This window comes from Mesoplodon densirostris, chromosome 16, assembly GCF_025265405.1.
Source record: "Mesoplodon densirostris isolate mMesDen1 chromosome 16, mMesDen1 primary haplotype, whole genome shotgun sequence".
In the NCBI taxonomy this organism is placed as follows: Eukaryota; Metazoa; Chordata; class Mammalia; order Artiodactyla; family Ziphiidae; genus Mesoplodon; species Mesoplodon densirostris.
Genome location: NC_082676.1, coordinates 28,529,463 through 28,600,119, shown reverse-complemented (window position 1 = coordinate 28,600,119; position 70,657 = coordinate 28,529,463). Strand labels below are relative to the sequence as shown.

At 50.4% G+C, this 70,657-nt stretch overlaps 2 protein-coding genes across 2 annotated transcripts; one reads left to right on the top strand and one right to left on the bottom strand.

Annotated features, from left to right (window-relative positions):
- Positions 1-11,734: 11,734 nt before the first annotated feature.
- On the top strand, positions 11,735-21,338 carry SDCBP2 (syndecan binding protein 2). The gene is made up of 8 exons (XM_060079184.1): positions 11,735-11,803; positions 12,471-12,537; positions 13,168-13,268; positions 17,688-17,846; positions 18,503-18,678; positions 18,758-18,929; positions 20,935-21,026; positions 21,284-21,338. The coding sequence occupies exons 1-8, from the start codon at positions 11,750-11,752 to the stop codon at positions 21,336-21,338; spliced, it is 876 nt and encodes a 291-aa protein (XP_059935167.1). The 5' UTR covers positions 11,735-11,749.
- Positions 21,339-25,578: 4,240 nt separating this feature from the next.
- On the bottom strand, positions 25,579-63,703 carry SNPH (syntaphilin). Its single transcript, XM_060079170.1, has 6 exons — positions 63,649-63,703; positions 63,298-63,404; positions 35,147-35,243; positions 34,352-34,459; positions 29,891-30,040; positions 25,579-26,767 (listed from the first exon to the last, which is right to left on the bottom strand). Exons 3-6 carry the CDS (start codon positions 35,194-35,196, stop codon positions 25,579-25,581), a joined length of 1,497 nt encoding a protein of 498 aa, XP_059935153.1. The 5' UTR covers positions 35,197-35,243; positions 63,298-63,404; positions 63,649-63,703.
- Between the last annotated feature and the right edge of the window lie 6,954 nt (positions 63,704-70,657).

Here is a 70,657-nt window from a genome sequence, read left to right as displayed (position 1 = left end):
AGGCGGGACAGGCCACGTGGATGGGGGTGACAGGGAGACTTCCCGGAAGACGAGCTCAGTGGATTTGGCTAGGTGGAATGGGGGCGGGGGAAGGCATTCCGGGAGAAGCAGCAGCACAGGCAAAGGTATGGAAGTGTGAGGTGGGAGTGGAGAGGATTGTGGCTTGGCTGGGGTAGAAGCACTGGGGGAACAAGGCTGAAATGGTAATGCTGGGGCTGGACCGTGAGTGTCAATGTCAGGCCCGGGAATTTAGTCCTGATCCTCACCCTCCCTCCTTCCCCCTTTAGTAGGAAGCCACTGAAGACTTTGAGCAAGGGCATGCCAACAAAAAGTACTTCTTGGGGCTTCCCTGGTGGCGCAGTGGTTGGGGGTCCGCCTGCCGATGCAGGGGACACGGGTTCGTGCCCCGGTCCGGGAGGATCCCACATGCCGCGGAGCGGCTGGGCCCGTGAGCCATGGCCGCTGAGCCTGTGCATCCGGAGCCTGTGCTCCGCAACGGGAGAGACCACAAGAATGAGAGGCCCGTGTACCACACACACACACACAAAAAGTACTTCTTGTTGGCTGGAACAGGGGAGAAGTCAGAGGTGGAGGTGGCTGTAACACCAGGGCATGGAGTGAGTGCCCCTGCACGTAGGTGGAGGTGAGGGGATGTGGGTTCTAGTCCCAGATCTGTGCCAATGTGCTGTGTGACTGCAGGCAAGTTCCATACCCTTCTGGAAAAGGCCCCTTTTAGACCTTGGCTGAGTGAACTGAGGTATGTATGGGGGAAGGGGGTGTCACTTGGTTCAGTTAGGGTCTCTATTTTCTACTTTTCTTTGGTCTTGGAGACCTGACCTAAGGTGGGTCCATCACTCATGGTTTACTACATGCTTCAGGACCATATGGCTCAGCCCTTGGGTGTGTCCACACCTCAGCTTCAAGTGCATTTGTCTCACAGAAGAGAAAACAGAACCTTGGAGGCACTCTGCAGCGGTGTTACTTGAGAGAGGGACTTTGCCTCTCACCTGCTTCACAGGGATGGCAGGAGCCGCTGACATAATGACTGTGAAGCCCCTGGGGCAGGCTCTCGTACTCAGCAGGCCATGAGGGCTCCATCATTGGCCACTGCCTTTCTTGCTATTGTTCCTGTTTCTTGCTGTTGCCTCCAGCGTGGGGCCTCTTGGCTGTAAGCCCCTGAGGCTGGCAGTGTCTCCTGCGTGGGCTGAACACCAGCTGGGCCCCGGTCGGGATCTGACGCCCAAGGCTAGTGCCCCTCTGCCCAGGATCATCCCGGGGACTGTGACGTGGGCCCGCCTGGCCTGCCGAGCAGCCCCGATGCTCACCCCACCCTGGGCGGCTGCCCTGCGTCATTCCTCCCGGGACCACCCAGCACAGGGGGTGCGGCCCTCCCCAGGCACCAGGTGTGACAGGCATCTCTATACAACCAGACCCACCAGGACCTCAACTAAATTCCTCCCCCTTTTCTGTTTAATTTTATATGATTATTTGGGGGGATAATCAAAAGTAAATTTTTTTCAAAAATTAAAAGGCACCAAAAAGTGCGCTATTCAAAAATCCCCTCCCACCTCAGCACACAGCCCCCTAGTTCTCCTTCCTGGAGACAATGCATCTAAATTCCTTTTTAAAACAATTAACCTGGGCTTCCCTGGTGGCGCAGTGGTTGAGAGTTCGCCTGCCGATGCAGGGCACACGGGTTTGTGCCCCGGTCCTGGAAAATCCCACATGCCGCGGAGCGGCTGGGCCCGTGAGCCATGGCGGCTGAGCCTGCGCGTCCCGAGCCTGTGCGTCCCGAGCCTGTGCTCCGCAACGGGAGAGGCCACAACAGGGAGAGGCCCGCGTACGGCAAAAAAAAAAAAAAAAACCCAAAAACCAAAACAATTAACCTTAATTTGATCCCCCCGATTACAAAAATCATAAACATTCAAAGCAAAAACTAACTTCAAAAGAAAACAAAACAAACCCCCACCACCTTGAAACAGACACAAAAGTACAAACCAAAACCCCACCCACAATCCCACCATCCGGATTTCCAGCGTTTTAGGATATGCCCTCCTAGACTGTTTTCAGTGCATATTCACTTTTCAAAAAATGAAGACAAAACACAAGATGGTTATCACAATATTGATTTTTCAATATCTTGCCGGAATATTTCCTCATGGCTTCTTCCTTAAATGACGTTGATAGCTTTGTGATCTTCCACAGATGCTGCCTTATTTAACTGACCCTAGCGATGGGCATTTGGGGATTTCTAGATTTCTCTATTATAAGAAACATGGTGATGGGCCCTGAGACCTCACTGCCTACTTGTTTATTTGCTTGTAACAAATTCCTAGAAGAGGAAACGCTGGGTCACAAGGTACGGCCATTTTTGTTGTTGTTGTTGTTGCGGTACGCGGGCCTCTCACTGTTGTGGCCCCTCCCACCAAGGAGCACAGGCTCCGGACGCGCAGGCTCAGCGGCCGTGGCTCATGGGCCCAGCCGCTCCGCGGCATGTGGGATCTTCCCGGACAGGGGCACGAGCCCGTGTCCCCTGCATCGGCAGGCGGACTCTCAACCACTGCGCCACCAGGGAAGCCCAGGTACGGCCATTTTTTAAGACCCATCAAACTGCCCTCAATGAGTTCAGCAGGACTGGTTGTCCAATCCAAATCCGATTTCCTCAAGGCCAAGAAGTCTTGGTTCATAGCCCTCTCAACAGGAGCTGTGAGCCCCTAACCCCACGTCCACATCCAGACTAAGGCCAAAGCCCTCCTCTGAGCCCAGTGACCTAGGGGCAGGCTGACTCAGCCGCAGGTCCTTACCTGGGCCCATCCCAGTCCTGGGTGAGTCAGCTGACCAGGGAGCAGGAACCCAGCTGGGACAAGGGCCACCACCTTCCAGGGAGGGGACCAGACTCCGTCAGCAGTGGCTAGAGGACGGGCAGCAGCACCTGGCCTGCAGGTAAGAGCGGGGCAAGGGGCCCCTAGAGGTGGGGACAGGGATAAGGGAGACCTGCTCTCACCTGTCTTCTTCCCTCCCTGTCCTGACCCTTCTGGGACTTCCAGGCCTTTTTCTCTCAAGGTGCTTTTCTCTGGCAGTGCAATGTGAACTGGGGTTTCCTCTTCCGAGCCCAGCCCTGGGCCAGGTTCGAGGGCTGGGTGATATTTATCCAGATATCACTAGGGCTCCAGGCTCCTCCTCACTGCCTGGGTCAGTTCTCACGGAGATGGGACCCACACTTTGCTCCTTGAAATGGGCCCCTGGAAAGCCAAAGAGCAACTCCTACAAGGAACTGAGTGCAGGCCTCAGTTTCTGTCACTTACTTCTCTGCCTGAAGCTGTTTCCATTAACAAGCTCCCTCCCACGGGCAAGGAGAACCTGCTGGGGGAACTCAGCCAGTGGCCTGATCTGAACACTGGTTTCCTCCTGTGGGGACTCCCATGCAGTCAGGGGAACTGAATGAGGTAATGGATATAAGGGGCTGGAACATGCCCTCCACACAACAAGCCTCAGAAAAGGGTGCTTAAGATGGGGCTGCTGTGTGCTGGGCCAGCACTGCACTGGCTGCTGTGCATACGGTGGCCCCAGCTACTAACAACTGCACCACCATCACTTCTCGCCTGGGCTCCCTGTCCACCCGTGCCCCCTAATCTATCCTCCGAATGAAAGTCAGACCATGTCCCTCTGCTGCTCAGAATTCTCCAGGGGCTCCCATCTCATCAGAGGAAATGCCAAGCCCTCAGCATGACCCACAGGCCCTACAGGATCTAGTCCCTCTCGCTACCTCTCCAATCATCTCCTCTCCTGCTACTTCCCTTTTAACAACTGGCTTCAGTCTCACTGGTCAGATGTTCCCTAAACAGAGGGCAGTGGCTTGTCCTCAGCCTCAATGCTTCTCCCTCCCCACTTAGGCTTTTACTCAAAAGCCACCTGTCACCCCCCCCACCCACCCCCTGGCAGTGAGGCTCTTCCAGACCTCCAGGCTCTACCCTCCACTCTGCTTTATCTTTCTCCCCATCACTTCCCACCACCTAACATGGCATAAGCACTTATTTAATCCAGCTAGAAAGTGACACTCAAGGACAGATTTTTCTTTTGTTCCCTGCCTTATTACTGGTACTTAGAACAGTACTGGGACTTAGGTGCCCAGTAAATGTACTGAATGAACAATAGCTAACAAGTATTGCATGCCCCTTATGTACTAGTGCTTTCTGTACATATCTCTTTTATTTAAGAATCTTTTAATTAATCTCCACAATAACTCTGTGATGCAAGTATTGTTACCCATCTTACAAAGGAATAAATGACATGCCAAAGGGACTTGTCCATGCTTGGGCTCCTGAGTCAGAGGCAGCAGCCTGAACCCATCCTGCCTGCCTCCAAGGTCCTCGGCTCCCACTCTGCCTCTCCTGGGCCTGAGTTCAGGAGTGTCTGCACTCCTTGAAGAAGTCCACAGCTTTTCTCCAGCAGGTAGTACAGCCTGAGAGAAGGAGGGGAGTATATGCTGGTGGCTTAGCAACAGCCTCTTCCTTTCCTACTCACCACATCCCTGGGCTAATTTGGCCTTCCAGGAGCTATTCCTCTGACACTCTAACCCACGCTTCCCTCCCGCACACTGTCTTCTGAAGGATGGATGAGCTGTCCACAGGAACAAGTGGGCGTCCCGTAGTTTCAGCTCTTTGGAACAAAGTGTTCCAAAGGAGTGTTCTCATTCCGAAGTCCAAAGATGGGGGCTGGCGACCCCTTTTCAATCCTGCTGGTCCAGCCCTGCTGGACCTGATTGCTGCTTTGTTGTGGGAGTTGTTATTGCTCAGAACATTACAAAGTACATCAGCTCAGGGATGGAAATCCTGGAAAATGCAGTGGGAGAGGAAAATTTCTCTGGGTGAGATAGGTTAGATGGGTTCCTTTCTTTTCAGAGGAGCCAGTTAATTTCGGGAAGTCATCAGCACCGAACTGAGCAAACTCTTCCATTGTCAGACTGCAGGAGCCAGCCTTTCAATCTGCCTCATCAGGGCACTGTTTTTACTCCCCTTCTAGGCCAGGGTTTTTCTTCAAAGGACTTTTTGGGGCTTTCTCTTCCCCTTGGGTCTGCTTTTCTACTTCTTTAAGGAACAATAACTGGATGCCTGCTGTGTAGCAGGCAGTGGGCACAGCACTGGGGCTTCAGAAATGAGTGACATTCCTGACCAAAGAGGGAGACAGGCAAACAAATACAGCTCAGTGGAAATCCAACCCAGGAAATGCAGAAGACCTTGCTCACAGTGGGTGCTTAATAAACAGTAGTGGGATGAATGATGAATACGCGAATATGAGATTCTGTGGTCTACAGAAGGGAGGCTTGCCTAACTCTGTGTTTGGTTTTGGGGATTTGGGGGGGAAAAGAAGAGGAGTTCACCAGATGAACAAGGTGGTGGTGGCTGGGGGGAGGTGTGAATGGCATTCAAGACAGAGGGAACAGCACCTGTAAAAGCACAGAGGCATGAACTAGCAGGGTGAGTTTTAGGATCAGCAAGCAGTCTGGAATTAATGAAATGCAGGGTGAGTGTGCAAGAGTGAGGAGGTCACCAGGAGTCAGTGGAGAAGGTACCAGGAGTCACGTCATAGAGATTGGAATGTCAAGTTGAAGTCCCATCATATTTTCTCCTGAGGGCAAGAGCTGGGTATGGCTGGAGAGCAGGAGCTAAGGACAACTCCCAGATTTCTGGCTCAGACCATGAGGTGCATTTGGTGGTGTCACTGTAGAGGGGCAGCAAAGCTGGGGAAAAATGAATGCAGTTTGAATAAACTGCAGGAGGTAGTAAAGATCTGGAAGGCAGCTGGACTCTTGGGCCTGGGCCTCCCTACCCCTGGAGTAACATACTCCACTCTCACCCTGCTGAACCGCCATCCTTCACGGTCCACTCGGCGTCTCCTACCTTCCTCCAGGCCTTCCCCGTTGCCCTAGACTTTTATCCTGCACCCCGCAAACCCAACGGCCTGAATCTCTAAAAATGTGCAGTGGGTCCATTGTTGCTGTGGAAAGTGATCTGCCTGGCCGAGCCCAAGACCTCTACCCTGGGGGTCAGGCAGTCATTCCTGGGTGGGATCCCAGAGTAAATCTTCGTGGAGTGGGGCGGGGCACGTGCAGCTCAGCACTAGGACTGGAAGTCAGGGCCGGGCAAGAAACCTGGGACGGTGGGAAGGACGGTGACGTCACAACGGTAGGGCATACTCGGGATCCAAGGAGCTGCCTCTTCATTATGAGCAACAGGCAGCCCGCAGCGCAGGCGTGTCAACTTTGCCCTCCTCCCTCCCACAGCTGCCTTAGAATGGAATCTTATCAGCCAGCAGGGGGCAGCTCAACCGCACCCTCGCCCCTTCGGGAAGCCGTTAATGCACCAGGGGTCGGGGGCGTGGGGAGGCGAAGGGACACTTGCCCCTTTAAAGCGCGATTTGATCCGCGTAGACTGCAGGCGCGTAAAGAGCGGACGCGGACCCTGACCGAGACTTCCCATCTCTTACTCTGCTGCTTTACCTGATTTTGTGTGTGTGTGTGTGTGTGCGCGCGCGCGCGTGTGGGCGCCAGCCACGAGCGCCTGGAAAAAGCAAGAGGCCGGTGAGTTTAGCCGGCCAGCAACCCGCGGGGCACGGAGACCGCCATTTGCCATCCCGCAATCGCGGGATACTCTGGGAAACGCCGGTAGCCACGCGCAGCCCTGTGTGGGTGACACGCATGCGCCCTAGCGGCCGCAGCGCGTTCTAGCGGCTTGGCGGGGTTTCTGCGCAGGCGCCGTAACCCATAGCAACCAGGGGACGTCGCCTCAAGCGGACTGTGGAGCTACCGGAGCGTCAGGGTAGGGAGTCGTTTGGAGAGCTTTGATCCAAGATCGTTGGACAGATTGGGAAACTGAGGCCTGGGGTGAAGAACAGGCCCTAGGAACCGTTGGGGCTTTCTCCGGTGCCCGAGTGCTCGGAGTTTTGTGCCTGGCTGCATCAAAAAGCGGGAAATTGAGGCTGAGGGAGGGGGCGGGTTCGTCTTGAGTGGTGGTTCAGTGTGCCCCCCACCCCGGGTTAAAAAAAATCAACGTGATGCCCTCTCTGTACTATAAAGGAGAAATGAGAGCAATGAAAGTAATTTATAATAAATGAATATGCCCTACACTATGTAAAAGCTCAGACTGGATGACACCCGGTCACGTCTGTACCTAACTTAAAATGAGAAAGTTTGGATTTAATAGATAGTATTCAACTAAATTTTGCCAAAGTTTACATTCGGCATCTTTTTTGTTTGTTTGTTTGGCTGCGTGGGGTATTAGTTCCCCGACCAGGGATGGAACCTTCCTCCCCTGCGTTGGAAGGCGGATTCTTTACCACTGGACCACCAGGGAAGTCCCTATATGTGGCATCTTGAGTCAAAGGTTAAATATATTTGTATACAGGCGTGCCGTCACTGTGACAGCTACAAACGCAGACACACATGGGTGCGTTCTGGTGACTCACCTGTTCTCAGAAGGATTGACAGTGATTTTCCACAATGGTGAACAAAACAAAGAATAACTTCCTCGGTTAAGCTGGTGTATACATTTCTGGATAATATATTGTATATTAAAACCAGGGAAAGTTTCATTGTATTTGTATATAAAACAGGTTATAAACAGGTTTTTTGCCTCCATGAAGGTTTGGCAGGGTATTGGAAAGTTGTGCAGGACAGCTTTGTCGTGTGACACCCAAAAATGCCCCCATATATTTCCAATCTGTTCCTTGGAAAACCACTGATTTATTCAGTCGAATCCCAATTTTTGCCGGCATCCATGTGCTGGGTGCTGTTTTGGTGGGGAGGCACAGGGTGGTGAACGGGACACAGTCCCCACCCTTCTGAGTTGGGGCCCAGTATGAGGAAATACCCAGATAATAATCATACAATATGATAAATAACTTGACAATAGGGGCAGTACAAGTCAGTTTGGGAACACGTGAAGACCCGGCCAACAAGCAGGGGGTCCCATGGTCTGAAAAAGCCAACCAGAGAAGAAACTTTTGAGCTGAGCCTTGAAAGAGCACCACGCAGAGAAGGGTGGTGTGCCAAGCAGAGGGATTAGCATGACTGAAACAGATCCAGTGTTGCTAGCACGCAGTGGACACCTAAATGTTGTCAATGAGTAGATGCATGACTGAATGAGACACGCATACTTGCTGGCAGGGAGCCATTCCCCACTATATCATGAACCGCTAAATGGCAGGGGAATACCTGCCTCTTGATTCCAACCCAGAGCCCAAACCTTAGTTGAGACCCAGAGTAGGTGGCAATGGTGAAAGGGTCCCAGACACAGAGGAAGGGTTGTGTGGTCTTAGCCTGGGAGTGATTTCCAGGAAGTAGATCTCTGATTCTGCTCTCCCAGAGGGCAGCTGCTAAAGCTATAACCGGCTCTGCTGCTTCAGTGTTTGAAAAAGCAGGGCAGGGGTGCCTCTTATTTTCACACCTGTCGTTCATGTGTGATCCTGGTAGCAGGGCATGTTTTTGGCACATGGTACCTCCTGAGGACTGTCCCGAGATAAAAGTCTCCCAGAGTGTGTGCACAGTGGGGAAGACCACAGACAAAGTGGTCTCTTCCCCCAGCTGATTTAAAGGAGGTCAGGGCCAGTCTCTCTCTCCCCCTAGGACAGTCCCTGTCCTCTTGAGATGATCATTCCTGCCCCAAAGGCTAAGGCAAAGATCTGCAGCTGCCTGCCTGCAGGAGCCAAGCAGGCAGCGTAAGTCAGCTGGATGGGCACTTCGGGAAACAAGGAGGTGCGTGCAGCCCCATGTTATGGCAGGCTGCGACTTGGGCCTGGCTGACTGTTGCCGTGTATGATTCCTGCTCTTGCATTGCCGAATAGTGTGATTTTTCTTTTCTGTACAAGTTAGAAGTGAAGAATTTTATATTTCCAGATTTTAAAATGTTGGCACTAATTCAAATGAAAACAAAAAACAAGCCTGTGAGAGGCGAACAAAACCTGTTTGGGACCTCTCATCCCTGTTTCCATCCTAGGAAGGTGCATGTCCATAGGACGTCAGAGCTTTACTTTACAAGGAGAAAAGTGGGAGCCCGGGCAGAATGCATTGCTTCTGGAAATATTATTGCGTTGGTGTCCATGCTAGGGGCTAGGAGTTCCATAGCAAATTAGAAGGTCCAGTTCCTGCCCTTCTGGAACTCCCAATAGGTAGACAAAGAGGCAACTACAGGAGTAGTGAATGATCAACAGAGTAAGGACATGAGTTGGGTGAGGAGGGGGGTTTGGGGGCGGGGGGAGCACAAATCAAGGCAAGCTTCCTAAAAGAAGAGCCCTCTGGTCTGGGACTTGAAAATAATTGGGAGTTAGCTAGGTAGGGAGTGGAGGGGGTAGAAAGGTATTCCAAATAGAGGGAATAATAATACGTGCAAAGGCCTGGGGACATGAGAAAATTCGATTAATTCAAGGATCTGAAAGCAGCTCATTATGGCTGAAGCTGAGGGTGGGGGTTGGGAAAAGGACGTGTGGAAAGAAAGAAAGCAGGAGAATTAGGCAGGGGGGTGCAAGCAAATGTCTGTAGGGTCTCAGAGCCAGCGAGTAAAGCGCTCTTGATGTAAGAGACAGCAGAGGCTGGTGGGGTCTGGGGCGCCCGGGAGTCAGCTGCGACTCAGCTGTAGCCACTCAGCAGCGGTCCAGGGTTGCCAGAGTGTCCTGTTTTTCAGGAGCAATGTGAAGTTAGGTTATTAAAAGCAGCATCTTGGACTTCCCTGGTGGAGCAGTGGTTGGGAATCTGCCTGCCAATTCAGGGGACATGGGTTCGAGCCCTGGTCCAGGAAGATCCCACAGGCCTCGGAGCAACTAAGCCCGTGCGCCACAACTACTGAGCCTGCGCTCTAGAGCCCCTGAGCCACAACTACAGAGCCCGCGTGCCTAGAGCCCGTGCTCTGCAACAAGAGAAGCCACCGCAATGAGAAGCCTGCGCACCACGATGAAAAGTAGCCCCCACTCGCCTCAACTAGAGAAAGCCCGCGTTTAGCAATGAAGACCCAACACAGCCAAAAATAAAATTAATTAATTAATTAATTAATTTTAAAAAAGCGTCTTGAGTTCTGCATTTGGGGGCTACTTTGAATGTATAAAGCACTTGGCAACAGATTTTTTTTTAACATCTTTATTGGGGTATAACTGCTTTACAATGTTTGCATCTGGCCTTTGAGCCACCAGTTCCAGTCTTTGGAGGAATCGTGAAGGGAACGTGGGCTCGATTCTGAGAGCGTGGAGCCACTGGGGGCTTTCAGCAGGGCGTGACATTCCAGACTGATGCAGAAAGGGCCTGTTGGCTGGAGAACAACAATAGAGAAGCTAGGACTCACTGGAGATGTTGTGGTACCTGCAGAAGGGCGGGGAGATGGTGGAGGTCTGCAGACAGCATGGGGATTAGGGATGGGGTGTGGGAGAGATGGGATTTGACGGCAGATTAGGAGGGATGGGGGAGGTCGTTGGGGAGTGTTAAGGTTGATACAAGGGTCAAGGCAGCAGGTACAGAGGAAGGACGAGAAACAGTGATGGATGAAGATGACCTCAGCCCCTGTGGGTCACTCAGGGGAGATGCCCAGAGGATCTGGACCTGGTCCAGAGAATGTGGGCCCAGTGGGGTGAATAGGACACTCCTTGACCCCAAGGAACTGCAGTTCAGGTGGGAAGACAGACTGAGGACGACTGAAGAGTCCAGGGCCGGAGGCCGGCCCAGAGTCTCTTCTGAGGGCAGGGCCCTTGGGAGCAGCAGTGACCTTATTGTCTGAGGAGCCAGGGTGGGAGGGCAGGGCAGAGACATCCAGCTAGTGACGACTGGCCCAACGAAGGCCCAGAGATGTGACAGAGACAATGTGTTAGTGTGTAAACGGAAAAGAATCCAGAAAGACAAACTGTTCCTTCCTCACATTTCAACTAGGTAGGAAATAAAGCATTTCTGTGAGGTAATTTCTTTGAATTTCTTTTGGTACCTTGCTCCGAGGTCCTACTGGTTCTCCTCTGGACAGGTAGAAGGCATTCAGTAAATGTTTATTGTGCTTCCCCCCATTTCCTTCTCCCTCTGCAGCAATACTCTGCTGAGTGTATAAATTCTGCTAGTTTGTGTGCATGTTTTTAAGAGTTTCCTTTGGTCTTACCTCACTGTGGTCAAGATCAAGAGTCACCAGCAAGACTGGAAATGGCTGGTATGCAGTAGGAGCTCAAATGCCCAGAGATGGAGAGGTGTGTGGGGGGCTGGAGAGGACTTCTAAAGTGCCTGCTGCCTTTCTGTTGTAATATTAAGTCCCCGCCCACTTGACAGTGGGCTGAATCCTGCGTAGTTGTGGGATGATGCTGTGCAAACCCCTCACGGTGGCCGGGTATACAGCAGGTGCTCACTACCCACCAGCTGGACTGGATTTAGGTCTTGAGTGATCAGACCTCATAAGCCTGTCTGACCTTTGAAACAGGACAGGGAAGGATGTGGCCCCCAATCCTGCTTTGCCTGGTCAGCATGTGCTAGGTGACCCCGGGTCTCAGGTTCTAAAGCCCAGAGCCAGCTGAACATGGTGGGATGGGATTTTTGCGGGGTTCAGAGCATGGGCTTGGGAACCAAACAGACTTTGGGTCAAATCCCAGCTCCCCCATCTCTAAAATGGGGATAATAATACCTTTGTGACATCTTTCTCGTCCTGAGAGTGCTGAGTGGCACACGTCCATGCCTCCTCTCAGCCCTCAGCCCTCCTCACCCTCTGTGCCCTGCAGGGTGTTCCAAAGAGCAGCCATGTCCACCCTGTACCCATCTCTGGAGGACCTGAAGGTGGACCAAGCCATGCAGGTAAACTGCCAGGCTGTCAGCCTGGGGTCCCCTGACGGGGCCTTCTGGATTACGCCAGGGTAGCTAAAGGAGGCTTGTTTTGGGTCAAGTGTTGGGGACCCCTAGGAGTTCCTGACTGGCCCCAGGGCATGCAGGTCCCCACTGCAGGGCCTGCTGGACAGAGCAGGTGTCCAGAGGCCAAGGCAATGGAATTACAGCAGGTGGAGAAAACCAAGCAGCTGCAGACCGGCCCGTCTGGTGCCTGCTCTATCCCAGTGCTTCCTCCATCCGGGTTCATGTAGAACCCATGCTCTAGGACAAGCTTCCAGAGTAAACCCCATGGCCATGGCGTTTGGCCTACTCAGCCCCCAGAAGCCCTTTTCTCCGTCCATCCCGCATGAGGTCCTAGTGGGTTTGGAGAATTGGGGGCATTTTGACTGAAAATTTGCCTTAGCTGCCTCAGGTAGTAAACGAGTTGTGACATTTGGTGGGTCGCTGGCCCCTGGGAGAACCTCCCTCCAGAAGCGTGGACATCTGCAGAGGCCACATTTACTCCAAGGGTCATGAACACCCCCCCTCAGGCCGCCAGCATACCTAATGCCCTGAGCCCCAGCCTCAGGGAGCCCCAGGCCTCAAGGGCTCTGGGGCTCATGGCCACAGCTGACCGGCACTCCCCATCCATCCCCAGGCCGAGGCCAGAGCCGTACCCAGGAAGCCCGCCCTGCCGGGACAGGGAACAGACTCCCAGCCTTCAGGTGAGTGAATGGACTGCGGTTCTCCTGGCTAAGAGTGACCTCTGCTGGACATTTCCAAGAGCCTGCCTCCTTCCTGCCTCTGAGCTGGGGGCACTATGCAGGCTGACCCTCCCTAGAACTCTTTGAGGGGGGACACTGAGAAAGCTGCAGCTTTGTGAGGGCACTGACTGCCCTGACTTGGGGCCACCAAGGAAGGCTGCATGTGGAGACCAGGATGTGTGTGGTGGCCCTGGAGCTGCTCGTGGCCCTCTTGATTCAGGCCCTGTGGTAGCAAACTTGAACTCAGGCCCAGCTCTTCTCCTCACCGTGCAGTTCCCCAGAGCTGCCCTCGGGTCTGGCCGATGCCAAATAAAGTCAGTTAAATTGAACACCAAAGTGATACACGAGGTACTCGGTGTCCCAGGCTGCTCCTGGAGAAAGCAGACCGTCTGAGGGGAGGACCCACAGTGCCAGCGAGCTTTCCTGGGAGTGCAGAGCCATCTCAGGGGTATACTACATTCTCGGGAGTAAACAGCATCCCCAGGCCCTGTTTCTTAATAAAAATGAGTGACCACCTGGGAGCCAGGCAGGTGTGGCTAATCTCAGGCCCGGAGTAACACCTTTCTTCTTCCTTCCTTCCCTTCCCATCAGTTTTGTACCCAAACCTGGCGGAATTGGAAGGTTATATGGGTCTTTCGTTCTCCAGCCACGAAGTCCAGCAGAACCTGCCTCAGATTCCAGAAGGTGCCAGTGTAGGTATTTGTCTCTTGCCTGATGTGGGCCCTCCTTCTTGGTCTTACCATTTAAACAGACTTGAATCTCCTCTTTCCCCAGCGTTGCTGCGCCTCTGTTTTTTGATGGCACTTTGTATTTTCAGCCTTCATTAAAAGTGCTGTGAGGGGCTTCCCTGGTGGCGCAGTGGTTGAGAGTCCGCCTGCCGATGCAGGGGACTCGGGTTCATGCCCCGGTCCGGGAAGATCCCACATGCCGCAGAGCGGCTGGGCCCATGAGCCATGGCTGCTGAGCCTGCGCGTCCAGAGCCTGTGCTCCGCAACGGGAGAGGCCACAGCAGTGAGAGGCCCGCGTATCGCAAAAAAAAAAAATGCTGTGGGGTTTCGTGGTTTCCCGCGGGCCTTGGGGCTGAAGGGCCACTGCCTGCCCTCTGACCTCTGACCTGCTGGCCTGAGCCTGCTGGATGAGAATGAAGGACATTAAACCCGGCCTGAGCCTGGGCGCTTCTAATGAAGGGCTGCCTGTGACTTGACAGCAGCTGCATGGTTAGGCAGAGCTCAGTGGGGAGGAGCTTGTCATCCAGCCCCACTCCCCAAATTAAACAGTAATGCTTGATTCCTGCTCCCTGCTGCTCCCCATGGCTTCAGAGAGCAAAGGAAATCATAACAGAGAAATATTCACTCCTGAAAATGTATTCACCTATAGAATCAGTCCCAAACCCTCTCCCAATCAGCTCCAGCCTCCCCGCGGGCCATCTGTCAGTTGTCCTTGTCTGCCAGCCCCTCCCTGGTCCAGTGCAAATCGATTGCAGAGTGCAAATGCAAATCTTACTAAGGCTGCAGGATTTCATGAAATTGATGGAAATGAGGGTGAGAACTGCCACACTGACAAATGAGGATTTCATAGGAAAAATCAGAAAGGATGAGGACATGTGGGACCCTGAGAAAAACTGGGGACACCCTGGGGTGTTTCTCCAAAATGACCCTCTTGACAGTCATGTAGGGAAGTACACACATGAAGCAAAGTAGGTCATGTTGTAGATAGTCCAATTTTAATCTATCGACTTAATCCCTCTTTGGTCCAATAATTAGGACAACCTAAATTTTGATAAAAAATGACAGATAATGCATTTTTTTTTTTTTTTTTTTTTTGCGGTATGCGGGCCTCTCACTGTTGTGGCCTCCCCCGTTGCGGAGCACAGGCTCCGGACGCGCAGGCTCCGGACGCGCAGGCTCAGCGGCCATGGCTCACGGGCCCAGCCGCTCCGCGGCATATGGGATCCTCCCAGACCGGGGCACGAACCCGTATCCCCTGCATCGGCAGGCGGACTCTCAACCACTTGCGCCACCAGGGAGGCCCAATGCATTTTTATAATGAAAAGTTTTAAATTATTTTTCTTTCATTTAAACTTTTTATTTTTAAGTAATCATAAATTCATAGGAAGTTGTGAAGATAGAGAAGTCCTTTGTACTCTTCACTCAGTTTTCCCAGTGGTTCCATTTTATGTAACTACACTATAACGTCAAAACCAGGCATTTTACATTGGTACAATGTGTGTCTGTGGTTCAATGTCATTTTATCACCTGCAACCACCAGCGCAATCAAGATAGAGAACTATGTCATCACCACAAAGGTATCTCTAGTGTTGCTCCTTCATAATCGTTCCCAGCCTCCCCCTCACCATCCGCAGCCCCTTGGCAACCACTAGCGTGTTTTTGTCCCTATAATTTTGCCATTTCAGAAGGTTATGTAAGTGGAATCACACGGTGTGTGACTTTTTCAGGTGGACTCTTTACACTCAGCATCATGCCCTGGAGATCCTTCGAGGCTGTTGCCTGTATCAACAGTTCATTCCTTTTTATCGCTGGGTTGTGTTCCATGGTGTGTCTGTACCCCCAGTTTGTTTAACCTCTTGAAGGACATTTTAGTTGTTTCCAGTTTTTGTCTATTATAAACTAAGCTATTATGGATGTTTGTGTACAGATTTTTGTACGGATATAAGTTTTTGTTTCTCTGGGATAAACGCCCAGGAGTGCAATTCCTAGGTAGTGTTATAAATGTATGGTTAATTTTTTTTTTTTTTTGGCGGTACGCGGGCCTCTCACTGTTGTGGCCTCTCCCGTTGCGGAGCACGGGCTCTGGACGCACAGGCTCAGCGGCCATGGCTCACGGGCCCAGCCGCTCCGCAGCATGTGGGATCTTCCCGGACCGGGGCACAAACCCGTGTCCCCTGCATCGGCAGGGGGACTCTCAACCACTGCCCCACCAGGGAAGCCGCATGTATGGTTAATTTTTTAAAAAAGAAACTGCCAAACTATTTCCAGAATGGCTGTACTATTTTATTTTCCTGCCAGCAATGCATGAGTGTTTTCAGTTTCTTCACATCCTTGCCAGCATTTGGTATTATCACTATTTTAAATTTTAATCATTATGGTAGGTGTGTAGCAATGCTTTATCATTGTCTTAATTTGCATTTCCCTAATGCTAGTGATGCTGAACATCTTTTCATGTGCTCATTTACCAGCTGTATATTCTTTTTGGTAAAATGTTCCTTCATATCTTTTGCTCATTTTCTAAATGGATTGTTTTTTTAAGTCAACTTTTGAGACTTTATTCTAGAGTCCTTTGTCAGGTATTTGGTTTGTAAATATTTTCTCCCACCGTGTAGCTTCTCCTTTCATCATATTAAAAGGGTTTCTTGCAGAGCAAAAAGTTTTTAATTTTGATGAGGTCCAATTTATTGATTTTTTTCTTTTGTGGATTATGCTTTGGTGTCCTAAGAAATTTCACTGAGCCCTGGTTCCTAAAGATTTTCCCTTTTACTTTCTTCTAAAACTGCTATAGTTTTGTGTTTAAATTTATGATTGAATTTGAGTTAATTTTTTGTATAAGGTGTGAAGTCAGTGCTCATACTTTGCCCACGGATGTTCAATTGCTCCCACACCATTTGTTGAAAAAACTCTTCTTTCTCCAATGAATTGCTCTTGCACCTCTGTTAAGAAGCAGTTGCCCCTCCTTGTGTGAGGCTATTTCTGGATTCTCTCTTCTGCTCCATGATCCATGTGTCTGTCGCTCCCCAATACCACACTGTCTTAATTACTGTAGCTATATAATAAATCTGGAAATTTGGTAGAGTTATTTCTCCTGTTTTATTCTTTTTATCAGAATAGTTTTAGCTATTCTAGTTCCTTTGTCTTTTCATATAAAGTTTAGATTAACCTTGCATGTATCTACAAAACATCTTGTAGAGATTGTGAAAGGAATTGTATTAAATCTGTATATCAATCTGGGGACAGTTGACAGCTTTACTATGTTTTCCCAATCCATGAATACAGAATATCTCTCTATTTATTTAGATCTTCTTTGATATCTTTTATTAGTGGTTTTTCATTTCCAGCATACAATTCCTGAATATGTTTGATTAGATTTACACCTAAGTATTTCTTTTTTTTTTTTTGAGTGATTGTAAGTGGTATTGTATTTTTAATTTTAGCTTCCACATGTTCATTGTTAGTACTTAGAAGTACAATTGGGGCTTCCCTGGTGGCGCAGTGGTTGAGAGTCTGCCTGCCAATGCAGGGGACACGGGTTCGTACCCCGGTCCGGGAAGATCCCACATGCCGTGGAGCGGCTAGGCCCGTGAGCCATGGCTGCTGAGCCTGCACGTCCGGAGCCTGTGCTCCACAACGGGAGAGGCCAAAACAGTGAGAGGCCCGCGTACTGCAAAAAAAAAAAAAAAAAAGTACAATTGATTTTTTTGTATATGTTGGTCTTGTATCCTGTGACCTTGTTGAACTCACTTATGAGTTCTAGGAGTTTACTTGTAGATTCCTTGGAATTTTCTAGTGAAGTATCATCTCATCTGCAAATAGAGACCATTTTATGTCTTCTTTTCCAATCTATATGCCTTTTATTTCCTTTTCTTGCCTTATTGCTCTGGCTAGTTCTTCCATTACTGTATTTAATAGTAGTGGTACGAGTGGACATCCTGTCCTTGTTCCAGATCTTAGCGGGGAAAGCACTCGCTCATTTTGGTACTTTTACCTTATTTTTTTTCAAGGCAGAGATCAAATTGAGCCCATTTCCCCCCCATCGTTCACTATTTTCTGTGGAACTTTTATTTTTAAGTGGATTTGAAAGGGCTCTTCTCCTGACACCAGTTTGCCTTGGGAAACGAGCACCCCTTTCCTATTTACCTGTCCTCTCTTCTCGCCCTACTTTCCTGGCTGTTTTTCAGGGGTGTGGACTTTGACGCCCCCTAGTGGCATCATTGAGCCATGTTCCCTCTCGTCCGCATGCGGAAAAGTGTGTGGGCTGGGGTGGACTGCGGCCCAGGGTCCACTCCATTCTCCTTACCCCCTCCCTGCTCCCACCCCGGGGACTCTTGTGGCACGAGGTCCCAGGCGCTGGCTGACCGCCTGCTCTCCTGATGTCCGCAGGCAGCGGTCTCGGGCCCCTCACCGGACCAGGTGGTGGCGCTGGTGTCCGGGAACAGCTTGGGCGTGCTGCCTGGGGAGGTGAAGCCCGGGGTGCGCGAGATCCACCTGTGCAAGGACGAGCGCGGCAAGACGGGGCTGCGGCTGCGGGCCATCGACAAGGTGGGGCCGGGGGTCGGGGGGGAGAGGAGGGGCCCCGCGGAGGAGGGCGAGCCCGCGTGCTGGACAGCGCCCGCCCGCAGCCCGAGCTGTCCGCCCTCCTCCGCGCGCCTCTGGGGTTCTGGCCGCCTCGTCCACCAGCGGGAGAGGAGGCAGCGCGGGGAGCCCCATCCACAGTAAGGAAGGGGCTGCGCGGGCTGGGAGCCGAGGCCCACCTGACCCCTAGGCCAGGCTCTTCTTCTCAATCCCCTCCTACAAGGCCCTAGGGCTGGCTCTGGGTTGCGCCAGGGATCCTCTACCTGCCCCTCCGTGGGCTCCTTGCCTCCTTGCCCCCCAGTCAAAGGGATCTGGCTTCTGGGCAGCTGTCTGCAGACTGTGGAAGCCGGGGGCCCTGGATGCCAGTGTGAGAGGCCTTGTAGTCCAGTGGTTGGGGGTGCAGCCTCCAGCTGGGGTTGAATTCCTGACTCCGTTGCTTCCTAGCTGTGTGGCCTGGGGTGTTTTCTCTCCAGGAAAATGGGATTGCCTGTGTATGCTGCACAGAGCTGCAGTCCCAGTGCCCTGCAGGCTCCGGGAGGATCCGGAGGCAAACAGCAGCTTGGAGGAGGGACCTGGGCTCATGGTGGGCGGGGAGAGCTGACTGTGGGGACTGCCTCCCCCAGGGGCTCTTTGTGCAGCTGGTCCAGGCCAACACCCCCGCGTCCCTGGTGGGGCTGCGCTTTGGGGACCAGATCCTGCAGATTGACGGGCGCAACTGTGTCGGGTGGAGCACAGACAAAGCCCACCAGGTGGTGAAGAAGGCGTCAGCTGAGAAGATTGTCATGGTTATTCGGGACAGGTGAGTAGCTGGGTCCCAGGAGCCTCTCTCTCCACCCCCAGCCACGCCCCAGGCCCAGCTCACTGTCCCTCCCTGCCAGGCCATTCCAGCGGACTGTCACCATGCACAAGGACAGCACAGGCCACGTCGGCTTCGTCATCAGGAAGGGGAAGATCATCTCTTTGGTCAAAGGGAGTTCTGCGGCCCGCAACGGCCTCCTCATCAACCACTACGTGTGTGAGGTGAACGGGCAGAACGTCGTTGGGCTGAAGGTAAGCAGCGGCTCTGTCCCGGGACATCAGGGGCTGGGACACGCCAGGTGGTGGGCAGGTTCGTGTCTGCGAGTGGGCTGCTGCCCCCACCCCAGCCTCAGTTCCTCATCCTAAGGCTGCTACAGGGATTCAAAGTGACAAGGTACACAGAGCTTCGAGCGCAGTGCAGGCACAAAGTAAGTGCTCAGTAAACATAAGCTATTGTTACTTACACATGGAGGCCAGAGGTGTGACAGGGAGCCGGGGTGTGTGTGTGTTGGGGGCGGGGTTGATGACCTGTGTAAGGACGTAGGTGCCCAGGTGGCTCCTGGCTGCATGGACACCTCCTTACTCTGTGTGGCACTTCTGTTTGTATCCCGGATCTTGTTCAGTAATAGGAATATTTTAGAAAATTGCTCTTCAGAAGTCCATTTCTTACCAATTTTTTTTGCCCTCCCAAGGGGGTCTGCGTGGCGAGTTTTATCTTTAAATACAAGAAGGAGCAAGTGGTCTAGGCCCAGTGCTGTGACCTGGACTCGGGGGTGGGTGCTTTTGGGGAATGGACCCCGGAGGAGGATGAGTCACGCCGCTTCTGGTCCCTGGATAAGCGAGAGTGGTTTATCCCGACTTGATGCCACGAGGACCGAGAGTGCTTCTCAATCCCAGCTGTGATCTAGAGTGAGGGTCCCTGCCCTCCTGCAGCCAGGGCTTCGGGGCTCACAGGTAGGGCTCCCCGGGTAGAGGTGGCTTGGGCGGTGGCATCTCACTCCACAGGTGGCACCGTCTTTTAAGCCGGTTCTCCTCCCCTTCACAAGGGCCACCACCATCGCCATCCCTGTCGCACATCGTCCTCTCTGTGCCTCACGGTCTCCCCACCTTCCCTGGAGGCTTATTCTGCTTCCTCATGAGCACTGTGATCAGCAAGTTCTCCCTAATGTCTGTCTGACGTCCCTCCTGCTGCATCTCTCCCCTTCCTTGGGGATCAGGCATGACAATCCAAAGGGAATCCATTGTAGCTAAAAAGCTGAGTACAGTAATACCAGTTCTGAGTGGCTGGCTCTACTGGGTGTCAGGGAACTCACTCCTTCCAAAGCATGACCGTTGCTTGATCTTAACTGTTCTGGAGAGCAGTCATTCTAAACTGTGCTGCAGATTCTCTCGTCCTCACCGGTGGCTCAGGGCTTCACTATGAACCTATCAGTTATCCTACCAAACAATGGCATAAGGCTCTAGGGACTGGGCCTGTCCCTTTGCTGAATGGCCCCAGATAGCTATGCTTCTTGAGCTCGTTTATCTTCTCAAAGGTCTGTCTATTTCTACTCCGTGGCCATCACTACTCCCACCTCGCACATCTTCTCCCATTTATCCTGGAACAGCTAAGAAAACACATACCTGGGTTAGACATCTGTGTAAAGTAAAGGTCATGGTGTCTGAGTAAGGGCCAGAGGCTCTTCTAATGGCCATAGCGTTTGTCTTTGGACTGTTTGGTGCACTTTGTGTGGATGCCTTTTGTTTCTTGTTCTCCCCGTGATCTGAATGGCTTCTGCGGGCCTCTCTTTTCACTAGTCGACAAGATGTAAGAGGAAGAAGTACCATACGGGCTCGGCTCAGGCTGACAGGCGCCCAGTGAAGGGGGTGGGGGGGAGCCCCTGCTGTCCCCCCACCGCACGGTTATTCTCTTTGTGCTTTGGGTCCAGAACCCGAGTGTGACGGGGTCCTGGGAAACGGCATACATGTGTGCTTGGTGAGATTCCCAGGGCTCTTTGGGGGAAGTCACGTTTGTGAGGCCCTGTTAGGTGTCAAGCCCAGACAGGCCCTCGAGCTGAGGGTGGGAGGGGCACGCTCATTTTACTGACAGGGCCTCAGGTGGGAGGCCCACGTTCTTGCTCACCTGAGGGGCAGCCCTGTCCCTGACGTCAGAATGTCAGTGGCATCCTTCAGCGGGGGCCGTGCTGACCTCTCCACAGAGATGCCTTCAGAGTTGCCCCTGGCCCCCGGGTTGACCGCTCACTCACCCCTTCTCCAGGACAAAGAAGTCACGGAGATTCTGGCCACAGCCGGGAACGTCATCAACCTGGCCATCATCCCCACTGTGATCTATGAGCAGATGGTCAGAAAGTAAGGCTGGTCCCCTCCTGCCTCCCCCTTCACCTCCCCACCTCCCGTCCACCCCGGCTTCCTCAAGGCTCTTGCAGAGCCCAGACCAGCCTGCCCTCTGCTCTCCTGCCCTTGCCTCCCTTCACGCTAGCCAGTGGCTTCTGGTGATTTGAAAGTCTTAGACTCGGAAGTGAGGGCCTACAAGGCATGCACAGGCTTTGCGGGGAGGGGGAGAACGTGCTGCCAGTGTTGACGACTGTCCTTGTTGCTGTATCTAGGTTGTCCCCAGCCCTGCTCCACCACACCACGGACCACTCCATTCCTGACACCTGAAGCCACGGGAGAGCAGCTCAGCCCTCTCATCCTTCAGCAGGAAAGGGAGAGTCCTCAGGGGACAGGCTGTGGAGGCCTCTGCCTGGGGGCAGGGCTGTCTCTCGAGGTGGGCGTGTTCTGGGTGGGGCAACATTGGATCACATGGGCCTGTCATTTATACACACTGGCCTCCTTGGAGCCTCAGCCTCTTAACTGGGCTAAGGCAGGGGCAGGGCCCACAGGCAGTGATTCTCTGAGCCGATTTAAATGCTGGGCACGTAGGCAGGCCGACTAAACACTTCCTAAAGTTGCAGCTGGGTCCCTTTCAAACTTTTGCCTCTACCAGTAAAACATTTCCACGGTTTGAGAGAACAAATACATTTTTTGGGGAGAACTGTTTCTTTTTCCTTTACTTGTTCTTTGTCACAAACTGTATTTAGTTATAACCCATCACTGTCTTTTGAATAAAGATTTGGTTTTACATAAAATCCCTTCCTCGAAAGTAACTGAAATTCCAGAATCTTCTGTCTCATGACATGCCAGAGCTGGTTTTCTTTTAAGCAGTGGTGAGACCAGGGCCTTTGCTATGTATTGCCTCTGAGAGCAATGACTGTGCTTTGCCACCGTCACATGCCGCCGGTCTGGGACATGGATGACTAGAGGGGGACGGTGTGGGGCCCTGGAAGGGGGCCCTCGCTTTCACGCACCCCCTGCTCAGCGACTGCAGCTGGCTTCCGCATGTGCAGAACGGGCGTGAGGACCACTTCAAGGGTGCTGGAGAGGATGGAACACGTGCACTTACAGGGCCCCGCGGGTCTGACGGGAGGGCGTGGGGTGCGCCAAGTGACCCCCTGGAGGGGAGTCAGAAGCACGGCAGAGCTGAGCCAGCACGCAGCTCTCTGGTTCCCTCAACCTCAGGAAAGATCTCTGTCTGCTCAGCTTTTCCCAGGATGCGTATTATGATGCCCGTGCAGGTGGGGACAGGTGTGAGCCCCCTTTATCCCCCTCGCCCCCACCCCCAAAAGACACAGTATAAAGAAAACAGGCCAAGGATCTTGTGTTTTCATGCTTTAATTCAGAGCTGTCTGCTGTAGGTACAACTCTGTCTGACCAAAAGGACAAAGAAGACAAAAGTGAAGACCCCTCCCCACCTCCCCCCTTCCTGTATCCCCTGAATTCTCTGTCAAGGGCATGGCTGAATGTGGCAGTGCACCGTGACTTGTGTGCACTGATTCCTAGGTCAGAGGGGGTCATGATTTCCCTGGGCAGAGGCCCCTCTGTAGGCCTTTACCCCAGAACCTTGTCATCTGCCCCCACCCCACCCCCCAAGGTGCTGCCAGATACCCCTGTGCTAGTGGCGACTGGGAAGGGTATTCAGTGAAAAGCTAAGTTATCCCCTTGGGAGATATTGGGGATAAACTCCATTTGAGGCCGGCTCTCTGAGCAGAGTCCCGGCCCCAGACTGATTTCTGCTTTGAGCCTGGACAAGAGGAGAAGCAAAGCAGCTCTGGCCTGGACCCTATAACTTAGAAGAAGCCACTTCTGGAGGTGGGACCCCAAGGGACCAGCAGTTCCAGAAGGTGGTTCCTGAGAACACGGTCCCTTAGGATCTAATCAGCTCTGGCCAGAGGCTGGGGAGAGGGGAGACCCCAAAGATTTCTGCTGCAGAAGCAGAGGGCAGGAGGGAAAGGTCACAGCCCAGCAGGAGGTGGTATTAAGCAGGAAGGAAAAGGGGAGCCTTGGAGGATGAGCACTCAGCGGGAGGCCCCCGGGCCCTGGCCTTGCTTCATGGTCCCACATCCTGTGTCCTGCAGTCAGGGCTTGGAGCCTGAGCCCGTGGGCCGCCGCGCCTCCGCCTCCGCCCTGGGAGCTGCCCCTTTTGCATAGATGCAGGATACCGAGCACACGCACGCACACACACACAAGCCGGGGCCTGGCCGACACGGTCCCAGCGTCTGTCCCAGGCCTGGGCCAGAGAGCTGCCTCCTCCACCGACAAGAGGCAAAGCCCGTCAAGGTCCCACAAGACCCCCCAAAAGAGAGGCACCCCCAACACTGTGGGCTGGAGCCCCTCTGACCAGACAGGCAGGTCTTGAGCCACAGCAGGAGCAGAGGGCGGCGCCAGCTCCGCTCAGCTTGTCCACAGTCCTCGGTCCACGCTCTTCACGAGTGGCTCCTGCAGCATCAGGGACAGAACAGACCACAGCCCCGGCCCTGACCACGTCCATCAAAACACAAGACACAGTAGGAAGGCCACAGACAGCAAGACACAGACCGGAGCACAGGGGCTACGCAGCTCGACTAGATTCCAGTGGAGAAAAATATATAGATTTTATGTTGTCAAATATAATAGTCATTTATTTTCTCAGCAAAGCTTTTGACTATTTCTAAGGAGACACCACGCAGCTCCGTGAGTACGCGGCACGGGAGGCGGGGTCCGCAGCCAGTCCTGGCTTGGCTTTGGATTGGGTTTGTCCACTGCCCCTCCACGTCAGGACCCCCCAGGTCCTGTGGGGCAGCCCAGCCCGGCCCCCAGAGTTTGGGTTTGGTTCGACTGGGGTGGAGGGGTGCTCCACAAAGGATGGCAGGTGTGAGGCCCAGAGCGAGGAAGGGGAGCTTTGGAGGCACAAAGCGCGTGGCAGAGGGGCTCTCCCCACGACGGCTGGGCCGGCTGCCCACCCCCAGTGCATGCAGGCATCCCCCTCCAGCAGGGGGCACAGCATCAGGCAACAGCTGTCGGAGCAGCGGGGGTGGGCAAGCAAACTTGCCAGAACCAGAGTGGCCCCTAGGCCCGAGGGGTGAGTGAGACACAGGGTCCCACCAACACCCCCCTCCCCCACTGCAATGTAGGGCCTAACTCTGAAGAGTGGGTGGGATGACGGGATAGGTATAAGCCCTGCAGAGGAAGAGGAATGGGTTTACTCTGTAAAATAATAATGCAAATAAAATGTCAGCAGCTTTGCAGGGGGACCTAGATGTGGTCCCGGGGAAGGAGGGGGGCCAGTGAATCTTCCCAGGCTGACTGGGCTTGGGCTGGGAGCCCCACTCCACCCCCTACCTGGGAAACATCCCAGGACACCCTGCTTAGGCCTGGACGGACATCATGGCTTCAAAACCTCATCTTGCCATTCATCCTGCTGGAATTCCCCTCAGAGGCAGAAAGGTGTAAGGTCTAGGAATCCTCATCCTAGAAAGCAAGCAGCCACCTCACAGGAGACCCTGGGATGCGTGAGAAGCAAGCCCCAAAGTGAACATAGTGCAAAGCAGAAGTTGGTCCTAAGGTCCCCGGGAAAACGAGGGCAAGCTCCAGGGCAGTCAAACCTGGAGCGGTCGCTGGCGGTTGCTGAGTCCAGCCCTGCCTCCCAGGCTGCAGGGCCCTGTCTCAGAAGGCCGGAGGTGCCCCCTTAAGCTGCCAGCCCCCGCCGCCTCCTTTCCTGCTGGCAGCGTCTCCAGACAGGAGCTGGGCTCAGGCCAGCGTTCACACCCCGGCACTCGCCTGTCTGGCTCTCACAAAATTATCTGACACACTCAGAAGCGCCAGGAGGAAAACAGATGTGGGGAAGCTCTGGGATGAACAGACAGACACAGAACCCACACTGCCCTCTGCCCATCACCATCTTTCCTCCAGCCCATGGCCTTGACTGTGCTCCCGAATCCCAAAGTGGGGAGCAGCCTGAAGGGGATGGAACTCAGCCCAGGCCAAGTGGTTCCAGACCCACTCGGAGGCCCGGTCAGTTGCCGGTACTTTGGGTCGCAGCTGCCTCCACATGAGGAGGTAATACCGGCCCAGAAGCCTGGGCTGAGGGCAAGGGGTGGCTGGGGAGAGAAGGCTTGGGGTGAACAGGGAACGGGACAGGACATGGGGGTGGGGGACGGGGGAGGCTTGGCAGACAAGTCAAGCCCGGCCTCCCCAGATCAGCACACCAGAGACTTCCTGAGCAGGGGCTGCCCTGTGTGAGAGGCCAGGTGGGCCGGGGTGGGGGCCAGGTTGGGGGCCTCACCACCTTCTTTCTCTGCAGTGTGTCCCATGCCTGTGCCGCCCTGCCCTGGGTCTCTCTTCCCTTCTCTCCTGTTGAAGTTTTGGGACACCTTCCCCCAACCCCCACTCCCAGCCCCTGACACTGTTACCATTCTGAAAACACCACCTCCAAACCCAAAACCAAATAAATAAGATGATGCCCCACGGGAAGGTGCGAGAGGGAGGACGGCACCCCTACAATCGGTAGTCAGGCCGCCGGAGCCCGGGCCGGGATGGGGCCTCCTCAGAGCTGGGAGCTGCCGCCTGCAGCAGTGCTGGCGCTTGGGCCCTGCTGGCTCAGCGAGCGACAGCTGATCCTGCGGATGGAGTGCAAGGCCACGGTGCAGCAGCCCCGCAGCAGGGAGCTGATGTTGTAGATGGGCTGGCCCTGGCGCCGCTGGGAGCGGCAGAGCCAGGCCACCGTGGGCACGGCCGGCACCACCACCGCCAGCAGATCCACGATGTAGTGGCGGCTCCAGTAGCTCTTGGGCTCCTTCTCGGCTGCGGCCGCCTCCTCCTCCTCTTCCACGGGGCACGCCATGCTCACCGACGGGCTGGGGTTGGGGTTGGCACCAGGGTGGTGTGGGGTGGGCCCCCGCGTGATGGGCTCTGGGGCCTCAAGCTCGTCACCCACCATCACCACCACTGCAGAGTTGGGGTCTCTGGGCCCCAGGGGGTGGGGATCCGACTCCGGGCACCTGTCCCCTGACTTGGGGACTGTCCCGCAGACCTGGGCCTTGGTCACTTTCTCCAGGATGGTGTCCAGGTCCGGCTGGTACTGCACGAAGTCCGTCTGGATGGCGCGCTCCTGCATGCAGCTGGCCTGCACGCCGGCCTCCGTGCCGCTCAGCAGCTTCTCGTAGGTGTTGCTGGCGGGGAAGCGGGGGCCCAGGCTGAAGGAGCCGAGCAGCGAGGAGCCCTCCTCGGGGCCACAGTCCACCCCCGAAGACAGCAGGCTGCTGGCCTCCAGTGCATCCGTCCGGCTCAGAGTGTCATCGGTCACCACGAAGCCACTGTCAGCCCCGTCCTCCACAGAGGTGCCTGGGTGGTCACCTGGCAGGCGGTCGCCGCAGACAGCGGGGTCACTCAGCTTTGTGTAGGTGGAGCTACGGGTAAGGGAGCGGGCGGGGGACCCGCCGGCCGACTCAGCGGCGCCGTCCTCCTTGGCGAAGCCATTCTGGGCCACCTCCATGCTGTGCAGCAGCGTCTCCAGCTTCTTGTTCTGGATGTTGATGTCCACAAAGTACTTCTGCAGCCCCTTGTCCTTGTCAATCAGGTTGTTCTTGACGGTGTCGATGACCTGCTTGAGCTGCTTGATCTCCTTGCGGGCCTCCTTCAGGGCCAGCTGGGCCTCCACGCGGTGGCACTCCTCCTCGATCCAGTCCTCCTGCATGCGCGACAGCTGCATCTTCAGGTCATCGATCTCCGTGTCCCTGTGAGCAGATGAGACACACACGCTCACCGCCTGGCCTGTCACTGCCACCAAGGACAGACAAGGAGGGGCTGTGCCCAAGGACACAGGGCCTGCACTGCTGCCCCTCAGAGCTGAAAACAAAGGAAAGACTCAGAGCTCCTTCCTCACCCTCCTTATTCCATCGGGGAAGCAGTGGGGACGGGAGAGGGGCCAGGGCTCAGGACACGAGAGGCCTCCTCTTCAGGGACAAGAATGAGCCACCACCTCATTCCCACCCCCTAGAGCCAAGATGTAGACGACTGTCCACATTGACATCCACTACCCAGAGAAGACAGCAGACGATAAAGATTCTCAGTTTAAAGATGCTACCGCTATAAAAACTTAATACAACCATTTAAAAATCTTAACATAAAACAACAAAAACTAAACCTAAAATCTCTACTCTGCAGAAAGGGATGTGGCCTCCTACAAAAGCAGGTGGTGGAAATTTTCAGTGGAGGGCTATTTGGCCAGAGACCAGGGGGAGAGGGTGATGAGCCACTTTGTTTTTATGAGAGAAATTACTGCCTTTAATGTAGCTGATAATTTTACATCTTCCCTCAAGTGGAGGGATGAGAAGTGGTGGATGAATCAGAGGAGAATGATGAGAACAGAGTGGCTGTCTTTTATCCATGCTAGATGTTTCCTCTCTGTATCTACTGTAGAGAGGGAAGACCCAGAAGATTGCCGAAAAAGGCACAGAGCTATTCCCGAAAGAAGAGGCAAGAGCAGGCAAACTAGACGGTCAGAGGACGCTTGTCCAGAAACTCTCAGGCTTTCAAAATCCCTGAGGCATAGATGAATCCGGGGGGTGCAGGGGAAGGAGGTGAAGTAGAAAATGATGCCATCGAGTCCAGAGGTAAAGCCAGGGTGAGACTGAACAGGATGGACCAAAAGCAGTTAGAAAGGAGGAGACTCATTCATGGGACTGAACTCCCACCCTGGGTGTTCCTCCTTCAGCAAACGTCTTAGTGATCCGGCCCACACGCAGCCACTCAGCCCAAACCCTACATTCACGTAAATAAAATCCAAAATGGCACGACCATCACTTTGGATTTTATGAGTCCAGCAGAGCGACCGACCCAGATCAAGCACCATGCACTTTTCAAAGTCAAATTAGAAATTCAGGAAATGGGCCCAGGAATCTCACTCCACAAAACACTGAAGGGACTGGGCCTGCGGGGCTGCAGTGGCCACAAGGTCAGCAATGGCATCAACTGGAAGGGGAAGGAGGGGAAGGGCTGCCCAACAGGATACAGCTTGGTGACGGACGTGGGATGGCAGCAGGGACCTGGAGCTGCTCAAGAGCCACGATAACAGACATCCCCACAGGTGTGGGGATAATGTTCATTCCTCCTGCCTCAGGGTGGGGGGCTCACTCTAGGATAACCCTCCTCACTGACTCTGAGCCCTGGCAGGAAGACTGAGTTTGAAAGGAGGGACTGGGCATGCTCAGCTCAGCTGGGCCCCACTCCTCCTGGGAGCCAGCAGGACCCCAGAGCTATGGCTTCCCAGCCCTGCCTAGGTCTCAGGGGGCTGCAGGATGTTACATTTGAACTGGGTCTTATAGGATGAGTTTTCCAAGGAAGCAAGACGAGAGAAAGGGTATCTTAGAAGTGGGGACACAATATATGAAAGCACAGAGTGTAAAAGCAGAGCTCCTTCTTTGAGGAGGAAGTAGGCTACTGCGGGAATGAGAGGTATCAGACTGAATGTTCAGAACCTGTGAGGAGGTTGACAATACAGCAAGTACAGAACGGCCACAGGTACTGCAAGAGTATCAGGCGGAGAGGCCGGGGAGCTGAGGTGCAGGCGTGTCCACTACAGGGCATCCTGCCTAAACCACACAGGGCAGACTGTCTGCTCTGAGCCACAGGGCGGCCCTAGAAAGGAAGCAGGGAGATGGGCTGTCTGCTTCCTGAGGACATCAGTGTAAATGGCCAAGCAGACGCAGGGCATCAGTGAGAAGACAGTGGGAAATATAAATAGAAATCCTAGCTCTACAGACAAGGAGGTCCACAGAATGCCACCTCTACCCTCCCCAAGTTCAAAAGCACAACAGATACAAACTGGACCAGCTACCTGGCAGAGTTCTGGTCAAGAAAGACACAGTCACGCTCACTGTGTGCTCCAATTTACATGGAATATAATAGACAAATCCACAGAGGCAGAAAGATTAGTGGTTGCCAGGGACGGGGTGGCTGGGGAGAGATGGAGCGTGATTGTTACTGGGAACAGGGTTTCTTTCTGGAGTGATGGAACTGTTCTAGGTTGTACCGTTCTTTGAATAGACTAAAAATCACTGAATTGTTTACTTTAGATAGGTGAATTGTATGGTATGTGAATTATATCTCAATAAAGCAATTATATTACAAAGAAAGAAAGAAACGATGAAGGAAGGCGTGGTAGCGGTGGGCTCCCCGCCTGCCCTCCAGCGCCCTGCACGGCACCCTGTCCAGCTCACAGTCGGCTGCGTATCCGAATTGACAGAGTCTGGAGAAGACGGGTAGGTGATGAAGAGATCAGAGGGCAGCCCTGAAGCTTCGACCATAAAGATGAAGCCACCAGCCTGGAAGAGGGGAGGCCGGGAGGATCAGGTCTGGAGAATGAGCTCAGACGGGCCCACGGGGGCTCCTGGGAGACCCCTGGGCTGGGTGGGAGCTCAGAGGAAGGCTTCTCACGATCTTACATCATCTATACGTGGATGAGGAGGAAGGCTTCTGGGGCCTGAACTGGTGGGTCACGAGCCCCTGGTGACCCCCTGGGAGGAAACAAAGGAGGGCTAAGGGGTTGTTTCTCCCCCACAGAGACAGGTCAGCCAGGAAGAATGCCCTGTGCTGCTCTTCCCCAGGTAGAAAGGAGCCAGGGCATGAGAAGTGGCCAAAAGGGGCTGCCAGGCTACAACTGGGAGAGCACTGCCGCGGGTGGGAGGCCCGATAGACCTTCACAGGGGAAACTGCTCCCAGCCTGGCCCCAAGCAGCTACCTGATGCTGCGAGGAGCAGCTGAGGGGAGGGCAGGGGCAGGTGAGGCTTTGCTGACAGAGGAGCCCCCAGCCACGCCTTCCTCCCAGAGACACTGCAGGGCCCTGGCCACCCGCTTACCGGTCCTGGAGCCGGTCCTGCGTGTCCTTCAGCCGGGCCTTCAGATGCCGGATGCACACCTCCTTCTGCTGCAGGGGGGTCAGGTACTGCTCCGGGGTGGGGGGCTTGATACCATGGTTATCACTGCACAGTGTGTACTTCGTGGCGCGCCTGCCGGGGACGCTCGTCAGCAGGGAGGGAGGAAGGGGCCTGGCGAGGCGCTGTGCCTCCAGGAGCTAGGGGCCCGCCTACCCATCCTGGTCCCCTGGCCACTGGAGCGCTGCAGGCCGGGCCTCCCCCACGGGGCCCCTGTGGGCACGAGAACACGCAGCCCCTTTGGGAGGTGGGTTTTATTAAGGCTCTTTCGAGCACAGCGTCAGGGTGGGGAGCTCAGGGCTCCTCTAGCTCGGGCTGGGGAGACACGTCACAGAGCGCGTGCACCAGCCTGGCGCCATCCGGGGCGGTGCCCCCTCCGCCAGCGCAGTCCCGGCGCCGCAGCCCAGAGCTCAGGTGTCCACTCCCCCAACCCAGAGGCCAAGGCTGAGGGTGGGAGAGGTCTCCCCCTCCGTGTAATTATCCTGGGGCCTGCATGGTGGGCCAGGATTTATCTGCTGTGTATGTGTATGAGTGATTGTGTGTGAAAACCTAGTAACTGCATGGCAGCAACCGTCTGAGCCTTTTCTGTGTTGCCACCATCATCAGCATTCATCGTGTAGAACACTGTGTGCGAGACTGGTCCTAAAGCGGCAGCCTGTCCTTACACTGGCATGAGGTGGGTGATAGTTGATATAAAGTTAATAATGCGTTCGTTTTCCTAGTGTTCTACAACTTTGCTTTCAAAGAATCACATTACCCTATAGTATGCCTTTCTCTCCCAATTGGAGAAAATGCCTATCAGCCTATCGTCACAGGTAAGAGGTTTTTAGAAAAATGTAACAATGTTTCTAATACCATATTTTGAATATGACTGTAATACTGTATGCCATAAAAATTTTATAATGATTCATTCATTAGATAAGCTAGGCAACCATTGCTAGCTTCTCTGTTACCAATGCATGCACACTATACCTGTAAATAAATACAAATTCCTTTTTCACATGATCTTTTCATTTTTTGATGTCTAGTCTTAGTAATACATGTAACAGCTACAGTGTTTTGTATCTTGTAAGACAATATTGATGTACCGATAGATGATTCATTTTAAAAACAATGTAAACTTACAGTATCAATAAATACAGTATATTGCTGTAAATGTATTTTCTCTTCCTTATAATTTTCTGAACATTTTCTTTTCTCTAGTTTACTTTATTGTAAGAATACAGTAAGTCCCCTACATATGAACCTTCAAGTTGCAAACTTTCAAAGATGAACGTGTGTTCCCATGTCCAATCACATAAGTTGGTTCACATGGCTGGTATACTTTTCCAGGTACTATACTGTAAGATTAAAAATGTTTTCTTTATTTTTTGTGTTTGTTTGTTTTTATGTATTATTTGTGTGAAAAGTGTTATAAACCTATTACAGTACAGTACTATATAGCCAATTGTGTTAGTTGGGTACCTAGGCTAACTTTGTGGGACTTATGAACAAATTGGACTTAACGAATGTGCTCTTGGAACATAACTCGTTTTTATGTAGGGGGCTTACTGTATAGTTTATAATACATATAACACACCAAATACATGTCAGTCCACTAATTACGTAATCAGGAAGGCTTCTGGCCAACAGTAGGATATTGGCAGTTACGTTTTGCAGGAGTAAAAAGTTATACGCGGATTTTCAACTGCATGAGGGATCAGTACCCCAACCCCCTTGTTGGTTCAGGGTCAACTGCTCTAGGACACCAGCCCATGAACACGCTCACACAAACGCAGGCAGACCCTTTCCATCTGCATGTGCACGCTCTGGGGGCACACGTGAGCACACATGGGAACACTGGCTGTCTCTGGCATCGCCCTGTTCACAGCTGTACCCTGCAGCCACAAACACCCTAGCACAGGGTGGTGCAGGTGTGTGTGTGTGTGTGTGTGTGTGTGTGTGTGTGTGTAGTGAGCACGCCCTGGTCCCACCAGGGCCGAGGAGGAGGAATTCCCACCCAGTGGAGGAGGGAGGGCCGAGGCTTTCACCCAGGGAAGGGAGCACCCCAATGCCATCAGCAGACCATGGCCAGGCCACCTCAACTCACGGCTTCCTGCCGGCTGTTCTGTTTGGGGAGAAACCTCCTTGGATTTTGGCTTAAACACCTGGGCGTGTTCTCACACAATTTGGCAGAGGCCTTGCTGCCATCCAACTTTGTTCCTTTAGGGGACGGGGAGTCCCAGGTCTAGCAAGAGGCAATCACATTTTATGGTTGTAGATAAGACAGGCCCTGGTGGGGCCCATTTGCTGAAGGAGCCAAGTTGGAGGCAGTTTAAAAAGTTTTGGGGAAACTGTCTAACGTTTACCGAGGAAAAAGTATTTGTAAATCGCAAACTGTTGAAGAGAACGTGTGGACAGAAGTGGAGGGAAAGAGAAACGATTCTATCCTCCTCACTCAGCTCCTGGCCTCTAAGTTTAACTCAAGTCAAGTCACACACTGGCTTGTTTTCTGCGTAGCAAGGGGCAGAGAGGTGCGGTGTCGGGTGGGACCTTGGGGTCTCCTCTGATGGGCTCTAAGAAATTTCCTTCCAAAAGAGAGGAAGCCAGCAAGGGCCCTGAGCCCCACGTGTTAGGCCAGTAGACATCCTGGTGCCCTGCAAAGGCTCTGGCGAGAGGGACCCAGACCTGTGGTGAGAAAAAGAGGCCTTTTCCCTGTGCCGGGGTGCAGGAACCAGGATTACTTAAACTAGTAAGAGCTGAGGATTATAAAGGAAGTAACTATTTTAACTTTTTTCCATACGCTTTCACGAGTTTTCCTTCTTAATATAACATTTAACACTCATATATTTTTAGTCACTAGCTCTTTGTGGGAAAAATATTTTTTAATATAGTATATATTTACATATATACTATACGTACCTGAGAAGAGAAGTATAATACAATTCATGTCCCTCAGCTATTCACACCTTGGAACACGTGGCTACTTATAGTGAGGCCAGAGCCGAGGCACTGCTCACCAGCAACTCTGATGGTGGCAAGGAGACCCTTGCATGGAAGCAGCTCTCAGCCTCAGGGTTGGGACTGCCCCCATGGGCTGCAGTTATGACATGTGTGGCAAAAATCTGCTACCAATAAAAAAGTATTAAAGTTGCCAATTATACACTTTTCAAAAGGTAAATTAACGCATCATCGATCTCACTCACACACCACCCCACCCCCCATTCTGGGGGCAGTTACAGACAGGATGCTGGGGCATGGGTCCAGCACATGTGTGTCACCCATCATGCGTGTCACGGTGGAAAACTCAGAACTAATGCCTCCGTGTGATCTGGTCACACAAATGACACTCACTCAAGACAAGCCTTCCCAGGAGGAGCTCTGGCCATGGGAGCTGCAGGCCAGAGTCTCCTGGCCTTCTCTGGCCTACGATTCTCAAGTTGAACCAAAGTCCTAATGAGAGCGGTTACGCGTTACGGGCCAGCAGCAGTGTGTGGTGGGTGCAGATATCAACTCCCTGAAGCCTCCGGGTTGTAAGCTCCACTTTACAGATGAGGGAGTGGAGACTCAGACTGAACCACACCCTAAGCCCGTGCCCCCCCCTCGCGCTCCTTGTATTTCAACGCAGGGAAGCAGGATGGGCGCTGCCATCACATCCTGAACATCCTGGTCTCTGAGGACCCACTGTTCTCCTTACCCGTCGCCCCAGCCCGATCCTGCCTTTCCTCTTTGCTGAGAGCCCAAAGCACATGCTGCACTTGTGACGCACTTCACATTCTAAACCAACTCCACTCTGCCACCCTCACGGTGTACCACCTAGAAGAGCAGGCTGGCGGACGCCATGAGTTGCCTCCCAATATCCATTCTTGCCTTTTCTCCAACAGAACTCCCAGTTTGCTTGGGTGGCCCTCCACTGGGAACCACTAACTCTCCCTGTAGCCAGTCATACCTGGCACCAGCCAGCACAGTATAGACAGAATTTCCCGGGCAGTGTGTCCTGTCTGAAAAACACGAGTCTCTGGGGGTTCAGGGGCTTTGGCCTTTCTACCTTCTTCCTTCCGGGATGCTGACCTGATGCCTGGAGGTGTAGGAGCCAGCTGTACACCAAGGATGGTGGAGATGGGGTCCCTGACACTTCGGGGAGCTGCCCGCCTCTGGCCCCTTGTTCTGAAAGCATCATCCCCAGTTTGTCTCAACTACTGACTTTGGTTACGTGCAGCTGGGTATGATCATACCCATCTTACAGATGGGAACTGAGGCTTAGAGAGAAGTGACCTGCTCAAGGTCACACAGCAGGGAAGTGTGCTAGAGTTGGGGATGGTTAGAACGCCCACCTCCCCCGACCCCCAGGGCACTCAGGGTCCCAGCCAGCTTGGCCGGGCCGGGTGGGAGGGAGTGGCTGGTTACCTGGGCGTGGGGCTGCTGTCACTGCCCTTGCAGGAGCCCGAGTTACTGCTGCTGCTGAGGGAAGAGGTGCCGTGGGCATCCCGCACGCTCACGGGGGGAGAGGTGCGCCTGGAGGCAGGAAGAAGAGGCAGGTGCTCGTTCTGGCTGGTGGGCAGCTGCGGACACTGGGCGAACACTGCCAGGCCGCTGCGGCCCAAAGGGCCCCCACTTCAGGGTCACCGCCGGGGAGAGAAGCGTGGCAGGGGGATGCACAGACAGGGGTGACAGAACAGACAGTGCAAATCAAGGTGGAAAACCAGAAGGAGGCCGGACCTCGGGACTCCCCAGAAGGCTGAGCAGGGCTGCGGGCCAAGGGTGGGGTCCCATCTACCCCTACCAAGGGTCCTCAACTTCCAGGGTCCCCCAAGCCCCAGAGGGAAAGGTCCCTGCACGGACTGAAACAGAGGTGGAGAGGAATGGGGCAGGCAGGAGGAGGGACAGGAGGAGGGGCACACGGGGAGGCCAGGGGAGCCTGGGTGGAAGGCTGCATGCCGTCCCTACAGTAACTGTGAAGATCGAACAACAGTACTGGTGACGGTAGGGATCCAGTGGTTTAAGTCTTCAGAGAACTTTTATACCCACTGTGTCATTTGAGCCCATAAATAGTTCCTGAGGCCAGTGTCAGCAAGCCCATTTTTAAGATGGCAAAACTGGGGCAATGACTTGCTCAAAAACAAGCCGGTGGTGGACTGGAGACAGAGACCCTCCCTGCCCCCACCTTCAGAGGCCAAGGCTCCGGGCATTGGGGAGACTCACCTGCGGGATCCAGCAGAGGCCCGTCTACTGCCTGGCAGGGACATGGCCATGAGGCTGTGGGTCCGGGTGAGGGGCGGGATGGGCGGTGTCCCCGGGGCTGAGGAGAGAGGGCGGGTTGGGGGGGCCGCGGGGGGGGCCGGGCCCGGCCACGTCATCCTCTCGCTGGGGTCGCTGCCCGGCATGGCTTCTCCTCTCACCCTTCAGCAGGACACCCAGGACCAAGTGGGGGGCTGGCAGGCCAGGCTCTGGCCACAGCTGCCTCCACCGACAAATTTAGCAGCTCTCACCCCACCACCCAACTTAAAACCATGAGCATCAGAGCCTCAGGGCGGGCAGAAATCATCAGTCCAACCCCGTGTCCTCCACATGAGTGAATGTGCCCCAGAGAGAACAAAGGCCTCGCCCAAGGTCGCTGACACTGGGGCAGGGCCTCCTAATTGGCTCGGCCCAGCACTGAGTCCTCTATGCTATAAGCCAGGCCCCCAGACGCCTGACTCTCGGACCCCCACCCCCACGCTGGTCAATCCTCCCTCGGTGGGGGCTGCAGACTGGAGGACTCCCGGAGCAGGACCAGGAACCCCAGATTAGGTTGCGCTAGTCTCGATGTCACCTTCCCAGAGTGCCTGCTGGCGCGTGGCTCGGGGCTTCCCGCCTACAGGGGAGACAAGACAGACCAACACACCACACACGTGTAGAAAGACATATGGATACACGCGAATATGAAAAGGTACCACGTCCCCTCCATTCCAAGGCATGCCACACATGGCCCATGCTCAGGGGGCCTGCCCACAATGCAGGACATGCAGCCCTCACCTGCCCCGCCCCCCCACTGCCCACATGCTGCACACAGGCATGCCCGCACCCATCCATGCAAATGCTCGTGCTCATTTTGGGGTGCACCAGGAACTCAGGGCACAGGCTCAAAGCAAATGAGGAAGGAGACAGATGGGAGATGAAGACTCCTCCCTGCTCCCAGGGGGTGTCTCTGTAGGCCGGACCCAGTAGGAAGTGACCATGCCTGCAGAGATCCATCCTTGGCCCTCTTGACAAATCAGTAGAGAGACTCAGACCTGGCCTCCTGCCCAGGAATCCCAAGGCCCCTTTCCTGGGTAGAGGTTTGGACTCCAAGGGCAGCCAGCCCTTCAGAAGTTTAAGGAGGGGAGAGGCCCCATCCTGGGCTGGTGTTGGCTGCTGTGGAAGGGAGGCCTGCACTGGGCATTAGCCCAGAGCTCCTGGAGTCCGAGGTGGAGAGGCCTGGGCTCTTTGCAGCCAACATGCTAGTGCTGTGCCAGCTCCAGAGACCCTAGTCCCCTCCTTCCACGGTCAGAGCAAGAACTAAGGACAGTAGCCTGGGTTACAGGAGACTCAGCCAAGGACACAGTGCGCTGGACTTCCCCCATGCTGGCAGAGAAGCAGTGACCAAGCCCTGCGCCACACCAGACCCCGTGCCAACCACATTACGTACATTACGCCATCGACTCCTCCCAACAACCCTATGAGGAAGCGCTGTGATTAGTCCCTTTACAGATGAGGAACCCGAGAGGGAATGGACTGCCCAAGTCCCAGCCCCAGTGTGGCAGGGCCAACACCTGAACCAGGCCAACACCACATGCTGAGGGGCTGGGTCTCAAACCCCAGAGCCCCTGCCCAGGGCACCACCCCTTCCCACGTCAGGGCCTCTGGGGATCCCGGTCACCCCAGCCAGCGGCGGGGCTGCGTCCTGAGTGGACAACGGTGCTACTCAGGTGGCCTGTTTCCTGGCTGTGACACAGACGTGGCGTGTTCCCTGGAGGGCTTGGACATTGCCAGCATTGTCTGCCCAGAGGTGTCAGGTGCCAGGCACAGGAGCCGCCGACACCCCACCTGTCACCTGAGCTGCTCGCCCCAGCTCGGCGATGCATCCCACCCACCATGCCCCAACCACCCAGGCCTCCTGGAACTGCAGGGTCGGCTTCCGGAGGAGGAACAGTGAGACAGGGGCTGAGGGGACAACAGTGCTACTCCACACTTGCCAGGAAGGCCACCAATGGCTCACCACCTCCTGGGCACAGGAGGGCCTCAGCTAGGAGCAGCTTGGGAGGGGCTGATAGTCCTCGCTCGTGGGTTGACGAGGGCTTCAAGGATCACCTGTCACTGATTGAACACTTCTGCGGCCAGATGACCATGCTGAGTGCTTTTATGTGCCTTGGCCCATTACTTCAAATAAAAATCCTTCAAGGCAGGATTTTTTTTTTATCACATTTGGGTCCAAGGTCACACAGCTGCACGTCCAACAGACCCTGGCTTCTAGCCCCAGTCAGCCTGGCTTCACTGGCCATCCTCCCATCACCACTTCTGGCTTTTGGGAGGATGCTGTGCTTTCAGGAGGACTTCTCAGCAGAGGCAGGACTCAGAGCGGAGGCAGGGCCTCGCTCTTCCAAGCCAGCCCTGGTGAGCATTGCTAAGGAGCTCAGAAAGTCCGGGTGGAGCTCTAGGCCCAGGTCCTGGGAGGCGGGCACGATGCCTGCTTTGCCTTGGACTGCGTGTGGCCTTGGTACAATGAGGGCTTTGTTGTCGCTGTCCCTGCTCCTACCTTGCTTGGCAACCCCACGCCTCCCTCCTCTCTTGCTCCCTCTTCCTTCCTCTCTGGCCAGGGGGGTGGGGGTGGGAAGGGGATGGCATTTGTACCTGGATGGAGCCGACGGTCTCCTGGGAGGCCAAAGCCAGCCATTCATCTGGGACAGAGGTGGAAGTGGCATTTCCCCTGCTGGGACGGGACCTTGCAGGCTGGGGTCCCTCTGGGAGGGCAGAAGACACCCAGGCCCAAAGGGAGTTGCCTCCCCAGGATCTAGCCCAGAAGTGTCAGTGAGCACCCTGGGCTCTCTCAGGTCCTCCCTCCCCTCTGGGCCCCAGAGAGGAGGCAGATTGCCATGGCGTTTGTCTCCATGCCACCTGCTCGGCCTGGAGTCCCGCAGGCCTGTCCCCAGGTAGCCGCTTGGAATGGAAGGTGGAAAGGAAAGCCCTAGCCGTGGGGAGCTGGGCTGACAGTTGCTTATCACCAGGGTAAGCCCAGCCCCATTTCCCCATCCTGCCCGCACCATGGCAACCATGCCGCCGCTCTACCCCTTTGATTAGTGACTCACACACCGAACAGTGGGGGTTCAGGAGATAGAGCAGGATCCAGGGAACAGGAGATGGAAGGAGTCAGAAATAGTCAAAGATATCTGGGCTCAAAGCCCAGTTCTGTCACCCTCCAGCTGCATGCAGTGGGCGAGTCACACCACTTCTCTGAGCCTTAGCTTCCTCATCTGTAAGTGGGGCTGTAACAGAATGCACCTCATGTGGTTATGGTGAGAATAACACAGGATCATGCATGCACAGGGCTTAGCCCAGTGCCCACCACGCAATAAACACTCGAAGATGGGAACTCCCAGGATTTTGGCACTAGATAATTGCATTGCAATGTGAGCTTCAAAACAGAAAGACTCAAGGCATAATAGTGGCTTCAGGAGGGTCAGGGAAAGCGTCTCCAAAAGGAAATTTACACTGGGTCTTAAAGGGTGAATAAGAGCTCACCAGGCAGAGAAAGTGAATGGGAGGGATGGAGAGGTGTGGGCAAAAGCCGTGAGTAATTCAATAGCATGGCTGCTCAGGAAACTAGGGGGCCTAGTGGAGGCAGAGGCACAGTGGGCCTGAGGCTGTAAAGGAAGGTGAGGCCAGGCCACACTGAGCCACAAAAGCCAGGATCTTGTCCTGTGAGCAACAGGGAGCCATGGAAGGGCCTTAAAAGGGGGACGGACACAATCAGACTTGCGTTTTAGAAAGCCCCTGTGTAGGGGGCCTTTGTGGACTATAGCTGGAAAGGGACAAGAATAGAGGCAGAGAGACCAGTTAGGAGGTTATCAAGAAATTAGAAGGGCCTGGGTCAGGGCAGCAGCAGGAGCAATGGAGAAAAGGGCCTGGAGCCTTCTCAAAATTCATCAGAGGCCCCCGATTAAGTAAAAATTAGGGCAAAACTCTTGATCCTGGCATTCAAGGCCCTCTTGTCTATACCCTTTCCAACCTGCTCTCAGCTGCTTGCTGACCCCAGGGGAAAGCCCCATTTGTTGCTCCCACATCTTTGCAAAGGCTGTTTGCCCAGCCCACAGCACCTGCCCTGCCCTGCCCTGCCCTGCCCTCATGAACACATCACACTTTCTGTAAGGCTCCGCCCTACGGGACTTTCCTCTTGGGACTTCACCCGTCACTTTCTCTCTTGACCACTCAGCATACCATGCCTTAGGCTGAAACTCAGGGAACACCCCCCTCTGGGGAATTTCATAAAAATAAACACAATCAACACACAGCCATTAGAAACGCAATGAGTTAAACAGGCACATTTGATAGACCAAGGGGTTGGATTAGATGGTCTCAAAGACACCTCTGGATCCAACATTCTCTGATTCTAGGGCTGTAAGTGCAATAGAGTTCTAATTGATGCTTTCTTCCCTTTCAATTACTAGGACTCCTGGATTTCAGTTTCTACATCTGTAAAACTAGGAAGCTGCATTCTTCAAAGAGACGCTATGGCATTTTGCTCAATCAGCAAGTCATGGGGGAGAAACTAGGCACTAGTTTAATCTAATATTCTAGCTAAGTGAAAGTCCCTGTATGCACTATAAATTATCTTTTTTTTTTCTGGCAAAGAATTAGCCATCAATAAGAGAAGAAAGCTATCCTAAAACCCAAAGGAACAGAACAATCTGTGTCTGATGACTCAAGCCTCTCACAATTGTGGAAAGCAGAGCAATGCAACCAATAGAACAGAACTTGGGAGGAATCTTCTCTCTGCCAAGGCAACACCAGAATGCAGAACATTCCACCCGTCAAACAGCAGAATGCCTGGTGCTCCTAGAATGCTAATGCAGAGGGAAGTGGGAGACGGAAGACGGGCCTGGGAGTGCTCCAGCCAACCTCTCTGGACCTCAGAGGATTAGTGCTATGAGGACTACTCATGGCTGAGGAGTTTGGTAAACCTTCCATTGGTTTCACGACCTCATCAGCCACTATGCTTCTCCGCACTATCAGCAAAACCAGGACCTTTCTTCCTAGACTTGGGCAGGGAGGCAGTGGTGGCATTTCTCCAGTTCGCTTCCTGTTTCCTACACAAGCTGTCCTCAGAGCGGGAACCATAGATGGAGCCACTGGACTCCTCCTCACTGTGGCAACCCCAGTACAGTGCAGGGCAAACCCACAGCTTGGCCAAATGTTGCAAGGGCTCCCAAGGCAACCAGGATGGGTGTGAGGGTTGAGGCGTCTGCTATGCAGGTAGTCTCTGGTGGTTCGACTCAGATTCCAGAGCCTGGAGGGCACCAAGAGCCAGTGGTCTTCAAACCACCTAGAGAACTTGCCTCTGGGACTATGAGGGGGTGGGCTTAGGCCTCCTTCCCCATTTCACCTCGAGAGAATCCTCTTGTACCTGTTCTACATATGGAGGGTCTGAAGTAAGACTACGTTTAAAAAAAGGTTTTGCAGGTTAAAAATCTATGTAATATATATTTTCCACAATGAGATAATATTTCACATCCACTAGGACGGCTATAATCAAAAAGACAGACAATAACAAGTATAGGCGAGAATGCAGAGAAATTGAAATCCTTGTGTACTGCTGGTGGGAATGTAAAATGGTACAGCCACTGTGGAAAACAGTCTGGCAGTTCCTCAAAAAGTAAAACTGAATTACCAAATGATCTAGCAATTCCACTAGTGGGTATACACCCCAAAGAATAGAAAATAGGTGTTCAAACAAAAACTTGTACAGGAATGTCCATAGCAGCGCTATTCACAACAGCCCAAAGGGGGAAATGACCCAAATGTCCATCAACGGATGAATGGACAAACAAAATGTGGCCTATACATATGATGGAATATCATTTAGACATAAAAAGGAATAAAGTACCGATACACGCTACAACATGGATGAACCTTGACAATATTATGCTAAATGAAAGAAGCCAGACACAAAAGGCCACATATTGTGATTCCATTTATATGAAGTGGCCAGAACAGGCAAATCCGTAGAGACAGAAAGCAGATTAGCGGTTGCCAAGGGCTGGGGGAAGGAGGAAGAGGGAATGACTGTTAATGGGATTGATGAAAACGTTTTAGAATTAGATAGTGGTGACAGATACACAACTTTGTGAATATACTAAAACCCTTTGTATTGTACATCTTAAAAGGGTGGATTTTATAGTATGTGGCTATATATCAATAAAAACCAAAAATAATCTATATAATATATATTTTAAATGAACCATTGTAAAAGGACAGGCATGGTCCAGGAAGGGGAAGGGAATGGCCCAGGATGGCTTAGCAAGTAGTGACAGGACAGGAACTAGAAGCAGCCCTCCTGCCTCTACCTGACTTCAGGCAGCTGGGCCCAGGGCAGGCACTGCCCTGGTCCTCCTGACTCTGGGTCAGCCTGGAGGAGACAGGCGACTAAGACTGACCCTTTGAAGGTCTGGCATATCCCCAACCTCATCTGATCCTCACAAATTCCCTGTGGAGGGAGGTCAGGTGGAGACTGATCCATAGGCCACATGGGAAACCTGAAGCTGCGGAGCTTTCGAGATCACTCAAGGTCACACCTGGACGTCTAGGTCATGAGTGCCTGCATTTCTACTGCATCATGACTGTCTCATAGTACAAGAGAACTGGGACACATACCGCTATGCTGCATGAAAAAGCAAAAATCTACTTTCCCAGGAGATTCTAAAATACCAGGGTGGAGATGCGGGGGTTACATCCCCGCATCCTGGGCTCCTCATCCTTCCATAAAAGCAGAACATCGCATGTGGATAAAAGGGAACCCTTGTATACTGTTGATGGGAATGTAAAATGGTGCAGCCTCTGAGGAAAACAGTGTGGAGGTTCCTTAATATACCGAAAATAGAACTACCGTATGATCTAGCAATTTCACTCCTAGGTATATATCCAGAAAAAACACTAACTTGAAAAAGTACATGCACCCCAATGTTCAACAGCAGCACTATTTACAATAGCCGAGACATGGAAACAACGCAAGTCCCATAAACAGATGATTGGATTAAGAAGGAATGGTATATATACATACACACACACACACACACACACACACTATTATTCAGCCATAAAAAAGAATGAAATATTGCCATTTGCAACAATGTGGATGGACCTAGAGAATATTATGCTTAGTGAAATAAGTCAGAGAAGGACAAATATATGATATCACTGATATGTGGAATCTAAAAAATAATATAAATGAATCTATATAGAAAACAGAAATAGACTCACGGATATAGAAAACAAACATGTGGTTACCAAAGGGGAGAGGGAAGGGGGAGGGACAAATTAGAGGTATGGGATTAACAGCTACAAACTACTATATATAAAATTGATAAGCAACAAGGATATACTGTAAAGCACAGGGAATTATACCCATTCTCTTGTAATAACCTAAAGGAATATAATCTGAAAAAATACTGAATCACTAAGCTGTACACCTGAAACTAACCCAATATTGTAAATCAACTATACTTCAATAAAAAGACAATAAATAAAATAATATATTCCTGAAAAAAAGAAAGTGGACATCACAGAAACAGGAGGTTAGCGGAGCAAGGAAGATTGTTGAAAAAGAAATTCTTCACGTGTCTTCTCCCTAAACAGTGTAAGTCTCTCCATGTCCCTCCAAGAATCAGCCATGCGGGCAAAGGAGGAGCCCTCACCATGAGGACTGCCGTGTTCAACTCTTCCAACAGCTGCTGCATCCTGCTCACCAGCGCAGGTGCTGTGCGAGCCCAGCACTGAGAGACCCTCAGCTCCTCAGGCCACATCACATGGTCCCTGTCGGTGACCTTGACCTGAGTCTCAGCTGCCTCATGCGTTCAGTGGGAACCACCCTCCTGACCCTGCCTTATCCAACCAAGGCAATGAATGGAGCAACGGGGGAATTCTAGACAAACAGAGGACAGAACATTTCTTGCCTTTACTACTGCTACCACTACCTCTTAGAGGGGGTATTTTCTCCTTTTTCAGAGGTATTATTCCTTGCTTTAGGGCAAGTCCGAGCAAGCCCAGGTGGCGGCTCTGAAATTACTGGCACCCTCTGCCGGGCCGACTGCCCTGGGGTGGCTCTCCAGGCCAATGCCTGGCAAGCCTCCTACATGGGGAGGGGCAGCAGGGGCGACGCTGGTTTCCATCCCTCCACAGCTGTGCCAGAGGGGCCCTGGTGCTAGCCCCAGCTTGGCAGCTGCTTGGCAAGTGGCTCCTGGCAGGTGGAGGTCCTTCAACGACCTTGGCCACAGCACATGCTTCCCGGCTGATAGAGCTGTCAAGCCGCAGCCTGGCTCCTCTCCTGCCACCGCCTCCTCCTGAGGTTCCAGCTTTAAAGCATCATACGATGGGGCCTCTGACCCTATGGACTCTCTCTTTTCTTCAGATCTCTGCTGTGGTTTTTAGGATCCTTGAGTCAGTGTCCACCCCTCCCCTGCATTTACCCTAAGTACCTATGGGAGCTAACACACTCACAGAATTCTAGAATGGAAAGAATCTTGGGTAGACTTTGTCATAGCCCATCGTTTTACAGAGAGAAACTGAAAGCCAGAGGGAGCATGCCATATGTCTAAAGTTGCTCAGCAAGTGGAGCACAAAGCCTGGGCTGGGAGCTCACCTCCTGACTCTAGTGACAAAGCTTCTGAACTGCAGCCCCACCCCACACCCCTGTTTGAATCCAGGCAGAAGTCTGATAAAATAAGAACAAAAGGCGGCTTTTTGAGTAAAGAAGTCATGGAAGGAAAGCCAAGGGTAAAACAGAAGTCTCACCAATTTTAAGGCAGCTCACAAATGACACAGTAAACTATACATTGAAACCGAGGCCTGAGGAAGAAGGGAATACCACAGCCTGACCACACATGCAAACGTGGCAGCAATAACGAGGTTCAGAGTCCACTCTGAGCTTCCTGGCCATCAAAGCAAAAAGAGAAATTATGCCCAGTCTTCTTGTTCTTATAGTTAGGGGAGAGTGGGAAGCAGACTAGTTCTTCAGGAGACATAAAGCTCTCCCTAAAATGAATGCTAAAAGAAACATTATTGCATGTGATTTGCTGTAGGGATAGAGGACTGCCTATTGTGAATCGGCAAGGAGGATCCCAAGATAAAGGAAAGATGGTGGGCTCAGAGCTCAGCCAAGTTACCTGTATGTGCTGTGCTCTGCTGACATGAGATTGAAGGACCCATGGAACACAAGGACCAAAGGGCTAAAGGGATGTTCAGATGTCATCTGATCTGCCTGGGACCACAGCTCCTTTCCATGGAGATAGCCCCCACCCAATCTGAGATCAGAGAGCTCTATCTTCCTGGGAATCCAAAGCAGGGAACCACATAAACTCACGCTGTCTCTTGCATTCTCTCTCATTCTCGCTCTCTCTCCGGGCATTTCATGACAATCTAGTCCAACTGCCACATTTTCTAAGCAGAAACTGATGACTTGCCAAAGGCCACAATGTGAGCTGTAGGAACAGGGGACGTGAGACTGAAGGTGGGCCAGCTGATTCCAATCCCACCAGCCACTGTGGGCATGCTGCTCCTGTTGGAAGCCAAGTCTCACCTATCTTCTTGAGGCTCCTGGGGGCTTTGTGTGGAGATACAGGCCCAGTTCACCCAACTGTTCCTGTATATCCCAGGGGCCATGCTGATCCCAAATCAGCATCCTTCACCTCTCCTCCCAGATCCCCTTTCTTTCTCCAGCTGCCAGCTTCCCTGCCACCCTCAGCAGCTGATTCCTGTCCAACTGATTTCCAGTGGCACTTCCCCCATCAAGCTGAATTCTTTTGCCTTCACTAAGATCCAGGGCCTTTGACAGCACCCAACATAGCTCACACTTGCTGAAAGAGGGTGGGTAATTATAAACCTCTCTCCCCAAAAGACCTCCTACTCTGGAGAAGCTGCTCCACCCCTTAATTTAGCTAAAGTGAGCATTTTAAAACGTTTTCAAAGGGAGACTCTGTAAAAATCTATGTCTATATTAAAATCCCTTTGTCTCAGAATGAGTATTTCCCCTTTGCTGGGAGCCTAATTTAACAGAAAGAAACCATGGCTTTGGGCTCAAATATGCCAGGATTTGAATTCCAAACTGCACCACCCACTATCTTTATGACAGTGGGAATACCACTTTACTTCTCTAAGCCTCAGTCTTCTTATCTGTAAAATGGAGCTAATTACAGATATTGTGCACGAGTACAGTCACGATGAGCAGTTATACATGCTAAATGCCTAGCAAGGACCTGGCATAGGGAAAGCACTCCATAAACAGTATTTATTTATTCACCTAAATAGTCTAGTTCTTAATGTTGTTCATATATGTTACAGCTTTATTTCACTCCAAAATCTTCATCTGAAATATTATAATAGTTTGTATTTCAGGGGTCTCTTTCTCCCCATGCTTTATTTTCTCCACAGTCCTTAGCAACAGCTAATATATTTATGTACTTTGTTTATTGTCTCTAGAATATAAGCTCTAGGAAGGTAAGAATATTTGCCCATTTAGTTCTTAATTTAGTTCCCAGTGCTTAGACCAGTGCCTGGCACCCCACAGGCCCTCAACAAATATTTGCTGGATGAATAAGTGGTTCTGCACTCACTTGGGTTGATATCACTCGTGCCAAGTCAAAACAGGGGCAAAAAAAGCTTTGAAGTACTTAGTTTATATTATTAGAGTCCTTCTCACACATGGCGTCCTATTTAGGTGGGCTGGTCTCTCCTGCTAGATTTGTAAGCCAGGGATTTATCCATCTCCAAATCCTTAGTATCTAGCAGGGTCTTGAGTACAAAACTCTTAAAATCTGCATCTTAAGGGAAAGCATGAGAGCACAGTTTGAAAGCTGTCATTTAATCAGCCTCTTGCCAGGCACTGTCCTGGGTGTTCCACATTTATCCTCTCAATTCACCCTCATGTTAGGGGGTGTGCCCTCCATTTTACCACCAAGGAAGCTCAGGCTCCACAGACCAGCGAACTTGCAGGAGGGCACGTGGCAAGTAGGTGGTAATACTGAGAGTGGAACTCAAACGGTTCCAGCTGCCCCTCTAAATTACATCTCCGCACTCAGAAAATCCGCTTTGTTGTGTCAACAACCCCAAATCCTGACAGCAGCCCTCAGAGAAAAGTGAAAGATACAACATCACAGTGGATCCTCATGGTTTGCAGATTCTGTAGTTGTGAATCATCTACTTGTTAACATTTATTCATAAGCCCCAAATCAATACCCAGTTCCTTCACAGTCATGGGTGGAATGCACAGAGGGGTGGAATGCACAGAGTGGTGAAAAATTTCAGTTGCCTGATGCCCATGTTCCCAGCTGAGTGGAACAAGGCAACCTCTCGTTTCATTTCTTTTCTTCTTTCTTTCTTTTTTAAATAAAATTGATTTAAAAAAATAGTATTTTAAACTGAACAGTTTCCAGGAGTACACAGTTATCAAAAATGCACACACTTCACTTAGCTTGGTTCCTGTCTTACACTATAAACAAGTGTCCTTTTTGTGGTCTATTTAGAGCTATGTTTTTAGCTATGTTTTTAGCATATGTTTTAGCAAAATGCTAAAAACATAGGGCACACATTTGCTGGTGTGGGGGGGTAATTTTGCTATTTAAAATGTCCCGCAAGCATAGTGCTGAAGCGCTGTCCAGTGTTCCTAAGCTCAGGAAGGCTGTGACGTGCCTTACGGAGAAGATAAGTGTCAGATAAGGTTCGTCCAGGTGTGAGTTATAGTGCTGTTGGCACGAATTCAATGTGAATGTATCAACAATGTATATTAAAGGAGTCTTCAAACAGAAACACAAATAAATAAAACAAGGTTATGTATTGATCGGTTGATGAAAATGTTGTGACCAGAGGCTCCCAGGAGCCTAATTCTGTCTTTTCCCTCAGGAGCAATGGTTTTGTACTAATTCAGGGTTCACAGCTGGTTTATAGAACATCACTACTGCAAATAACAAGAACTGACTGTATCAAGCACAGGTGCCCGGTGCCCAGATCTGCACACAACAGGTCCGGTTGTGTTCATGCACAAGTACACGTACAACCACACTCGGCTGTGTGCTCAGCTCCGTGTACTCAACGCTGCTATCCGCACCAGCACCAGCCGAGCCCTCCGGGGGCCGTGAGGACTAAATGCAGGAGCTCACGGGGTAGAGCCAAACACTCCTGGATTCAAATCCCAGCTCAGCAGGCAGCTGTGTGCCTGCAGGCCTGTCATAATCAGGGCTAGTTTCCTTACATGTACGTGAGGTTAATCATTGTCACGATGGTAAAGTGGGGCTGTGCAGGTCAAGCTGCCAAGCGCAGGGATAGGGATAGGGATAGGGCTTGGGGCAGGCAGCAGGACAGAGCCTTTTAAGCCCTTGTATCTGTACAGGGCATGTATGGGGCCCAGGAGAGCCAAGCTGAGGGCCTCCCCCTCCTTAGCAGACTGGCCTCCCTGCTCTCGCAGGCCTGGGCCTCCCTCTGCCCAGCACTGCCTCGAGGAGCACCTGGAGGCCAGGAGGCCAGGGACCAGAAGGTCAAAGCCAGAAGGTGCTCAGAGACAGGCAACTTCAGGGGTCCCAAACTGGCAGCCCATAGGCTGTATCGTGCCTAAAGACCACTCTCCTTTGGCCTGCATGTATGTGTATTTTAATTTCAGTCAACATTTATAACTTGAGAGATTTCATACTTAAAGAAACCCAGATTTTTAGCTTGTCTTAACCCCAAAGATCCTGCAGCTCTGTGCCTGCATTCCTGCATGGCAGTGATGGGCTGAGGCTGAGGAGTGGCGCCTTTCTGCCAGTTCTTACCTGCACTTGTGCTCTTTACCTGGGCTGTTTTGTTTGTTAGCTGCCTGGCATTGGAGTTTGGAATCTCCAGTCTAGTCCAATCCCATTTTATAGAGAGAGGATCTGAGGTCGGGGGGGAAGGGGTGGCACTTGCCCAAGGCCCCAGGTAAACTGGTGGAGCTGAGATCTGAACCCTTGCAGCTCTGAACCCAGGGTGCTGGACACACAGGAGGCTGGGAACACAGAACGGGGGACTTGGGCTGAGGGGCAAATCCTGTTCAGGAAAAGGCTGCTGGCACCAAAAGGTAAAGCAGAGACCAGCAGCTCTGGCTGCGGTCAGCAAAAAGCTCTCCTTCCCACCTGTGGGCAAACACCGGCCTCCCCCACCCTGTAAGATAAACTCCTCCCCGGCTCTGTTGACACAGGGCTCTCAGGTGTCCCTCTGCCCTGCCTTTTCCCCTGAGCAGGCAAAGATCTTCATAATCGCAGGGGCCCCCCTGAAGGTGTGCAGAGCAGGGGCTTTTCCTAGAGCAGAATCTAGCTGGAAAACCTAGGTCTCAGCAGAGGACTGACCATGGGCTTTAGCCTCCTCATCTGCAACACAGGGTTTCAACTGTGAAGATTTAATCAGATAATGCTTGTGAAGAGCCCTGGCACACACTGCCCAATGAGCAGTAATTTCTTTCCCTTATTTTATAAACCAAGGCCCAGAAACAAGTGAATAATTCACCCCAAGAAGGTCACGGAATTAGCTCCAACTGGGTAATTTTTAAATGTTAAATATAGTTCTATTTATGAATGTTATTATTATAGCTATAAAAGTAGCACACATCTTTTTTTTCTTTTTTAAAAGCCTCCATTTTTGCTACTCAGAGATAAACCACTGATTAATTTGACTGCTGCTCCTCCTAGCTTTTTTCTAAGCATAGAAGAAAAACTACTTTGGAGGTGGGTTTTGTTATTTTTACATAGTTATAAACATGGTAGAGAGGCAACTTTATATCTTTTTAAAAAATTTAACATGATTTATGAATTGCCCATGATATGGCATATTCTTTATAAGAAGTATTTTATAGGCTGTATAGTAGTCCATTTCATGGGTCCATCACTGTTACCTTAACATCCCCCTTTGTTGAACATACAGACTTTTTTACTATCAAAAAGAATGCTACAACAGACATCTTCATGCATAATTATTTTTCTGTATTTAGAATTATTTCCTTAGGAAGGATCCCCAGTAGTAGATTTATAGGGTCAAAAAGTATGAATATGCTGCCAAACTGCTTTTCTAAAGGGCTGAGTTGCTAGTTGATTCTCCCCCCATAACATATGCACAGCAGCTGTGTTTCCCCTTGACAAAACCACAGGCACTTAGCCTTGCCTCCTGAAAGGCAAGGAGTTCGAGCTCAAAACAGGAATTACCAAAGATGGTCTTTCTGTTTCTCTCTGGCCTTGTGACAAGTGTCTTCACCTCACATGGCAAAGAGGGAAACTGAGGCCTCCTGGAGAGACGTAGCTCGAAAGTGGCCTAGCTCCGAGATTGGAAGCAGGTCCCCTCAAGCTTCTCCTCTCTCCTAATCAGAGTATTTCTTATCTGTGTAGCAGCTCTGGCAGGGATATTTCAGTCAATGTTTACCAAGTGTCTATGTGCGCTGGGTTCTCCACAATAGTCCCAGTAATCAAAGCGTGTGTCAGGGAGGGGCTGGGCAGAGGACGGAGGGAGCCTCTCTGCAGAGCTCAGGAGCAGGCTTCTGCAGATGGATGCACAGCTGTCTGTGGAGGAGCATTCCAGCTTCAGTGCAGGGAGAGGGGGTCAACATTACAGAAACATGCAGCAGAAGGGGAGATACAAGGGGCTGGGTACACGAGACCAGACAGTGTAGGGACAAAGGGGAGCAGAGAGGAGACCAGGCACTGGGGGAGCACTTCTGAGCCTACAGACAAAGTTCTGAGCAGAGGAAGGACGAGGTCAGGTTTAGATTATAGACGATAACCCTGTACCAGCTCTGCTGAGAATGGGCTGGAAGAGATGACGAGGGGCACCAGGAAAGCCAAGACGGGAGAAGAGGACAGGAAGTGAGAGAAGTAAAGATGGCTTCGAGAGAAATTTAGGGAGTAGACAGGGACCAAAAGAGATGGGCCGTGGGAAACCAGGGAGAGGGAAGAACCGTGATGATGCCCAGGCCTCTGGGTACGTGGGGTGATGCCTTCCTGTGGGGGAGATGCCCCTTCTCGCTTAATAACAGAACCCTATTTTTTTTTTTTTTGCCGTACGCGGGCCTCTCACTGTTGTGGCCTCTCCCGCTGTGGAGCACAGGCTCCGGACGTGCAGGCTCAGTGGCCATGGCTCACGGGCCCAGCCGCACCGTGGCATGCGGGATCCTCCCGGACCAGGGCACGAAGCCACGTCCCCTGCATCGGCAGGCGGACTCTCAACCACCGCGCCACCAGGGAAGCCCCTAGGACCCTATTTTTGTTCAGGGTCGGCAATATACCCGGCTTAAAACATACAAGTATCCCGAGTGGTGTTGGCAGTTCTGGCCTGTGCACTGTGAGCATCGGCACCGGGCTTGAGAGTCTGGCTAGTTGTCATTTAGCCTGCGAGGGCCGAAAGAGAAGTGGGCATCACGCCTTCAGTGGCTCAGTCTCCCAGGTGCCAGGAGCAGGGCAAGATTCAGAATCAAGGGCTAGCAAACACGAGTTGAAGGAAGTCAGGCAGCCAACCAGGTGATCTGGGACCTGAGAACCCCATGCACAGTCAACCTAGTACCAGGAAAATGGCCTCAAGGCCACCGTCCATCTCCCCTGGGACACAGCCCAGCATAGGAGAGAGAGCACAGAACTGGGAACCCGTATGCTCAGCTCTGCCATTGACCCACAGGCCTGAGGGCACCCTTCTTTTGAGTTGGTACCTCAGTGTCCCCATCTATAAATGGAGAGAATGCCCCCACCTCATGGAGCTGTGGGACCACCTGGCCTCTGCCATCACATCTTCCCAAATATCCTCACTGATTCACCTCATGGATTCACCATGCTTTCACCTATGCAGTGCCCTCTGCCTAGAAAGCCCTTCCAAGCTTCTTCTACCTGCTTATCTTCCAAGCTCAATTCAAGCATCAATGCCCATGTGTGGCTCCACAGGAGACAGAGTTCACAGCTCTCGCCACGGTGGCCCCATTGCACGTGCTCTTTTGTTATACCAGGTATACCAGGAGGACACAGGCTGTTTACACACATCCGTTGTGGATCACTATCTTCCACTTTTTTAGGGTTTCTAAGTCTACATACACATACACACAGACACACAGACACAGAGGTGTTTGGCTTAAGCAGCGATGTGCACTGCTGGCGAGCTGTGAAAGGGCACTGGCAGAAGAGGTAGTGATGCCCTCAACCAGGCTCCACACACCCAGAGCACAGCAGGTTGCCCTGCACTGTTCCAGCCAGTGCATCTCGAGCCTGGCCCAGAGTGGAGCTCAACAAACATTCCTTAATGAATATATGGCTCCTCCTCCTCTGTCTCCCAAATGCCTTTTGTGACAATAGATGGTGCTGACACGCTCCTTGTCCTTGGAGTTGAGAGCTCTGCACCTGCCTCTCACCCACAGAAAGGCAGTGCCATGCCCATTGTACAGACAAGGTGAGGGAGAAAGGTGACCTGCTTCACCAAGTGTCACCGGAATCAAAGGCATCAAGGCACCCAGCATGGGCCCTCTTCCTCTAGAGATCAGGGGTCTGTGTGGGCTCTGACGCTACACCCCATGGTCTCAGGGACTCAGGCCCCCTGTTTGCAAAACAAAGCTGTGGAGATGTGCAAATTTTAAGTACCTCTAGGTGCTGTCCTGTGACTCCACATGATAGTAGAGAAGGACTGAATTAAGAGGCTCCAATCTCTCAGGAAGCAAGTCTCTTTCTGAGTCTCTCTCTCTCTCTCTCACACACACACATACATACACATGCACGCTGAGTCTGAAACTCCCACAGGGCTCTCTGGGGCAAGACACAGATTGGGAGAAAATAGCTGCAAAATATATATTTGACAAGGAACTTGTATCGAGTATGTATAAATAACTCTTACAACTCAATAATATTAAGACCAACAGCCAAATAGTTAAATATTTAAAAGTTGGCAAAATACTTGAACAAATAATTCACCAAAGATATATGGATGGCAAATAAGCACACAAAAAGATGCTCAACATCATTAGTCATTAGGAAAATGCAAATTAAAGCCATAAGGAGATACCACTATACACCTATTGGAATGATTAAAATTAAATAGACTGATCATACCAAGTACTGTTGAGGATGCAGAGAAACCAGAGCTCTCATACGCTGCTGCTGGGAATGTAAAATGGCACAACCACTCTGGAAACACTTGGGCAGTTTTTTAAAAAGTTAAATATATATTTACCAAATGATCTAGCCACTCCACTCCACTCCTAGGTATCTACCCTAGAGAACAGGAAGGTATATCCATACAAAGACTTATACACAATTGTTCACAGCAGCTTTATTTGTAATAACAAAAAACTAGAAAAAAACCAAATTGTCCATCAACAGATGAAGGGCAAAACAAATCATGGTTTACCCCTACATACAATGGTGTACTATGTGTACTCAGAAATAAAAAGGAATAAACTACTGTACACAACAACTTGAATCTCTAAATAATCATGCCGGGTGAAAGAAGTCAGACCCCGACCGCCTCCCAAAAACTATATTCTGTATGATTCCATTTATACAAAATTCTAGAAAATGCAAAGTAATTGATAGTGACAGAAAGCAGATCAGTGGTTGCCTGGACAAGGGAGGGGAGAGGGAGGCATGAGAGGAAGGAATTACAAAGGTGCAAGAGAAACTTTGGGGGTTGATGGATGTGTTCATTATCTTAATTGTGGTGATGGTTTCATGGGTTACATACTACGTCAAAACTTACCAAACTGTACACTTTAAGTGTGTGCAGCTTGATGTATGTTGTCTGTACGTCAATAAAGCTGGAAGGAGGGGAAGGGGCAGGGGAAAGAGAAGAAGGCAGGGCAGCAGGAAGCAGGACGGGTCTTTCTGGGAAGCCTGGGACCTGGACACAGACACACGGACGTACATGCACTGAGTATGAAACTGCCACTTGGCCTCCAGGGGAGTCCTAAGAGTCTCTCAACTCAGGATTCCATCTGTGAGAAACACCAAGGCTACTTGCCATTTGCTCATTATTCGTCCAGAGTACTTCCTGTGTGCCTGGCTTGCGCTGGGCACTGGGGATTCAGAGATAAATCAAACACAGGCCTTGCCCTGGGCAGTTCATGCTATTAGCCATGGGGTAGCCTTCCCAAAATTCAGCCTAAACATGTAGCTTCATGCCCCAAATATACCAGCCAGGTTCCCTTCACAGGATCTATGAGAACTCTTCTTCTTGGACCCGATTTTGTTTCTAGCCTTGCCACCTCTTGGGAGAAAGCTCATAACTCCAGCAGGATTCTGTCTTGTATCTGTGCTAAGCAGACATCCAAGCTGAACCCCAACTGATTTCTAATACCTGACTAATGAGATCTGAGTCAAAGTCTTCACAGAATTGCAGAAATTCAGGGCAGGAAAGAATCTGAAGGTTTCAAAGCCCAACATCCATCTGATTAAAGCTTCACTTCTCTGAATAACATTCCTGTTCTGCAGTCACCCAGACCCAGTTTGAATACCTCCAGTGAGAGGGGAGCTCACTACCAACTGAAGATGTATCGGATCTTTGGAGAACTAGAGAAGTTATAAAGTTCTTTTCTTCTGACTGTGGATGGAAGGGCACTGGCATTTATTAAGCACCTACTGTGTGCTAAACCCTGTGCTGGGGGCTTTACACATATGGGATTTCTAATCTAGTTTAATTCTCTACCCAGCTTTGCTCCTATCAGGCTGGGATTATGATTATGATGCCCATTTTTCCTACTGAGGAAACAAAAGGTCAGAGAAATCAAGTGACTTGCCCATGGTCACAAAGTAAGTCCATGGTCGAGACCAAAATGGCAGTCCAAGCATGTCCACCTGCAAAGTCCATACTCTCTGTCTCGACCACTCAGAGAGCAGGGCGAGGGGTCTGACGCTGCCTAGGCCTGGATCCTGGTCTCCTTCATCTGAAGGCTAGCCTCTGGGCTTCCTTACAATGGCGATCTCCTGCCAGTCCTAACAACCTCTGAAGCCCATCCTCTCCCAGGCACGGGCCCCACCCCCCTTCCTTCCAGAAGGCAGCCACAAAACAGAGAGTCGGCTCAAGGCGTCCTACAGCTCCAGGCTGGGCCCTGGGTACTGCCCAGCATGGGCTGCTCTCTGCAGGGCAGGGAACGGAAGGGCATGGAGGGTCAGGTGCTCTCCATCCTCTGAGAGTGCAGACCTTGGTCTAGTGACTAGGAGCCTGGGCTCTGGGAAGGAGCTGATGAAGAGGGACCCCTGAAAGATGGCATGTGAGCCGGGCCTTGAGACAAATGGGAACATGGGGAGATAGCAGTAGTGGTGGGAAGAAACTTTCAGGCAGAGGGAACTGGGGTGAGTCAAAGTAATTTAGGTAGAAAGGAAAGGCCCGTGGAGGGAATACTGCTGACCTGGGATAGAATGTGACCAAGGGTCCCTTAGGGACATTTCTGAAGTAACAAGATGCCTTTCTCTAGCTCTTAGGCCGGCTCACTCCAATCAGGCCCAGGGCTGGTAATCTTGCTCGTAAGAGCCCAGCTAAGGGCTGAGGAGGGACGAATGGATACTCACAGGCCTAAGAGAACAGAAATAGGGAGAGAAAGAGGATGAAAAAGCAAAGAGAGAAAAAGGGGTGGAGAGAAGGTGGGTTCTGGAATCAGATATTTGGTAGCGAGGCCGCATATAACAGACAAGTTGCTTAAATTCTCTGTGACTCAGTTTCCTCTTCTATAATAATACCTTCCTCACAGAGCGGTAGGAGGATGTGCTAAGTCACACATCCCTGCACCTGGTATGTGGTGTCCCTCTTATCATTCACCTGGACAAGGGTTGGGACCCAGTGGGCAGAGAAGCGATTGAGGCCGTGCAGAAGAGGGGCATTTGTGGGGACATCTGCTGTGTGCCAGGCCCTTTCAGCAGATCATCGCTCTCCTTTCAGGCAGGAATGATCGATCCCTCTTTGGTAGATGAGAACATGGCCCGGGGGTAAGACAATTTGTCTGAGGTCCCAGGCTAACAAGTAGCAGATGTAAATTTTATTTATAAATAAATTTTATTATTTAAGTAAATTTTATTTATAAATAAAAATAATAATAAATAAATAAAAAGCCCCTTCTCCACCCTCATCCTCAGGTGACAACAGAGAACAGGGGAATGCCCTTTGCTGAGAAGCACTAACCCTACAGCCCAGCTAGACTGGCGGGCTCACCGCCCTACGACTTGCTCACCTTACCCAGTCCTACTCCTCTCCCTTTTCGCAGCCCTTTAGATCCTGCTCTAGTTCCTCCTCCAGGAAGCTTTCTCAGATAGCTCCAGCCTACAGTTACGCTTTCTCCTGGGGTCGCCAGTGGTACCCACTGCTTGCATCACCTGTGACCAGTCCTATACTAGAATTCCAGATCCTCTAGATTGTAAGACTGTCAAGCACAGCCATTCCAAACCCCATTACATTGCAAGAATTCCTTCTAGAACATCCAGACCTATGGGAGCTGCTCAGAGATGAGGAGCTAGCTTTCAAAACATATTGTTTCATTGCTAGTTTTTTTTTTTTTTTTGCGGTACGTGGGCCTCTCACTGTTGTGGCCTCTCCTGTTGCGGAGCACAGGCTCCAGACACGCAGGCTCAGTGGCCATGGCTCACGGGCCCAGCCGCCCCGCGGCATGTGGGATCTTCCCGGACCGGGGCATGAACCCGTGTCCCCTGCATCAGCAGGCGGACTCTCAACCACTGTGCCACCAGGGAAGCCCTGCTAGATGGTTTTTCAATTTAGAATGTTCTTCCTAGAACTGAGCCAAAATTTTCCTCCCTGGCTGGCACTTGTAAGTGCTGGTCTGGGGTCTACCCCTGAGGGCATATGGAAGCCTGGGCTCTTTCCTGTGACTGAACTTTGAGTATCTGGAGACAACTATCTTTACCCTCAATGGCTACTATTCTGTCCCAGCAGTGTGCGAAGCCATGTCCAGTATGCCTAGATTGGGGTCCCAACCCTACCACTTCCTGGTTATATAACTCTGGCCAGTTCCTTCTTTCCATTAGTCCCAGCTTCCTCAATTATAAAAACTCCTAACCTCACCAGGTGGCACTGCCTCCCCTGTCGAATGTGGTAGTTTTATTGTTTTGTTCATTAACCACTTCTTTAGAGGCAATATGGCTTAGAAGAAAGAACATAGCTTCGATGCCAAACTGACCAGCATTTAAGTGTAGGCTCTGCTACACAGCAGCTGTGTAACTCCGAACAAACGACTTCCTCTCTCTGAGCCTCAGTGTCCTCACTTATAAAATGAGGATAACATATGCTAAGTGGGCCTGAATTGTTTTGCTTCTTGTTTTCTCTGACCCATCTGTGTCTTGGCCTTTCTTCTGGATCTGCCCAGTTTTCCAAGTTAACTATAATGCAGCTACCCTTTTATTGAGCACCAGTGTGTGGCAGGCACAGTGCTGAGTGCTTCAGATGAGGATTCCATTCCATCCCAGTACCCACTCTTTAAAGCAGGTACTCTGGCTAGTATCTTTTACTCAGAAGGCACACAATTGAACAGCAGCTGTTATGAATATTTCTATGAGCCAGGCTCCATGTACCATCCATATATATTTATCAGCCTAAAAAGCTCCCTAAGGGGAGGGACCACATCTTGGGGCCTGCTTACAGAGCAGACACTGTACACACTGGCTGATGAATGGATGGAAATACTTCTTTGCATTCTCCCACGGCGGCCCGGATAAAGCCTGACCACAGTAGGTGCTTGATGAATATTTGATTAACTAGAGCCATAAAAATGTAAACTGTCCTCAGTGGCTTTAGTCTGAATCCCAGAATGTCCTGAAAGCATGTCAGCGGGGCCCCTCCTGCTAATTGGGAACTCCTCTGAGGTCCTTCTCTGAGAAGGCTCCAGGCTTCCTCCACACTCAGATCCCAGCTTTTCCTCGGTGGTGGCTGTGTGGCAGAGCTCTCTACAGAGAGACCACTTGCTGTCCAGACCTCATCACAACCCAGGCAGAGGGGCAGAACCAGCAGGGCTTCCAGAGAACAGGAAGCACCTCTCCCACCGAGGAGCTGCCAGAGCCTCTCCTCACGCCTGCCTCTCAAGTGTGGCTTCTGTGCCGGCTTCACATCAGCCAAGTTCCCTCTTCTGAGGCTGCCCACCAAGTTTCCAGAGACCCTGTGATAGGGAGGCCAACTAGTGACAGCTTCAAGGGGGCTCAGAGGTGCCCGGAGGCCTCAGTCTCCAGAGGCTCCATTCTGACAGTGCTGCCAGAAGGGAAGGGGCACTAATCGGGCCTTTGAAGCTGGGGGCCCAGAAGCAGAAGATCACAAGTGGCCAAAGTAATATGTTCCCTTGCCTTGCAGACAGGGCATCCCTGGCCCAGGCCTGCACTTCCAGCCTCGTTTCCCTTCTCCGCCCTCATCCTCAGGTGACAACTATGAGCACTATGCATCTGGCATCTAACACTGTACCTCAGGGGACACAGACAGATGGCCTGACACAGACACACATTAATGCGTGTGTTGTAAAGTGTTTCCTAGTTGGCCACATTAAAAAAATCAAGAGATGTCACAAACATCCAGATTTCTTACAAATGAGAAGATCTGACAATATGAGGCCCAAGTTCTTGCATGGCAGCGGTGGCGAGAGCAGGCTAGCAGCCACCTCTTTCAAGCAGGACTCTCTAATTTGCCATCACCCCCAAAGAGCCCAACATAGACAACAGGGTTTGAGGTCCCTTGCTTTTCATGTTTTATCATGGCATGCGGACCTCCTAATGACCTTATGAGGTAGATAGCATCATGTCCCCATTTTACAGATGAGGAAGCAGAGGCTCTGAGAGAAAAAGTAACTTGGCCAGGATTCGAACCCAAGCAGCCTGACTTCAGAGCCAAACACAAGGACACTGGTCTGCAGCAAAAGTATGGACAATGCAGTGAGTTTTTAATAAAGCAAAATGCATTCAGTTTGAAGGAATACTTTTTTCTGATTTTATATAACCTTCTTACTTTGGGGCTAAAGGTATTAAAATGTTCTTTCTCTCACTATATGATAGTAATAGTAAACAGAACTAGTGTCATGTGTCTTTGCCTGGCAGAATAAAAAGTTGGCCAACCTAGGATACATTCCCAAATATACTGATCTTTTTTTTTTTTTTTTTTTTTTTTTTTTTTGCGGTATGCAGGCCTCTCACTGTTGTGGCCTCTCCCGTTGCGGAGCACAGGCTCCAGACGCGCAGGCTCAGCAGCCATGGCCCACGGGCCCAGCCGCTCCACGGCATGTGGGATCTTCCCGGACCGGGGCACGAACCCATGTCCCCTGCATCAGCAGGCGGACTCTCAACCACTGTGCCACCAGGGAAGCCCCTGTACTGATCTTTGAAATCTACGTCTGAGGACCATTGCTCTGCTATACAGCCTTCTTATCACAGAATGATAGCATGTTTCTGCTACTCCTCCTGGTTCAAAAAAGCCCCACCTCTATCTACAACTCATCCTATCTTTGAAGAGGTGGCTTTTGAACTGAGCTTTTCCCAAGCCCTCTCCCTCCAGCAAACTCACAGAGCATCTGTTCATTCCTCTTGTTATATTTATCTCATTCTTCCTCAAGTTACAGTTATCTGTATACTCTTGTACCCCCTAAAGTGGTTCTGGAACAGAAGGAAGAGTTACTGAATTATTAGCCAGTCAGCACTTGAAGAGCCCTTAGAGATCACCACCTCTGACTATCATTTTGCAGGTGGGGAAAAGCAAAGAGTCTCGCCCCAGGCCACCCAGGGAGCCCTGGCAGAGCTGAGGTGAGTCTCCCAGTCCCGCAGCGCTGGCTCTTTCCACTGCACCAGGCTGCTTCCCAGATGCTCCCTTTTGGTTGGCTCAGCACCTCAATTCAGAGGTGCTAGCATGTGACAAACGCTTCATAAATATCTCTCCACTAAGCAGTAAAAAGCAGCCTGGGAACACAGGCCTCATCCTATATAAGGGCCCTCTCAGCTCAAGCTTCACATCACCTGCATCAAACCTCCCACTCAGTGCAAGCTGCCCATCAAATGAAGAAACAGCCCCTTAGGTCCCTGGTGACCCAGATGTAGAAAGATCCACATATGGCTCAGAAATGCAATTCCATTAGGCCAGAGTTCTGATCCCAGCCTTGCTGAGTAATCTTGGGTAAATGCCTTCATCTCTCCAGGGGTCAGGTGCTCCAGAGAGGTGAAAGAATGACATGAGAAAGAAGTTCCCAAGCCTATTGGATTGTTACAGGCACTAGACAGGCTTTCCAAGAGAAGCCTCAGAGTCCTGCCTCTAGAGGCCTCTGATGACAGGGAAGGTTCAGGCCCACCTGAGACAAATGGATGGTTCCTTTGGAACTGTGTCACAGAGTGAGTTTGGATGGTCCCTCAGACTCTGTGGCCACTTTTTGGGTTGCTGGGGTCAAGAGCCAAGAACTGTTTGGAAATGTCCTAAGTTGGGTAGAACATTTATTATTATTATTATTATTATTATTATTATTATTATTACACACAAATTCAACACAGAAAATGGCATCACCCTCACCTTCCTGACCCACTGAGTAGGAAAGGCCATCCCCCCTCCCTGTCCCATTACACCCACATCAGTATTATCACAGCTCCTAGATGGTTCATCATAACTACACATTTAGATATTTGTCTCCCTCTGTTAGCTGTGAGCTTCTTGAAACTAGGGACTGCCTCTCACTCCTTCCTTTATCCTGTGCACTTGGTCTAGGGCCTGATAAATAAATAATAAACAAAGGCTGATACATGTTTAGCTAGACAAGGAATCCCCTCCACTCCTGTGCTGGGATAAGGCAGCATTTAGGCCCCTTAGAGCCATAGATGCATCCAGCCCATTTGTGACATGCAGAAGGAAACTGGCCGATCCAAAATCACTCCGTCAGTGAGAGGGCTCGGACTAAAAGCGGCCTTTCCAACCCTCAGGACAGTGCACTTGCAGCTAAACTGTCTCGAGTTCTACCACACATTAGCTGTGTAACTCTGGGCAAGATCCTTCGCATCACTGCCCTGGCTTCCGCACCTGTAAAATGGGTAAAACTGTAGTGCCTACATTATAGGATTGTCTGAGGAGTAAGTGAACCTGTGTAAAACAGAGCACAGGACATAGGAAGAGCTCAAAAAGTGTGCCTGTCATGATTGTCTTTCATTCCTGGCTGTTCTCCTTGGTAAAGGGGCACCCACCACCCATCAGCAAAGCAGAGCTCACAGTGCAAAGAAGACTTTCCAGCACTGACTTACACACTCTTCAACCCAGCAAGTCCCCTGCAACAATCCCTTTGGGGAAATGCCTGATCTTTTGTCACGAATCCTTCACAGCTTTCCCTCCTCCAACGCCCTATGCACGTGTGCAAGTGTACACACAATTCACAGTGATGACAAGGGGAGGTTGTGAAACCTTTGCAAGAGCTCACCCTTTCAAGTCGGATAGACCGGCTGTCAGATAACAAGTCTGCCACTTCGAGCTGTGCAGTCTTAGGCAAGTCACTCTCTCTAAGCCTCAGTCTCCTCATCTTTCAAAGTGGTATAATCTGTTATGAGGATTACCTGAAATATGTAATGGTCTGCTATTCCATAAATGATACTGAGAGTAATAATAGTTGTCTCATTTTTATTTAACAAAATCCACTTGACAAAATGTCAGAACCAGAAGGGGCCTTAGGGATCATGTGGTCCAGCCTTCTCGTTTTATAGCTGGAGACCCAGAGGTCTTGAGTGGAGGTGTGATTGGCCCAAGGTCACACACTGACGTGGTGGTGGAACAAGACCTGGGACCTGGGTCTCCTGATTTTTTGCTACATGTCCATTTTGGCCCGTTTGATTCTCCTTATCTGCCCCCTCCCCGAAACACAGGAAGTGGCTGGAATCACTCTTTCCCCATCCTCTTCCCTTCATGCTTATCTTTCACCAGCCAGAACTATCTGTTTGTCAACATAATCACACCCCCCAGGCACATCTAAGTCCCTTCAAGCCTGACTTGAGGAGAAGGTAAAACGACTGTTGGCCCCTGGCAATAGCAATAATAACAGTAAGAGCAATAAATAACCACAGTCAACAACTGGCGCAGTACCCTATACTTTAAAATGCTTTTCCCTACACTGTCAACACATTCTCACAGTTTCTCCCTAACCTGGTTGGCTTAGGGACATAATTTCCTCCAACTTATTTGATTCAACACTTCCTGAGGACCCACTTGATGCCTAGCCATGGGCTAGAGATTAGAGACACGGAGAGGAAAAAGTCCATGCCTCTACTGGAAGGAGCTCACAATCTAATGGGGATTGAGGGCAGGTGGGGACATAACTTCTTTTGGCCCAAATGGTGCAGCAGTAAAATGCCCTGCCCCACCCTATGGGGAGGCTTCTTTATCATGCTGTCAAGTGGCAGAATGTATCTTTGAAATAAACTGGAGCAAGAAAAGATGAATGAAAGGCTGAACAGGACAGCAGGAGGGAAGATAGAGAATAGAAAATACAGACACCAAAAACTTGACCTCCTTGTCTCATGGAGATTCCAATGAGAGATTCCTGGGAGGGCTAGGGAGCAGCAGTGGGATCCATGTGAAACCAGAAAGCCACGGTCCCTGCCTCCCTGCCAGCACACAGGATTCTGATGCTTCTGTTCCCTTAGGGACTCTGCCCTCGGATGCCAAGATTTTCCAAACCCAGTGCTGGGCTATATATGCCTCCTTGGGACCATCGTTGCTGGAATGACGTCAGTGTCCTTGCAGTGGAAATGTCTGTACCTCCTGACTGCTTCCTAGGCCCCTCAGCCTGGCAGCCCAACACACTCCAGCATTCATTATCCCCTGGCAGGGAACCATCCGCAGGGATGTAAAAGAGACCGGTGGGGTGGGGGAGGTGGGAGAGAACAGGACAAAGAGCAGCCACCCCTCCTCTCTTCCTCCAGTCTATCTCCCAACTCCTGTGTCCCTGAGAACCTACTATGTGCCAGGCACAGGCACTATTTTAAGCGCTTTCATATATGTCTCATTCAATCCTTACATCAACCCTCTGAGATACGTACCCTTCTTCCCAGATTTACAGATGAGGAAACTGAAGCTTGGGGAAGGGAGGTAACTTGACAAAGGTCATCCCAGTGATGGCGCAGAGATGACAATATAGGACTGTCTGATACCTCCAGTTCCACGAGGCCCACACAGTTAATGTTTCACTTGAGAAGTCTCAAGTTGAAAAAGATCAACCGAGGAAACCCCAATTATTTCATAGACCCAAGTTTAAATTCTGGGTTGCTTTAATAGGGATGTCCCCCTGACAGGTAAGAGCTGCTTGAATGGCATATTAAAATTGTACAGACCATCTAATCCAACTCCTGAATTTAACAGATTAATAGACAGACACCCACGCCTACAGAATTTTAAGATGGCTACTTGTGGCCTACGAGCAAGCTAAAGGACTAGAACCCCAATCTCTGGCACTTTCCCTACCCGACCCTTCCTGCAGAGACCACCTTTTTCTGGGAAGCAACTCCAGCCCATCCCACCTCCAGATGAGCAGAGAAGGCAGAGGAAACAGGCAGTGTGTCGCCAGGCCTCTCCTCAATCTGCTGGGTTGAGTAAGGGAATATGGGTGCTTCCCAGGCTAGGAGGTGTTCCCAACAGCCCAGCTCCCTGCCAAGGATCAGAAGGAGAAACCATCACAGCCTGTGGAGAATCCATGGAGACTGAGGCTTAGATCTCCTACTCTAGGGGTCATGGACTTTTTTTTCTTCTCAGGGGAGAATAAGGGAAGGAAGCAGTCATTGGCACTTGACCTTGGGCTGGGTGTGGGGTTCCCTGCTTCCCCCACCCCCAGGTACTCTTGCACCTCCTCCAAGAAAGAAAGAGGCTTAAATGTTTGTCAAATGCTGTAAGAGGAAAACAAATAGGAATGGGGTGATCCCTAAAATCCTCCAAATAGCCCACTTTGGGCATCTTCTCTGCTGCCACCAGCATCCTCTAATTAGTGAATTTCTAGGTGGTGGTGGTGGGGCGCTTCGAGGGATGTAGGGGAATGAAGGGATGGTAAGAATGAGTCACAGTTAACCCCTCCTCGGCTGGTGCCCTCTGAGGGATTCTACCGCAGAGAGCAGCCCCCGCCCGCCGCCCGCCGCGGTGCAGCGCAGGCCCCCATCCCTGCTCCGCCGAGGCCTCCTCACCTGAGTCCACTCGCCCTCCGCAGCCCCGCCGCCTCTCACCACTCCGGCCCGGCTTGGCGCAGCGCCTCTGCAGTCGCTGCTGCAGCTGCCTGGCCCAGATCAGCAACCTGCGGCGGTGGGGAAAACAGACAGACAGGGGCGGGTGAGCGCGGGCGGGGACAGAGGGCAGCCGAGTCCCCGGCCGCTGACAGCTGGGCCGCCGCGGTCGGAAAGCCTGGAGGGCCGGCTGCCCGCCGGGCGCTCCGGCCGCTCCCCTGCGGGGCCCGCGCCTCCCCTCCCCCAACCCCGCACTTGGCACTCTGGGCTGCGGCGGCACAGCTGAGCGGCGGGCCCGGAGGTTCCTGTCATCACCTGCGGAGGCTTCCATGGCTTCGGCTGCCCTGCCCAGGCCGCCGAACTGCTCTCCGGAGCCCCTGCTGGAGGCGGCTAGCTGGGTGCTCGCCGGGGTTGGGGCTGCCGGGAGGGAGGGAGGGAGGGAGGGGAAGGGAGGGTGAGGTGGATGGAGGGGACCAGCCAGTCGGCGGCTCGCCGGCAGCTGCGTAAGCGGCCCGCTTCACTTTCCTTCTTAAAGAGATAGTTAGTGTCTTGCTCCAGAGAGCGCAGGAGGAGACGCCAGCATGCGTGGAGTAGGGGCCTCTCCCACCTCCACACCGGCCTGTACTTAGAGCTGGGCGGCGGGGCCTGGCGGAGAGCACGTTGGCCCACTGACAGGTCGTGTGACCCTGGGCAAGCCCCTTCACCTCTATGGGCCTCAGCTTTCTCATCTGTAACATCGGGTGATGATAACAGTCTTACTCCCTGTCACACGGTTGGCTTAAATAGTAATTTGATCCGAATTCCTCTGAGAACATTTTTCACTCCTCAAATCAAGTACCTCTGAGTATTTAATGCAAACAGCACTCAGACTACTTAGAAAAATGATAGCAAGAATCATAAATAAGTGAAAACAAAAATGTTTTTCCTTGAGGTATTAAGATGGTCAATCATTGGAAAGGTGGAAAGATATGCAGTCACAACCTAAAGTAAGTGTTTATTATACACCTTTCCCCTCTGTGTCTGTCTTCCACCCACTATCACAGGGGAAGAAGAGGAAGAACAAGTGGGAAAAGTAAAGAAAACTGGACTCTCTGCCTAGCGTTTCCACTTCTAGCCCTGCAACTTTAGATAAGTTAACTCACTCTCTGGGCCTGGTTTCTTATCTGCTCCATGTGTGGGAAGTGGGGCTCAATGGGAAGGGGCTCCCTCCTTCTGAACGAGCCCTAACTATCTGATTGGTCATTCCTCTGCTCAAACCATCTGTCACTTCTTCCAGATCTCTGCTCAAATGTCACTGTCCCAGGGAGGCCTTCCTTGACCACCCAAAATAAAATAGTGATTCCCTCCTCCCTCACTTCCTCTGCCCTAGTTTTGCTGTATTTCACCACCAGATTGTATTTTTACTATTTGTAGTCTTTCATTATTACCCCCACTAGAATGTACACTCCATGAAGGAAGGGACTTTGTTTTGTCTCCTGCCATATCCCCAGTGCTTACAGTGGTGCCTAACACATATCAGGTGCTCAATAAATATTGACTAAGTGAATGAGAGAGCAGGCATGCATTGTGCCAGGCCCTAGTCTTCTATAAGAACACAAGGCCAGATGCTATCTTCATCTCTTAAGACTTTTAAGTCCTAAAGTCTCTGTCTACTTTTGGCAAGGCTGTACTTGGTACCCTCCACCCTAAACTGAATTTTCCAAGAGAACTATTTGTAAAGTGACTTCACTGACTTCATATCATGACTCTGCAACACTGGCCTGATGAGAAATAGTTAATATTTATAATGTACATGAAAAAAATAATTATTTTAAATTAACTGTTACTTTTCAAAGTTAAGTCTTTTTTGTAGCTCAGATTTGTGGTAAATCCATCACTCTATAACAATACATATAATTTTGCAACAAATGCCTATAAGTTTTTTTTACATTGGTAATATTTTTCCCTCATTCAATTAAACTGAATTCTCCTATCAGATGGCCATGATTATATTATGCTTTGTGGAAAAACATGACAGCAATCGTGGCAGAAATAGGACATTGTAGTTGAAAAAGCCATGTGAAATAAGGCCTTCTGTCTAAAAACAAACAAACAAACAAAAAACTAATACTAAATTAGCAAGTTAATTGCTGAAATGTTTTATCTGCCCTAAGGCCCACCTAAATTATATAAGTGACTTATTTACACTTAAAGCAAAACCAAAGGAAGCCATGTAATTGTTGTTTGTTTATCAGGAGATAATTTCTGAGATCCTTATTTAAAAAATATTTTTTGTTTGTCCTCAGGTTTTTTCCCTTGGTACTTAGAAGACTACATTTCCCAGAAATATCCACAAGGAACTTCACCCCACAAAAAGAGAGGGGACCTCTATCCACATTACTCCCATCTGGGATGGTGTTAAGAATCTCTCCTCAGCAACATAAAGCGTGTGATTGAGAAGAAGAGAACCAATGTTTAGTTACAACATAAATTGTAACAAGTGAGGATTTTAAGCATAAAACAAATTATTCTAAAGAAATTAGTAGTTTTTGTTTTGTACACATTGGGAAATACTTAAATTTGTTTAGTTTCAACAGCGATTTTGGTTCCAATTCTGGGTAAGCACATTCCTCCCACTGAATGCCGCAATAAACCTGAACAAAATGTATGTAGCAGCTACTTGAGGACTCTGAAAATACTAGCAGGAAATTGGGGAAGAAGGATAGAATCTGACATACCACTGACTAGTGAATTTACCAGTTTTTCTTCCTCTGGTATCCCCCAGCCTGGTCTGAAGGAAGCCCAAAACCTGGACTTGGGGAATCAACACAGAGAGAGTGCCCATGAATCTCCCTAGTTCTGACTTTAGGGTTAGGAAAGGAGACCCCTAATGCTCAGGGTGAGAGGGGGAAATAATTTTTCTTTTATTTTTTAACCTTTTCTCCATTATCTCATGCCCCAGCTCCCAGGGAATCCTGCAGTGGTGGCTGTGACATCAGGGACCCACAGATCCCTAAAACTCTGAGGGAGGAAAAACTTCTCCAATCAAGTATCTGTAGTCCTAAGAGAGTGTGAGCCTCTGCTGGTTTTTTGTTTTTATTTTTATTTATTTATTTTCTTTTGTCTCTTTCCATCCTCCTACCATTTGGCTCCAGATGCAGGTGCAATTGTGGGGAGAAGGCAGCAAAACAGAGCAGAGTAAATAAAGCTACAAGCTTCAGCTTTCTGGTGAACCCCAAAGAGGATAAACCAAATCATAATAATGATAATAATAGAAAAATAATGATTCCAGTTACTATTGAAGACTAAAAATAAAGAAAAAATCTTGCAAGCAATCAGAGAAAAATGATGTGTTAATTACATAGGAATAAAGATTTGAATAACTGTGAATTTCTCAACTGAAACCGTGAAGGGCAGGAGAAAAATGGAACAAGAATTTTAAATTGCCAACAGAAAAGAGCAGTCAACCAGTATTCTACACCCAGCAAAAATATCTATCAGGAATAAAAGTAAAATAAAGACATTCTTAGATAAAGGTAAGTTAAGAAAATTCATTGTCAGCAGACCTGCTCTGAAAGAACTGTTAAAGGAAATTCTTCAGACAGAAGGGAAATTGTATTAGAAGGAAACTTAGAATATCAGGAAGGAAAGAAGGACAATAAAAATGGTAAATATTTGGGTAAACTTAATAGACTGTCCTCTTGAATTCTTTATGTTTGACAGTTGAAAGCAAAAATCATAACACTGTCTGATGGGGTTTCAATGTAGGTAGATGTAATATATGACAATTTTGATTACAATATAAAGCAGGAAGTATGAAGGAACTTATATGGTACAAGGTTTCTACACTCCACTTGAAGTGGTAAAATACTGATTCTAAGTAGACTATGAAAAGTTAAGTATTTATTTTGTAATCCTTAAAGAAACCATTTTAAAATATCTATAACAAAAGATATAGTAGAAAACAACAGATAGGGGCTTCCCTGGTGGCACAGTGGTTGAGAGTCCGCCTGCCAATGCAGGGGACACAGGTTCGTGCCCCGGTCTGGGAAGATCCCACATGCCGCGGAGCGGCTGGCCCCGTGAGCCATGGCCACTGAGCCTGTGCGTCCAGAGCCTGTGCTCCGCAATGGTAGAGGCCACAACAGTGAGAGGCCCACGTACCGCACCCCCCCCCAAAAAAAGATAAAATAAATGGAATTCTAAAAAAAATGTTCAAATATTCCAAAAGAGGGCAAGAAAGGAGGAAACAGAGGAATGAAAAATAGAGGAAACAAACAGTAAACAAATAATAAAATGGTAGATCTAAATCCAAACATGTCAATATTTACATTAAATGTATAAACATCAATTAAACAGAGATTTTCAGGATGGATAAAAAATGACTTAATCAGATGCTTTCTACAAAAAACTCACTTTAAATATAATGATATAGGTAAGCTAAAAGTAAAAGATGGGGAATAATTCATAATATGAATTAAAGGAGAGCTGGAATGGCTTAATATGAGAAAAAGTAGACTTCAAAGCAAAGAAAATTACCAGAGATAAAGAGAATCATTATATAAAAATAAAAGGGTCACTTCACAAGGAAGACATAATAATTGTAAATAATTGTAGAAGAGCTTCAAAATACATGAAGCAAAACTTGTCAGAACTGAAAGAAGAAATAGATTCACAATTATAGTTGCAGACATGAACACTCCTTTCTCTGTAATCAATAGAACTAGTAGACAGAAAATAAGCCAGGATATAGAAGAACTGAATAGCACTAACAAACAACTAGGTTCAATTGACATTTATAGAACATTCCACCTAACAACTGCAGAATATATTCAAGTGCCATCCATCAAGACAGACCCTACACTAGGTCATAAAACAAACCTTAATAAATTTAAAAGAATCAAAATCGTTTAAAGTATGTTCTCTGACCATAATGAATTAGACTAGAAAATAATTGCAGAAAGGTAACAGGAAACTCTCCCTTGAAAATTAAACAACATACTTCTAAATAATCCACAGGTCAAAGTGGAAGTCTCAAGGGAAATTAGAAAATATTTTGAACTGAACAAAAATGAAAATACAACATGTCAAAATTTGTGCAATGCAGCTAAAGCAGTGCTTGGAGGGAAATATATAGCATTAACTGTTTAAAGAAGGTCTCAAATCAATTAAGCTTCCACCTTAATAAAACTAAAAAATAAGAGCAAAATAAACTCAAAACAAGCTGCAGGAAGGAAGCAATAAATATCACACCAGAAATCAATGAAATTGAAAAAGAAAAGCAAAGGAGAAAATCAGTGAAACCAAAAGCTGGTTCTTTGAAAAGACCAATAAAATTAATAAGCCTCTAATATGATTTAAAAGAAAAAAGAGAGAAGATACAAATTAACAATACATGAAATGAAAGAGGGGTTATTACTATGGACCCTGCAGATATTAAAAGGATAATTAGGGAACACTCTAAACAACTCTACACACATAATCACCAATTTAGATGAGATGGAACAATTCCTTGAAAACCACAAACTACTAAAACTCACCCAAAATGAAATAGATAACTGCATAGCCTTACAACTATTTTAAAACTTGAATTCATAGTTTAAAACATTCCAAAATATAAATCTCCAGATCCAGATGGTTTCATGGGTGAATTCTACCAAACACTTAAAGAAGAAATAGTACCAGCTCTACACAGTCTTTTCACAGAAAAATAAAATAGGAGGAAACACTTTCCAAGTTATTTTTATGAGGTCAGTACTTCCCTGATACCAAGATCAGAAAAAGGCAGTACAAGAAAAGACAAATACAGACCAATATCCCTCATGAACACAGATGCAAAAATCCTAAACAAAATACTAGCAAATCTATGTGAAAAGATGATCAACATCATTAGTTATTAGGAAAATGCAAATCAAAACCATGAGATATTACTTTATACTTACTAGGATAGCTATAATCAAAAAGGGGCAATAACAAGTGTTGGCAAAGATATAGAGAAATTGGAAATCTCATAAATTGTTGGTAGAAATTTAAAATGGCACAGGTACTTTGGAAAACAGCTTGACGATTCCTTAAAAAGTTAAACATAGAATTATCATATGACCCAGCAATTCCACCCCTACATATACATCCAGGAAAGATGAAAACATGTATACACAAAAAATTATAAACTGTTGTTCACAGCAACATTATTCATTATAGTTAAAAATGGAAACAACTCATATGTCTACCAACAGATGAATGGATAAACAAAATGCATATCCATATAATGGAATATTAATTTGGCCATTAAAACGAATGATGTACAGATACATTCTACAACATAAATGAACATTATGCTAAGTGAAAAAAAGCCAGAAACAAAAAGCCATATATTATACGAGTGACGGAAAGTGGATTACTTGTTGCCAGGAGCTGTGGGGAAGGAGGGAGTGAAGAGTCGTTGCTTATGAGTATGGGGTTGCTATATGAATGATTAAAATGTTCTAAAATGAGATAATGGTATTGGTTGCGTAATACTGTGAATATATGAAAAACCATGAATTTAACACTTTATAAAAAGGGTTTTTTAATACTTTAAAACTTTTATCATATGTGAATTATATCTCAATAAAGCTGTTAAACTATATTAGCAAATTGAATCCAATGATACCTAAAAGAAATAATATACCATGACCAAGTAGAGTTTATCCTGGATATGTAAAGCTGGTTAAAAATTCAAAACTTGGTTGGTGGGCTTCCCTGGTGGTGCAGTGGTTAAGAATCCGCCTGCCAATGCAGGGGACACAGGTTCGAGCCCTGGCCCAGGAAAATCTCACATGCCGAGGAGCAACAAAGTCTACTCACCACAACTACTGAGACTGCGCTCTAGGGCCCAAGAGCAACAACTATTGAGCCTGCGTACCACAACTACTGAAGCCCGCACACCTAGAGCCTGTGCTCTGCAACACGAGAAGCCACGACAATGAGAAGTCTGTGCACTGCAACGAAGAGTAGCCACCACTTGCCACAGCTAGAGAAAGCCCACGCACAGCAACGAAGACCCAACACAGCCAAAAAAACAAACAAACAAAAAAACTTGGTTGGTGTAATATTTAATAGTCTAGAGAAAAACCTCAGGATCTAATTGTAAGGCCAACTGGCCCGAGGCAGGGGAACGCAATCAGATTCACAGGTTGCATCAGACCGAAACTCTCCGGACCACCCAGTTCCAGGAACTGACCTGGGGGCTTCCACCCGGCCCAGCCTTCCCGCCTTTCGAGGGGTGGGACTAGCCATCCCAAGACTGATGTAACCAGCACCAGATATTGCCACGATACCCGAAGAGACCACCAAATAAGGAATA

Coding starts and splice junctions, on each gene's coding strand:
- SDCBP2 (XM_060079184.1), top strand. CDS start 11,750: ATGTCCACCCTGTACCCATCTCTGGAGGACCTGAAGGTGGACCAAGCC. Junction 13,269..17,687: donor AGATTCCAGAAGGTGCCAGT/GTAGGTATTTGT, acceptor TGATGTCCGCAG/GCAGCGGTCTCGGGCCCCTC. Junction 17,847..18,502: donor GGCTGCGGGCCATCGACAAG/GTGGGGCCGGGG, acceptor TGCCTCCCCCAG/GGGCTCTTTGTGCAGCTGGT.
- SNPH (XM_060079170.1), bottom strand. CDS start 35,196: ATGGCCATGTCCCTGCCAGGCAGTAGACGGGCCTCTGCTGGATCCCGC. Junction 34,460..35,146: donor GCCTCTGCTGGATCCCGCAG/GTGAGTCTCCCC, acceptor TCCTGCCTCCAG/GCGCACCTCTCCCCCCGTGA. Junction 26,768..29,890: donor CAGGACCGGCTCCAGGACCG/GTAAGCGGGTGG, acceptor ATCTGCTCACAG/GGACACGGAGATCGATGACC.